Genomic DNA, 72,089 nt, shown 5'->3' with positions numbered 1-72,089 from the left:
GTCCAGCAACCCAGAGACGGGAAAAACTGAGGGCTCAAATAGTTAAGACGAGCTGCGAGTATACTACTAGCTTTCAAAATCGGCACCTGCGTATTTTTCCTGCAGAGACGAATGCATCAGCTCCAAGAGATCAAACACGAAGAAGCAGTCGAAAAAGCAACAAAAATCCAGAAAGTTCGGAAAGATTCAAATATTTAGAGAAACCAACATTTGATGTCCTGCCATTATATGCTCAGCTTCTCCGAATTTTGACATCCACGTTCGATAATCATCTGTCCGAGCGACGCTCAGAGGAGTCAGATGAATTACGCAATTCACAATCTTGGAACCCTCTATTACCTCGTGCGCTGTATCTACATAATACTGGGCGAGGCATTGCACGGTCAGCAGATACCGGAAATGCAACAATGTTGGGCAGTCGACCAAAAGGACAATAGGACCAGGATCAGACGGACCCATTATTAGGTCACTTAGGTGTACCTGAATATCACACCACATTGGGCACGAGGCTGAAATATGCAGAAGATTGAAAGCAGAAAACTAAAAAGATACAAGAGATAAGCAATATCTACCATAATATCTTGACTATCCGACATTATAGGATTCCCATCTAGCAGCGAGTCGCATTTTGGGCCGGGTCTTAATCCGAGAGCAGCGGCCCTTTCAAGGTCAAATTCTCCCTTAAGCTTTCGCAAGTCACAAATATAAATAACAGAGAGATCACCGGGCTTCGTCACATTTTTAATAGGCTCAAGAGAACTTGGTTTGTCAGAGTTCGGTCTCAAGAGTATTGCGGATATTATGATCTCTTCGTGGTCGAACAGAACAAAAGGATTATCCAAGCTCTGCAGCACCATACTCGGTGATCCAGGTGATGGCCCAAAGCTATGCGAACTAACATTGGCATCCTTGGGGATGAACGAATGCATAGCTTCAAGCAAATATTCAAAGTTGGAGGGGCCCCACAACTTGACCTTTGGCGCAAAGAACAATTACAGTTAAATCTCCACAGTCACGATTTAACTAAGTTTAATACAAGAAATAATACTTACTTGCATTCCATTGACTCCCATGCCCACCCGGGTCAATAAGAAACCTGTAGTGAAAGAGTAAACGTTGTAACTTCCAGCAACACGATGGTTCTAGCACGGAAAGTAGTTGGTGTAGAATCACATGTATCTGTAAAATAGTACGAAATAAAGTAGTTACCTGGAAGTCCACCAGCTGTTTCTGAGCTGACGCGTGAGAGAAATATGTTACTAATCTGGAGAAATTTGACACATAAGGAAGTATAACGATCTGTAGAATTGCTAAAAAGAGAACAAGCTACGTAAATGTTTATTCAAAAGATACCTGCGAAAATCCGATCTTATGCTCAGTGCTGAAGCGTTTAAATCCCTGTAAAGAAGTATAAGATACATGGGAATTATTTCCAGAAACCATTACGCAATACAAGAATTTAAACAAGATTGAGGTAAGCTCACTTCTCCAGCATTAAATATAAATCTTTTATGTTGAAGAAACAGCAGGACTGTTGGGGATGTGTCTTGTGTATCCATTCCGTTTCCAAGGATCTGCAAGATAAATGGACAAATTGATCGATATGAAAGCATAATACTCTACTTATCAAAAAAAAGTGAACAAGGAAGACCATACTATTAAATCTAATTGCATAGGAAAAGGACACACACAAGAAAAACGTATGGCTGAAGTATAATACAATGCAACTGGACTTTCATGATGTGGCATCTCAACATAGGTTAAAATGCATTAAACGAGAAAAATAAATTGTCCTTCTCCGTGACTAGCTCATCCGGGTTAACACATTTTGCTCTCTTGTTGACCTTCAGCTTGTACAAAGGAACTTCATAGATAAGCAGGGGCATCTTGAAATCTCGTTCATATACCGTAATGTCCGTTCTCTCCCACATCATAGCTACCTATTCTTTTCGGCTGCAAAGATACCTCTTATAGATTGAGAGAAGCAACATCTCAAAGAGTGCTCATTGGGATTGTGGGATGAGAGTTATACTATAGCTTAGTTAATGTATTTAAGCATTCCTTAGCATCGGAAGAGCTAAAAGCAACAAAATCTTAGCACATATACAACTAAATATCCTACTATTTATTTTTTTATCTCTTGAGTCCTCGATTTGTCCCGATCAATTTTCATATTGCTACAGCCTCAAAGTATCCAATGTGGAACACCAGAAACCAAAAGTTAGAGTCTCAAAATCCTTAGTCAAATTTAGCAATCTTTAACTAGCATTAAACTTTAAACTAGATTCAAGATCCTGAGAATGCCTAGTGCAAATGCAAATTAACTCCAATAAAGTGATGATAAAACATAAATTAAGTCCATTAGCAAAATCAATCAACATTTAGTCCAAGCAACAAACAGAAAGAAACAAAAATCGAATCGATTTGCCTTTACCTGCACATAAGCATTGGTATTAAAAGGATTGAGCTGCAGCTTTTTCGGCCTATCGCTCTCATCCCTTCCTTCAGCCCTCTTCTTGTCAAAGCCCATCGCCAAGATTCCGCCTATTTCACTTCCACCCTTCACCTTCTTAATGCTCTCTCTTAAACCACTTTTAAATAGGAGAAAGTAGCGAAGAGGGCTAGGGATTTGCCTGGGTTTTGAGCGAAACGGGGAAAGTTGCGGAAAGGGAGAGATTTTGAAGATAAAACTTACCTATGTTTCCGTGGAGAAAGAAGATGTGAAATAATAACTTTATTTATACTCCATCCGGCCCTCAAAATTAGTATAATTATTGTATTATTGTTGTAATACTAAAAACTAGTATAATAAACAAATAATAATAATATAATTATTTAAATTATGAATCACACAATATTATACTATAATAATAATAATAATTATTATTATTATTATTATTATTATTATTATTATTATTATTATTATTTTTTAACACCCACTACGTTATTGATGATAGATCAAAATTAAGCTGAGAAAATTTGTGATGCCATAAAATATACTATATACTTCCTCTTTTTTCGCTTCCTAAAATAACAATTGTGTTAGATTGATTCGTCATAAACACTCTATATTATTAAGTAGAAGGCTTTAGAGGCTTGAACTCATATTTTTAGATACCCAAGATATCTACTTTATAATCCAACAAGATTTATTCTAAAAAATTGTTAAATCCGAATTTTCACTGTTTTACACAAGCCAAAATATTTCAGAACAGATCACTGAAAACTCAGAGGATATAATTCGATTCAAACTTTTATATCAAATTCTATTTCCACTTATATTTAATCATCACAATAACCTAACCTGCAGATTCAATCACAAAGACCATACACCCTAAGCAATAATTTCAATTCTCACGTAATCTTTATGCTAGAGTTAAATAGGTTCTAAATACCATAAACCCTACTCATTAAGCACATATTCATCAATTAATCAAAAATTCCCAACACCCTTTACTCCATCAAATTCTGGACAAAATTCTCCAAATCCCATCTCAAAGCTTCATCAATTTCATGCTGTAAAAAATAATAGTACAAATAAAAAGAGCTTACTCGATTTATTAAGGTTTATGCAATCGGACGATCGATACAACGAAAATCGGCAATGAGGCTAGAGCTTGAACCTCATGGTTCCTTTCTCTCTCATGGTGACCGTGAGTTTTTCTCCCCCTCCATAAGGTTCATAGCATACAATCTAACCTGATTATCACATATAAACTATCGAGTTCCCGATTCCATATCATACTGTATGACCCCTTTTCTCTACCAAACTGACGTGGTTATCAATTAGCTACTCTCCATATGACTTCATAATAGGTGTGTAAAAATGATGGTGAGAGTGAGTTTTGGAATTTTCGAATTTGGGGTATTAAGAGTCTGCCCCTCTCTTTTTGGCCATCTTTTCATTTTATGCCTCCTTTTTCTTTCTTTTTTTCCTCCCTTGAAAAACCACTCCAATCACATATTTATATAAAAAGAAGGAATAATCCTTAACCGATTAGCATCCGAACATTATTTAATAAATATACAAATTGCATATAAGCTAAATCACTTACAACGTATATACATTTTTGCCAAATGTCGGGCCACCAGTTATTTATATTATGTAATGATATAGTGGTAAGATATTAAATAATACTCCTTATTATCATCTTCTATGTTTATATTCCCATACACACACTGAAACACACATAATACATATATATTATTATGTACACGTGTAAACTATTTACATACAACCAAACTTTAACACATTCATTTATTTAATTATCATATAATAAGGCTAATTTAGTTAGTTAACCAATTGTATAATGATGTAGTGGTAAGATATTAAATAATACTCCTTATTATCATCTTCTATGTTTATATTTCCATACACACACTGAAACACACATAATACATATATATTATTATGTACACGTGTAAACTATTTACATACAACCAAACTTTAACACATTCATTTATTTAATTATCATATAATAAGGCTAATTTAGTTAGTTAACCAATTGTATAATGATGCTGACTAATTATTATTATTTTCGATATTGAATTATTTGTTGAAATTTTCTCATTTGCAAAGCAAATTCTGTCCAAGGTCACTTTTGGGATGTTACAATTTTACATTAAACTAACTAATCAATATAATCTTAATAAAAATTTAAAATTGTGAATTATATTCATAATGATATTAAGAGTTAGAATATTTTTAGTTAGGTATTTCAACCATAAAATGAGTATAAAACAATTCAATACAAAATATTTAATTAATTTAAATATTTTAAATAATTAATTTAATTAGGTGTTTTGTTCTTGATTTATATTATGAATGCAATTAGATGTATGTATAAAACACTAAAAAGAAAGAAGAAAAAGAAGAGAAAAGAAAGAAGGAGAAACTAAAGAAGAAAAAAAAATGAGAAATGAAGAAAAAAATAATCACATGTTTGGTATACTATTTAATGGAAATTTCCAAAAATATCATCCATAACAAAATAATCACAAGTTTGGTACCTAGGGTTATTTTCGTCACTGGGTACTAAAAACGATATAAAATAAAGATCAGGTAACATTTGCGTGCGAAAGTGAAAAACCAGGTACCATTTATATAGTTCACTTATAAAGTTAAAATGTGAGTGAAAATGAGTTAGTGAAATGTGGGGTCCATTATAAAAAATGGTAAAAGTGAAAGGTGACAAATTTTTAGGGACGGATGAAAAAGGAAATATGTGACAAGTTTTCATAGACGGAGAGATTATTTGATTAGTTATTAATTAGATATGGAAAAGGTTTATCTATTTTTCTTACTAAACAAATAAACGGTGTTTTGCTCCCAAAAATACAAAATCCAATTGTTTTATGGGAAATTGATCTCTAAAACCATGAACTTTGCCCAAAATTTGGTATTTTCCATGAACTTTGAAATTAGTATATAATATCACGAACTTTGCATTTTGTTTGGTATTTCCCATGGCATGTTTATTACTATATTTGACTAACTTACGAGGCTTTGATCATACTTGACACAATTAAATCAACGTGGTTTTCAACGTGACTTTTTATGCTACATGTTATGAAATTAAAAAGTGGTTTCAAATATTATATAACATATCACGGTTGCCTATGTTAAATAAGATTTTGATGAAAATATCTTATTTGAGTGAGTTTGGGAAATATCAAACAAAATGCAAAGTTCGTGATATTATATACCAATTTTAAAGTTTATGGGAAATTCCAAATTTTGGACAAAGTTCATGGTTTTAGAGACCAATTTCCTTTGTTTTATTAATAATCACGTACATATTTATTATTTAAATAAATACTATTCCTAAATTATGTAATTTATAATTTAATAAATAATAGATTTCCATATATAATTACATTAATTAATAAAAAATATTTATTATTTAATTTAGTTTAAGTTATTGATAAAGTGCTATAGAGTTAGTGTGTAATTTATATATATATATATAAATATATATATATATATAGAGAGAGAGAGAGAGGGGGATGTATTCAAATCCTTTTCATATCTTTTGTCCTTTTTCCTTCTTAATTCTAACCCCACGATTTTGTCATCTGACGGTTAGATTAATGCCACGTGTCATTTAATAATGCACATTTTCATTCTAATAATGCACAGCGGCTAATAATGCAATATTATAGACTAATAATGCACATTTTCATTCTAATAATGCACAACGGCTACTAATGCAACATTATAGACTAATAATGCATTGATCACAACCATCCAATTCAGGGATCCAAGGGCTGAGATTAAGAAGGAAATAGGACACTTAGGGTGCAAAGGAGCCTAACGCACCCATATATATATATATATATATATATATATATATATATATATATATATATATATATATATATATAGGGATGTGTTAGGCTCCTTACAACATCTTAGTGTAAAACACAGCACTAGTCACAGCCCTTGGATCATTAGATTGGATGGTTGTGATTAGTTACATTATCATGCTAAAAATCTACATTATTAGACTAGAAATGTACATTGTAAGACTAAGACTGTACATTATTAAACTAAAATGCTACATTATTATCCGAGCTACATTATTAGTCTAAAATTCTACATCATTAGATAACACGTGGCATTAATCTAACCGTTAGATCATAAGATCCAATGGACTGCAAGTGTTTTGAGTTTTACTTATACTTAGCGTTCTGACCTGAATACATCCCTATATATATATATATATATATATATGAATACATCCCTATATATATATATATATATATATATATATAGGGATGTGATCAGGTCCATAAGTGAAATTCTGTCAAAAATCAAAGCAAATCTCAGCCATTGAATCCTGTGATGTAACCGTTAGATTAATGCCACGTGTCATCTAATAATGTAGATTGCGTAGTCTAATAATGTAGCTCGGCTAATAATGTAACGCGCTTTAGTCTAATAATGTAGATTGTGCAGTCTAATAATGTAGCCTAGTTAATAATATAACGCTTTTACTGTAACAATGTAGTTCGGGTAACATGATCACAACCATCCAATCTCAGGATCCAAGGGCTGAGATTTGCTTTGATTTTTGACAGAATTTGCCTTATGGACCATAATGCGCCCATATATATATATATATATATATATATATATATATAGAGAGAGAGAGAGAGAGAGAGTTGTGATCAATGTCGAACCAATTTTATAGACCGAACTAGAGACCAAATCTGGGCCATTAGATCTAGTTTTTTTGATGAGATGTGCTGCTGTGAAAATTTTTTCGGCTTCATTATAAGCCCATTTTACTTCATTATATAGGTTTATTACTTCATTCTGTACTTCAAATGCTTCTACACATACTTCATTCCAATAATTTATTACATTATTCCATGTGTTTATTAAACCATATTAGCGCCATGGCGTTGGTGATAGATATTATAGAGAGAAAGAACGGCACGCGACGGCGAAACCACATTTAAGTACTAGAATGAAGTAAAAACCTACTGGAATGAAGTAAAAACATACTAGAATGAAGTAAAAACCTACTAGAATGAAGTAATATATTCTGGAATGAAGTTAAATCTTCGTAATGTGTTAGTATGACTTATTTACCTTCAGATCAATTAAAATAGGCTCGTGATGAAGGCGAAAATAATTTATAAATTTCTGTATCTCATCCATAAAAAACTAGATCTAAAAGCCCTAATTTGGTATGATTCGGTGGTTCGGTCTTTAAGAGTGAGTTTGTGGATAATGGGACTCGAGATATATATATATATATATATATATATATATATATATATATATATATAAATTATATATATATATATATATATATAGCTAAATTGACAAATGAGAAATGAGATGCAATATGGGCCACTAATCCACAAGCTAAACAAAATGTCAACAAATACAACATTATTTCAACAAGGGGGTAAAATTGTAATTTCATTAATAAAAAAAGCGTAAAACATCAAAACTGATTTCAAACCAATTTCTAAAAATCTCTCTAAAATCTCTCTTCAAAGATCTTCAAATCTTCATACAATTCATACCATTCGAATCCCTTCAAAATCTGCAAAATCTCGTTAATCTTCAAAATTCAAAGCGTAAACATTCAAACAGAGTTTTCTACAATAACGAATGAAGAGGAAAATCGGAAAGAATCGGTTGAAAATTCGATTGAGGCTGAGAAACAACACTCCTAATCGGCGATGCATGAAGCCACTTCTTCAGGTTAAGAAATTGATTCAAATTTTAAGTATATTGCTTTGATTTTGGTGTTTTAAAAAATATTTTGTTGATTTGCGATGGTAGAATCGGAAGAGATGGCAACGAAAAATGCTGCTGCAAAAAACGGAAGAGAACAAGCTTCACCTTCCAGTTAAGGATTTGTTTAAATTTTTAAGATTATTGACATTTTATATACTAGCTATTGACATAGCTATAATAATATACTGTTGAGAGTAGTGTATGGTTGTTTGAATAGGTATTGACATAATAATATTGACATATTGTATGCTTGTTAGAGTGGCTGTAGAAAACATACAAATGTATGGTTGTAGTAATATGTCAACAACTATTAACATAGGGTATGCTTGTTTCAATGGTTGTTAGGATGGCTGTAGAAACATATGTATGGTTGTAGTAGTATGTCAATAGCTATTGACATATTCTAAGCTTGTTTAAATAATAGTTGACATAGTCATATTTATGTAAACAGAGTATACTTGCCATAAACTTTATAAGATAATCAACAGGTTATGTCACCATTATAAACTTTAAATATCGACATAATAGTAATAATATAATTGTTCTAACTATATATGAGAAATACCTGTTAATGACAGAGCATACTTAATGCCTGAAATTCTGTTAATTGTGCTTAGTATATCTAATGAAACAATTTTAGTAATAAACATGCACTTGATGTCAACAGAGTACACTTGTTATTGTCATGATACTTTGTATAACTGATATAGATTTATTATGTTTGATTTTAAACCAGAAAACAGAAGAACATCCAAGCGAAAAAGGAGTACCTCAGTATCTCAGAAAGAGTTAATTATTATTAAGAAAAAGCAAAAGAAAAGTGTAGAGGATGGAAAACAGATTGTTATTGCTGAAAATCTATCTCAAATGCTTCTAGTGAAAAGGAAGCCGATGTATTTTGTTGATGCAATAAGCAGACTGAATGAGGAACAGATTAATTCTGTAAAGGAGTTGGGTTTCGAGAGTGTTCTACATTTCAAAATTGATTACATTCCTAGCAGATTAGCATTAGCATTATTAAAAAAATTTGAAGAGAATAAGTGCAAAATAAAGCTTAATAATGGTAAAAAAAATTCATATCACTGAAGAGGATGTGGAGCTTGTATATGGATTTCCAAGAGGTGACATTACTTACTCCAGAGATAAGTGTAAAAGTAATGCAGCTTTCATGAGGGAGATAGCAGAGAAATGTGGTACAAAAGCAGGAAGTGTGAACCATAACGATGTTGTAAATGTTATCTTGAAAGATCTTCAATGAGGAAGGCAGTTTAAGAGAATGTTCTTGGTATTACTAGAATCAACATTGATTGAGCAATCAACATGTGGAATGGTAAAATCTAAGATTGGAGAGATAATTGATGATCTGGATAACGTTAGGAATGTAAATTGGTGTTCGTATGTAATATCTGTGCTCAAATTTGCCAAGCAAAATTGGTCAATCACAGAGAAGAATGTCTTTGAAGAAAATGAAACACTTGAAGATTTGAATGAATTTCCTGAAGGGGTTGGCAGCGGAAGCGCATGCATAAATCAATTACATAATAATTCAGATCTATTTAGCGGATTATTTAGACAAAATCTGTTCGCGTAATTTTCACATGTATCATGCTCATAACTCAAATAATAACATGCTTTAAATTAATTGAAACCTAAAACACGCTGTTCTAAGGTTTAGCCATTATACCTTGATGATTCTCCAAAGAATCGAAGATGGCTAGCGCCTTCTCCTCGTGAAGATCTTTAGTACAAAACCACGGATCTTCTGACTGGTTCCCGTACTGTGAACCCTAAACCCTAAACCCTAAACCCTAAACCCTTAAATAGAGAAGACAGAAATCCTTTCCCTCGGAGGAGAAGAATTTCGACCACCACTAGGAGAAGGGGGGCCGAAAATTTTGAACAAAAATTAAGTGTGTTTTCTGTCTCCTTTATTCTCCTATTTATAATAAGTCACATATTGGGCCCAGACAGGGATCTATGGAAGGCTTTGGATATGGGCTCCTCCAATTAGCTTTTTACTAATTAAATTAAACCCAATTTAATATAAGCTTAAAATTGGAATATTACGAGCAGCCACTACAGAAGTAATACTGCACTCCCCATCCAAATCCGAAATTATAAGTACTTCGGGTTTCCAATAATTTATATTTATTTCCCGCACTTAAGATAGAAACATCCATCAATTAATTATTGTCTGCTATGGACTTAATTAATTAATATCTTATTTATTCCAAGAGAGGACTCAGCAAGAAAATCTTATTTATTATTCATAGAGTAAACAAACTCCAACTAGCTAGGTTCCGAATAATAAAACCTTATTTCAAGCTTCTCTTGAGGATGTTATCAAACGAGACTCACCTCACGCACGATTCAACATAATAGCAATCCTAGCACCGCTAGATATTAATCACCACTACCCAATATACCAGGCTTATTGGGTTGCGAAAAACCCGCACCATTTGGTAAGTAAAAGTAGTGCATAATCAATACCGTATGCTCAATGCCAACGTACATTGATTGAGAAATAATTTACGAGACCTTGTCTTTCAGTAGATAGCATAAAGATTGTCTCACTATTAGATCCATTCAGTGCTATACCACACCAACGTCATTTTATTTCAGTAAGGCTTAGAAATAATCGGACTGACATTGCAACCTTTCACGATAGGTAGTCTAAGCCTATCTAGGTTGTGAAATTATTCTTTTTCTTTGTTTAGAACTGACCGTGTTACCTTAAAGTGAACGACGCCCACAACCGGTCTACTAAAACAAAGACTTAGACTTTGTTAAGTTACTTATACATTTCAATATGCAATAAACATCCATTAAATGTAAAACATAACAACATTATGACAAAAATAATCTGTTTATTTATTTGGAAAACAAAATAAGAGTTTTAACAGTATTCAATCACTCGAAAGGTGATTTCTAGTATACAAACTCTAACATTTCCAACTTTCATATTGGGAGATTTCTTCGATAAAGTAAGCACATAATCAACCTATATTGAGATTAATACATCATTTTGTTTATATAAGTTTCTCTTAGTTGACACTGCATTACTCCTACAGTTTAGAAAGTACCATTGTTGAATAATTTTTGAATAGGCTGTAGAAGAAAGAAATAGAGAAAATTTACCTACATCACCAGTTGATAATCTTGAAGAGGTCAGACAGACTGTTGAAGAAAATGAACAAAGCAAGGAGAAGATGATGTGTGATGGTGATAATGAATCAAACTCTCCTATCTTGACAGCCGTACTAGGATCTCCACAGACAGCATCCTCATTTCTCCAACAAAAAGAAGTCAATGCTTTAGAGCATGTCAACACACAAGCATCAGTTTTAGGATCTGAGAACAGAGGAAGTGAGTTGGAAATTCAAGTAGAAGTTGAAGCTGATAGGGCATCACCAACAACTGAATATCTTGGACATGTCAATACTCAAGCATCAATTATAGAATCTGAGAACAGTGGAACTGAGTTGGAAATGCAAGACGAAGTTGAAGCTGATAGAGCATCACCAACAACTGAATCTCCTGGACATGTCAATATTCAAGCATCAATTATGGGATTTGAGAACATGAGAACTGACTTGGGAATTCAAGCAGAATAACTGTTTACCAGGTAAAAAAAATTAAAATTAACTTTATTATTCTTAAAAAAATGAATGAATTATTGTTAACATTGTTTGTAATAGTTGTTAAAATGGCTTGTATGTGTAGTTGTCAAAGCATGTAGATTAGTTTACATAACTTGTCTGTGCAGTTGACATGATATGTATCGTAGTTGACATAATCATATTAGTTATTGACACGGTTACTGTAATTGCGAGTAACATTAATTCACTGACAACAGAACCCGAACCCTATTCTGATCTCTGAGATTCCACTGGCTGAAGCTAGAGAGAGACGGACTCGTGCTGAAATGCATCCTAGCCTAGTGCTACGCTCAACATTTGAAATACGAGTCGTGCATATGAAAACCACCTTGAACCTAGAAGAAAGAGATGTGTACTACTGCATAGTAGAAATTGAAGGAACAAATGAGTATGCATAATTTAATTCTTTGAATAATCTATACAATACTTTTATATTTTCATGCAATTGACATAATTTATGAATGATATTTAAATGTTGTCTGCACGCTTTCATTTCAGTGATTCATGTGTCTACACTAATGGCTTTGTTTGGGCAAGCAAAAGAGTGTTTTCATCTCTGAAACCCCATTCAGAAATGAGTATAGGTGTAATTGATGTATGGGCAGCACACCTGAACTACAAGGAAAGAGAAAGGGCAGAATCGTGACCTCCGCGCCTGTTTCTGACAACATCCCCATGCGTGAGTAATCTAAATTTTTGTGTCAACTATTTGCATGACAAATTTCACTAACAAAAAATGTTAAATGCAGTATTTGAATATAACAAATCGGCAGCCTCATTGGGATCCATTACAATCCAAGAACAACTTTGTGTCGCGAATTGAACAAGAGATTAGAACAATAGAAGATTTCGATTGGAGAAAGATTGATTTGGTAACAAATTTATTTTTGTACAAAGATCTCACAGTTTCACCTACATAATTTTGAACAGTAGTTGTCAAATTCTTTTCTCTAATTTTTTCTATCATACAATACAGATCTTCTTCCCTGGTTTTAAAAGTGGCTATTACTATCTTGTGGTATTCTGGATGAAGATGAACAAAATTGAGATAATTGATAGTGCCAAACCACCTAGAGACAAGAATCCCTTGGAAAAGTATAGCTTTGATGTTGCAATAATGGTATGCTTTTTTAAATATAACTAACATTATGTTTAGATTTTTGTTGACATAATTTATGTATCTTTCTAATATGCTTTGTATGCAAATTTTAATTTAGTTTTTTATATATTTGCAGAAAGATATGTTTGAGGAATACTTTATAGAGAATAACATGACAGATCTATCAGAAAATGTAAAGACGTCTCCATACAAAGTTATTGCTTTAGATTGGGCCACAAACACCAACAAAGAAGACAGCGGTGTTTATATGATGAGACATATGGAGACATACTTTGGCAGCAAGGGAAGGGATTGGAATGTAGGCTTTTCTCCACGTGGCATGAAGATTCTACAGGTACTCAGAGTAAGATATTGCGAAGCAATGCTTACATCATAGAGCAACAAGAAGTGTATGGATATGATACGCAGTGCTAACATCTGGATGAATGCAAACAAACAAAGATTGTCTGCGTTACAGAACAAGTACAAGGAATGGTTTAGCCGTAGAACCAATAAGTAAACAACTGTTTTATTCTAATTTGAACAAAGAGTGATTTGAATATTTGATGTTATCATGTTTTTTAGATGGATGTGTAAAACAATTATCAAATGTGGTTTTTAAACAATGCAGTCTGTGATAATATGTCAACTATCAAATCAGTACAACAACTTAAATATAAATGTCAATAACTTGAATTGAATGTCAACAGCTCAAAAACAATTCTTGTAACTAAAAAAAATATACAACTATTTTTCTTACTTTTTTAATTTGAAACATGTACTGGCATCATTATCATAAAAAACATGTTAATAGTTTCCATATAAAAACTCAACTATAATTATCAAATGTCAATAACTTATAGCAAAAATGTCAACAGCTTGTCAATATGCTTCATATAAAATTTCAGACAACTCAATATTTGGAACATATTCATGAATTATGGTCATACAATACATGTCAATATAAAACAAATTAAATGTCAAAAACAAAAAGGAAATATAAATAAATTGTATGTAATGTCAATAACTAAATAATTGTCATGTCAACTGCCTTTTTTTCAAATGTTAACAATGTCAACTGCCTTTTTTTCTAATAAAATGCAGGAAAAAAAATTTAATTCAAAACCCTCTACTCTACAAACTATTTCGCTAACTCACAAAAAAACGTAGCAATAAATATTTCTCTACCATCTACTCTCTCACAAATAGATTACCGCTCAAAAAATTTCGACTACTCTCTCATATACAAACCCTTCATCTACTCGACTTCATCTCTTTTCTAGATTTCTAAATCGATTAAGAGTATTAGGAATGTCAACCGGACAAAAAAACACAAGTGATTCAGTTGGATCGTCGACCGTTCCTGGAAAAACGACATCAGAAATGGAGGTCAACACCAAATCAACAAAAAGCACTGAAACGACTCATTCGGGTTAAAGATTTCATTCGTTTTTTAATTGTATGACTTCAATTTTAGTTTTTTAAAACACAATTTGATTATTCAAAAGATTTTATTTTTAGGTTACATTATTTAATTTTCTGATGAGTTCGACTTATGCTTTTTTTAAACAGCAGAAAAATATTCTTGCAGTTAAGTACTATATATTTAAATTTTTATGACATTTTATACTATAATTATTAACATAATGTATGCTTATTTGAATTGTTGTTGACATAGTCATATGGTTGCTATAAAATAGATATGTTCTGTATACACAAAGATGAATTCATATGTGAAGTGTGAGAGGATTACTTAGTATTATATTATATATATCAACAGGGTATGACTGCACTTGTCATATGTATGCTTGTAGTTGCTATAAATTTTGACATGATATTACTGTATTGTTGACATTTTGTTGACATAGTGGTATTGACATTTTATACAATAATTATTGACATAATGTATGCTTGTTTGAATGGCTGTAACATAGTCATATGGTTGCTATAAACTGTATATGTTCTGTTGACATGGGATTATTTATATTTAGAAAGCGTATGACTGCACTTGCCATACGTAGGGTTGTAGTTGCTATGAATTTTGACATGATATTACTGTATTGTTGACATTTTTATTGTACTTGATTTTAATCCAGAAAAAAAAGAACACATCAAAGCGAAAAAGAAGCACATCAATTGATGAGGACGAGTTAACTATATCTGAGATTAGAAGCAAAAGAAGAAATGACTGGAAACAGTTAATTGCTTCTGAGATTAGAAGCAAAAAAAACGGAATGACAAGCACATAGAGGTTAAGGAACATAATAAGAAAAGTAATTACTTTTCTAAACTGCTTCTAATCAAAAGGAAGACGTTGTTTTTTATTGAAACCATGAGAAAAATGAATGAGGCACAGGTTGGTTAATGCAGTGAAGGAGTTGGGTTTTGGGAATGTTTTGCATTTCAACATAGAGTACATTCCTAGCTTTTTGGTATTCGAGTTGGTGAAGAGCTTTGATGAAAAACAGTGCAAGATAAAGCTTAATAATGGGAGGAGTGTTAATATTACAGAAGACGATGTGGAGCTGGTATACGGATTTCCGAGAGGTAGGATTAGTTACTCCAGATATATCTGTAAAAGTAATACAGCTTTCATGAGAGAGTTAGGCAAAGATTGTCAAATAAAAAAAGGAGGAAACGTTAGCTATAAAGCGGTTGAAGAACTTATGTTAGCAAATTGTCAAGGAGGGACAAGGTTCAAGAGATTGTTCTTGGTACTATTAGAAGCAACATTGATTGAGCCATCAACATGTGGAACAATCAAGTCTAAGATTGGGGAAATAGTTGATGATCTGGACAGTATTAGAAATGTCAACTGGTGTTCGTACGCATTGTCTGTTCTCAAGTTTGCAAAGGAAAATTGGTCAAAGAAAAAGAAGAATGCTTTTGCAGGACCACTTCCTTTGCTCATGGTATGTTTTACATTTCACATTACAGATTATTAACAGTGAACATAATTACATTAGGTTGTATGAGTAGTTGATATAGCTAGTAATTGTTATTGATATGGATTTTATATGCAGCTCTGCTACATAGATAGAGTTTTACAAGCCAAACGTTCAGTTCCTCGTACATTCCCAATAATGAAAGGCTGGACAAGCACACATCTGCAAGCTAGGGAAAATCCAACCAAACATTAATCCACTTAGACTAACGTTTATTTCCTCGGTCAAGAATTATTGAGCTGATTTCTCAAGTAGCTTCACATAAAGCAGAAAATTACCCCTATAGTTAAATCTAAAGAAGTGGCTGCACTCTTGTAAAATTCTTAGACAATTGTTATAAGTTATGTAAGCCAAAATATCAGAACATGCTTCAAATTACCAGGATCAAAATGTCCAGTTTAATTATAATACACCAATTCAGACACACGATGTCAACAGAATATTTAACAAGTAACATAAATCATGTCAACAAAGCATAAATCACCAACATAACACAACAAAATAATGTTAATGAAACAAAATGTCAACGAAGAGCATAGCAACAATACAGAATATTTACCAAGGAACATAAATCATGTCAACAGATTTTCAAGTCATGTCAACAGAGCATAAATCACCAACATAACACAAAAAAATCATGTTAATGCAAATCAAACCAAACTACCTCCACCATTCATCGACGTAGACTCGAAATAAGATGAAGAATCCATCAAATAACACTTAGTTGTTGATTACGAACTGAAGTCGAACCTAAAGATGAGAAAATCAAAAAAAAGAAAAAATTTATTAGGAACAAATTTGACTGGAGAAAAACAAATAAAACAGAAAAACAGAATCAGAGTCGGTAAAATCGACCGAAAAACTTCAAAATCAACAAAGAAATCCGTCGAACTGGTCGTCTGTTTTTTTTTTGTCATCTAAGTTCGAAATGAAAGACATGTGGAAGGCTGATGTGATTCTTGGAATTAAGATCACACATGGAGAACAAGGAATTTCCATTTCTCAATCACATTATATTGAGAAGGTGTTGGAACCATGGATTATAGGTTGACTTATTTTGGATTTCCTTCTGTTCTTGAAGGTTATTCGGATGCAAGTTGGATTACCAATATGGAAGATCATTCTTCCACAAGTGGTTGGGTATTCCGTCTTGGAGGTGGTGCTATATGTTGGGCATCAAAGAAACAAACTTGTATCACGAATTCAACAATGGAATCGGAGTTTGTGGCATTAGCAGCAGCTGGTAAAGAAGCTGAACGGCTAAGAAATCTAATATATGAAATTCCATTGTGGCCTAAACCGGTATCACCTATATCTATCAGATGTGATAGTGCAGCTACCTTGGCTAATGCATATAGTCAAGTATATAATGGAAAGTCAAGACACTTAGGTGTTAGACATAACATGATTCGTGAACTTATTATGGATGGTGTGATATCTGTGGAGTTTGTGAGAACTCATGATAACTTAGCCGATCATTTAACCAAAGGGTTAAGTAGAGATCTTGTGCACAAATCGGCTATAGGGATGATGGGATTAAAGTCCACTACAAATCTTTGATATTAAGATACCCAATTCCCATTTAGTATGACACTAGATGCATAATTCAATGTGGAAGACTTAATATTTGGAGATTGGAACACATTTGAAAATCGTCCCAAGGTATGTGTTCGGACCTACAAGTTAAGGAGGTTGAATGTATATATTCTTAATAGTTCTTTTGAGAAATTGCAAATGTAGGTGCAAGAATAAAGGAGCTACCTATATAAGCATGAAGTTTAGCAGTTTCAAGAAGCTGGGACTTGGTTTCGACATGTTTATGAAGGATAAGGACATAGGCTAGAAAAATATAGTGTCAAGATAGAACATATTCGTATGTAAGCTTTTGTGTACATTATCTTCGTGTATTCAATGTGAGTTCCCAGGGTTCAATCCTTAGAGACACCCGGGGTATTCAAATATTTGAAATATGTAATGTACTAAGGTGGAATTCAATCGTTACGGTATTTCATTTATGCAATAGTTTGAACGTTTGAGTTGACTTGTTTTAGTTAAATCAAGGATTGCACTAAAATAGGGGAGGATTGTTGGATATTTTAGTGTAATTGGGTTAACTTGATTGATCAATATGGAAGTGCGGAGTGCACGCTTATTTGAATTCATTATGATGGACGGGGGTCCGGGGGTAGCGTCCCCGGGTAGCGGGGTCCAAGGGGCAGAGCCCCTGGCTGGGGTCGAGCTGTGTAAGAAATTCATCCGGAAATGTAATTTTTGAAAGTCAAAGGACTAATTTGCAATTTCGGAAACCTTTTGAAAATTAGTTATTTTCGGTTTTTCCCCCAACAGATACACTGTTTCATCTACAAAACCACTGTTTCATCTTCTTCAAAATCAGATCGATTCTTTTGGTTCAATATACTTCTCGAACATCAACATACAAAAGCTCTGATTTCTCTGAATTGTATCCGATCAAATATTTTGGTAGAACCACCGAAATTGATTTGATCTGAAACTGATTTATCACGACTTTCAGATTATCCGTTTTTATTCAATATTCTAAATCTCCCTAACAAGAATGATGTATGGAAGCTAGGGCTGGGGAAAAATACCGAAAAAATGATATATCGCTCGTATCGTATTCAAAAATATCGAAAAATTATCAAATTTTTGGTATATCGTAATTTTTGATACGATACGGTACCGTATCGTAAGTTTCCGATACGATAACTATATGAATTTCCTTATATCGCGATATATCGTTTTATATCGAATATATCGAAACATATTGAAATTCAATACATATTGAAGTTTAAAATTATAAATATATATAAATCCATTTAATTCATTCATATATTTAGAAAATATACATATGAAACCCTAATAAGGGTATTTTATGTGGTGCTATTTTCGGTGGGGCTTTTGAAGACCGATAGTTGGGGTCAAGGGTATTTTATGCAAGTAGCGGGGGATCACTTTCCCGTTCCACTCCCGCAATTGACCAAGGTCGATGTTTGGGCAAACCAAGCCAATTGGAAGCTCGACACGCCCGCCCACCGGAGAACTATCGAGGCTAACCCCGTCAATGGGGAGTTTAGGAAGAGGAACATTCCCTCTCGCATTCCTCAATTTGAGCCCGATGAGGATTCCGCGTTTGATGCCATTGATAACTATGAAGAGGGCGCGGAGCATTCACAAGCTCAAGGGAATGAAGCACCGCCACCACCGCAATCCCAACCACGACGAGAAGAGGAAGAAGAAGAAGAGGAAGTGGAAGGACATCGCCGCCGGACAAGAGCGAACCGCCGCCGCGGGAGGCCAAATCCGGAAGAGGAGTTTCAAGTCAACACCTCCGCCCAATTAGGAGAAATTTTCTCCTACATGCAAAACATGTCCAACACTTGGGACAATCGATGGGCGGAGCAACAAGCGGAGAATGCCTACAACCGCCAAGGGTGGACGGCTCAAGGCGATTGGCGCACGGCAGAACAAGAATTTTGCGAGCAACAACGTTTGGAAGACGCTCATCGGCGTCAAAAATATGAAGAGCTCCGGAGGATGGCCGCCGAAGCTAGAGAGGAACGAGAGACAATGAGGAGTGATATCACGTACCTCGTTGGAGCTTTCGAGGATCTTAGCGTCCGTTTCCCTCCACCTCCTCAAGATTGAAGAAGTCAAGCTCGATGACTTTAAATGAGCATTTGTACCATGTTTTTGGATGTTTTTGAGACGATTTATTTCCTTGTTTTAACAATTTTTGCTTTATTTTTAAGTATTTTTTTTTTGGTTTAATTTTGTGCTTTGCAAAAATTTTCGCAGGTTCTGACCTCTCCGTGGCGACCGCCGCAAGCTCTGCGGCGGTCCGCCACCTGAACGCTGGAAATCATCTTTGACATGCGGCGACCGCCGAACAGCTGCGGCGGACCGCCACCTGGGCACAATTTTCCAGCGCGATTTTTCGAAATTCTTCGAAATTTCGCCCCGCTCAACCTCTACGCGAAATTTTTCAGGGTACGTTTTTGTTTTCAGTAGTATACTCACGCCCCTACCGACTCTACAAACTTATTTTACACTTTGTTGTAAATAAGTTTGGGGGGATGAAGTGGTGGACCGTGAGTTTAGGGTTTTCTTTTTGTTTTTTGTTTGTTTTTGCTTTAATTTTCCAAAAACCCGTAGGAGATTTTTGTGATCTAAAAATGTTTTCTTGAATCCATGTCATGAACATAACATGAAGAACTTAGAAACACGCATGCTTAGGGACACATTAGACCGAGTTGCCAATGATATTATATTCCATCTATGTTTAAGTGTGGCTTAACGTTTTGATATGATGGTTGGGTGGAAAGGTGCATAATTAGTGAATTGCTTGTTCGCCTTGAATCGTGCTTTTACCTTGTGAGATTTGAGCTTTAAATTCATTCTTGTGTGATTTATCTGTATGCATGTATATGTTTCTAGAACTTGCTCCTAGTCTGCCTAAGTTTACCTAGTGTTTAAGTTGTTTAGGAGGATGTTAGGCCGTCTTTTCTTAGCTACTTTTATATCCAAAATTTTCGACCCTCTCAATTTTTTCCTTTGGAGCCAATTTTGAGCCTTTAAGCCTTTTCTTTGGAAGCCAAAATAAATGGGGGGACAATTCCTTGGGTTTTATAGTTTTTGTTATCTTCTTTTGTAAAGGAATTGGAGAGATAAGGAGGAAAGTATAAAAAGTAGTGTGCTTAATTTTAAGAAAGTACAAGTTGCGAAATTGAGAAAAATTCCAAATATGTGCTTGATCTTAGAAAAAAAAGAGAAAGGATGTGTAAGAAAGAAAAAAAAAGAGAAAAAAAAAAGAGGAAAAGAAAAATATGTGTGAAAGGTTGAGAAAAAAAAAACGAAGGATTGAAAGTAAGTTGAAGGAGAAAAATAAAGTGTTAGAAGTGCCTTAAGTTTTAGAAAAGTGGAGTCATCTTAACTCTACTTGGGATATTTTTATATTTGAGTCACTTTTTAGCCAAATGTTCCTCACCTACCAAAGAGCCTACGTTACAACCGAAAAGAAAGACCTTTCGGACTTTTGATGCTTAATCACATTGAGTAGAGGAGGGATTAGACTTTGAGCAAGCCTATGGTAAACTTTGCATGATGCATGATTTGAGTGATTTACACTTTACCTTTATACACTTTGAGAGTGAGAGAAAGAACACTTCCCATCTTTGGAAGTTTGCCACATGTGAGTGCTTGAATTCAAGGTGTTCCACGAGTTAGTAATTAAAGTGCACTATTAAGCCCTGCTTGATTTGATTGTGTTAATACATGCTTAATCTATTCTTTCATCTTTTGAGGCAATTATGACGTCTAGTCTTTGAGCATTCCGTGCGTCTATTCTTGTGTCTTTAGTGTTTTGTTCGAGGACAAACAAAAATGTAAGTTTGGGGGAGTTGATACGCCCGGATTTTGCACTGTTTTAAGGCCATTATTTGGTCCGTTTTTGTCATCAAAATCACTCTACATGTCCATTATTTGCATATTCTATACATTTTGGTATTTTGACGTGTTTTGTGAGAAATGTGCATATTTGAGCCGAAAAGGGGAGTAAAAACGCATAGTCTGGAAATCTGGAGTCAGACAGCGACCGGCGACCGCCGGCGCCCGGCGGTCAGAGCTATGTGGCGGCCCGCCTCAGAAATTTACGCCAGGAGAAGAGTCTCGCCCGGCGACCGCCGGAGGACATGTGGCGGTCCGCCACCAAAGGGTCAAAGTCTCTGGACTCCAACGCGGCGACCGCCGGCCAAGGTGCGGCGGCCCGCCGGAGAAAGGCGGCGAATCCGACCAGCCCTAGATTTGCTCCAAGATTTACCAAATTTTGAAGATCTTTTCCTTCTATGATGAGGAATAATCTTCCCCTATAAATAGGACCTCAAGCTTCATCAAAAAAAAGAGTTTTTTTTTCCGACACACAACGAGAACACATTCATAGAGATCAAAAGCTAGAGTACTTCAATTGTGCAAGGAGTTGAAGAAGGATTTCAAGAACATCAAGAACGACAAGGATTCAACCTACGGGTTTTATTTGCTTTAGTTTTATGTTCAAATTACTTTCCCTTCAATCTATGTTTTTAGTTTATTCAGTCATGTGTAACTAAACTCATAGGATTCTAGGGATGTGTTAGTAGCAACTTTGGTTATACAATTCCGTTTTCTATTTAATATCCGTTTTTTTTTTTACTTTGTTTCTTCCCTAAGTTAATCATGATGCTTCATAATTGAGTGACACAATTATGTATGATTCAATACAACTTGCTTCATAACTGTGACAGAGTTCTAGCGAGTTAGATCCACTTAGTAGACACTACAGTTAGCTTCCTTTAATACGGCACTGTTAATTGAGAGTGAGGACTTTTCAAGGGTCTTAGGAGCTTTTTGGAGTTACGTGTTAGGATTGACAACCCTAATGTTAGTAATCAACGTTTGTATCGCATGAGCATAAGCTAGGTGACTCGTCCTTTCAAAGTATTAACTGTGCTAGGGTATTGTAGAGTGGAATTTGTATAACCATAAAAGTGAAAGCACATCCCTGGAATTCCCCTTATCTCTATAATTTTATCTCCGTGATTTGCTTGCATTTAATTGTTTACTGTTTTTAATATTTACTGTTTTCAAAAAGTTACAAAATATTCATGTTTCTCCAGATAGTAATTTAGTTCTAGTAGAAGATAGACACTTTGTGTACATCTTCCCCGTGTTCGATACCCGGTACTAACCTTTTGCTATACTATACCTACTTTGTATACTTGCAGGTATTTATAGTGCAAATAAAAAGTGCATCAGATAACGATATGAAGTTCTTTCATATCGATAACCCACCCCTAATGGAAGCAATATGTTAAGGTAAAATTTAACATATTTATGTATTCCTTATTTGGCTTGCAAGGATTTTAACAATGAATTTCAAGTATCCTATTGAATAGTCACATCCACAAGTTAAAGCAATGCGATTCAAATAATTTATTTTAATCGCTTTCATTTTATTTTTATTGCTTTCTGTTTTAATTTTTTTAGTTTAATTTGTTTTTGTTTTCGAGTCTTGCAGGTTTTGTATGCGAAGCGTTCTGGGAAGTACATCTTAGAGCCGCTTGATTTAGAGCTTGAAAGAACTCGTAGAATAATAAGAAGTGAAAAAGGATCAGGAAAAATGGGTGACCGAACAGATATTGAGAAGCTGCAGGAGATGGTGAAGTTGCTGATGGATGAGAGAGATGCGGAGAGAGCAGCCCGAGAAGCCATGGAAAAGAAGAACAGAGAAACATTACCTGTGATGAACATATTCAATCATGGGAATGTGATCACTTTTCCTAACGGCCCTCGTATTGATGCTAACAATTTTGAGTTACGCATGCCCCTTATCCAAAGGGTCGAGCAAACTCCTTTTGCAGGTAGGGCGACTGAAGATGCTAACCGCCATCTCTCCAAATTCGTGGAAATCGCGAACACTCTGAAATTAAATGGTGTCGACGATGATGCCATACGGGTAAGACTTTTTCCATTCTCATTGATTGATTCTGCTAAGGAGTGGTTTGAGTGTATGCCACCAGAAAAGGTCTCCACATGGAAGGACATCGTAGCTACCTTCCTCGACAAATACTACCCGCCAGGCACTATTTTGAAGCTCAAGAGTGAGATCTTTCAGTTCACACAAGGCCATGACGAGCCCCTCTATGAGGCATTTGCTCGTTTCAAAGCTCTTCTTCGAAAGTGCCCAAACCATGGTTTTTCCATAGACCATCAGGTAGGAATCCTCTATAATGGATTTAACGAGAAGATATGTGCTATGCTTGATTCAGGAGCAAATGGAGGATTTCTAAGAAAGACAGGAGAGGATGCCATGGCGGTGATCGAGGAGTTCGCCACCAACAGTCGGGGGTGGTCTAAGGAAAGGCATGCCACGAGAAGAGTAGCAGCCATAGAAGAGGCCGAAGAAAGTTCTTTTGCTAAGGAGTTAGCAGAACTTAGAGTCAGGATTGATCAAATGGACATCTCGAGGAAGGAAGATCCAATTCCGGCAACTTCCATAGTGGCAGTCAATGCACCCGAAACTGCCATATCAACTGTGGAAGAAATCAACTACGTGCAAGGAGGCGGTCCCAGAAATTACAATAACAATTATCGCCCTAATCAGGGGGGCGGTAATTTCAATAATTATAATGGGAACCGTCCGCACCCAAATTTTTCTTATTCTAACAATAATTACTTGCAACCCCCTGCAAGATTTAATGTTAGCAAAGGAGGAGTGGTTGAGCCGATGAAGAAGGAAGATAAGTATGGACAAGGAATCACGAAGATCTTGGAAGTAATTACGCAAGATAGGAAGCTTAATGACACCAAGATCGGAGTGGTCGAAGCAAGGATAAACAACCTCGAGCAAGGAATGAACACAATCTCGGCAGCTGTAACCAATATTACCACTTAAATGGAGCAAATTCAGAAGAAGTTAGATGAGGATAGAGCAAAGGCAGCAGCAAGGGTGGATGATATTAACAAGAAATGGGTGGCAAAGCATAAATCTGGGGACGGCCCAGATGCCGGCGGACCGCCGCAGACCCCGCAGCGGCCCGCCACTGAGACGGCAGAGTCAACCACGCAGGACTGCCCAGTCGCCGGCGGACTGCCGCATACCACGCAGCGACCCGCCACTGACAAGGCAGAATCGTCCACTAAGCAGGAGCTTGTGCGGCACAACGGGATTGTACTCCCTTTTCAGCCAAAGAGGAAGTTCAAGCTTGAAGAGCAGTTCAAGCATTTCCTTAACATGTTTTGCAAGGTCCATACTAACATTCCTCTTGTTGAATCGTTGCAGGAGATACCAAAGTATGCAAAGCTACTAAGGGAGGCGGTAATGAGGAAGAAAAAGCCGACTAAAGCCGACCTTAAGCTACCGCATCATTGCAGCGAGATCATCCAAAAGGAAAGGGCAGTGAAGCAAAGAGATCCGGGTCAGTTCATCATTAGATGCCGAATTGGAGAAGGGAAAGTTGACAAAGCACTGTGCGATTTAGGATCGTCCATCAATCGCATGCCACTGAAGTACTACGAAAAGCTCAACATTGGGCCACTCAAATCTTCAGACGTAACACTCAGGTTGGCAGATAACTCGTCTATCAAGACTGTAGGTATGATTGAGGATGTCCTAGTTAAGGTTGATGATTTTATTTTTCCCGCCGACTTTATTGTGCTTGACATGAAAGTAGACAAGAACGTCCCTCTAATCTTAGGGCGAGATTTTCTTGCCACTTGCAAAGCTTTGATTGATGTAGGTCGTGGTGAGATTACAATCAGTGATAATCATAGTCAATCCACCTATAAGATCGAGCGCGAGATGCTGAAATTTGAGGAGGCAAAGCAGGCAAAAATGGAACAACAGTGCAGAGCAGTCATGGCTACCGACTTGACCAAGCCCAAAGATCCCTTTGAAGCGGAGGATCCTTCTACCTCCACTATCTACATTGTCAAAGAGGTTAGACACTCTTCTAAAAAGGGTGATGTTAATTCTTCTACATCTGCTCCACAGAAGAAGAAACAGAAGAGAAAGAAAACACCCAAAGAGGACCCCGAGATATACGTCATCAAAACCAAAGAGGGGAAGTATAAGTGGTGGAAGAAGCTAGGGACCAAGTTGCTCCCTATGCCAATTTTCAACACTCGAGTTATTGATCCGCCCAACTAGTGGGCCACTTCAAGTCGAGCTAACGACTTTAACAAAAGCGCTTATTGGGAGGCAACCCAATTTTCTTTTATTTTTTTTTATCTTCTCGTTTTTTTTATGTTATGTAAAAAAAAAAAAAATAATAATAATAAAATTTTTTGGTGGCGGTCGCCACACGTGTGCTAACATGTGCAGGAAGGATCGGGCCTAGATCAGGCTTAGGGCGGGCCAGAGTAACCGCTGCACGGGCCGCAGCGGCCCGCCAGGATTGCTGTTTACGAAGGTCCGTGTGGCGGCCCGCCACGAGAGACGCGGCGGTCGCCACACGCAGTCCAGAGACGGGATTTCCACCATAAAAGGTATGTTTTCCATTCCTTTTCACATTCCTTCTCAAATTCCTTCCTTGCACACAACCCCCACCTATATAAATCACCAAATTCACACACCCACACTATCATTCTCTCAATTCTCTCCAAGTTTAGAGCTCTTCTTCTACAAATTCTCTCCACAAAAAGGTATGAATCCTAACTCAATTTCTGAGTTTGCTTTACTTCTTCCATGGATTGTGCTTTATTTTGGGTGAATTGTTCGGTAGAATCTCTTAATTCATGATGGGGGAAGACTATGTGTATGAATTTTTGAATTCTATGGTTTAAATTTTGCTTGATTGGTGATTATTAAGTTATGAATGATGATTCTCTCTTGGTTTATGATGTTTAAAAGTTGCAATCATGTTCATAGCATTGTGAGGCTATTATTACTTCCATGAATTGCAATATTTGTGATTTTGTAGAGATTGTTGGTTCTTATGGATATTTGGTTGATACGTCTCTGCATGGGGGATGAATTCACGTTGGGGGATGATTTTTTGTGTCCTAATTTTGTTGATTTTGCTTAACATGTTATTATGCTAGAAATTAGGATGCTATTGTACCCAAGCTTGCATATAAGTTCTTATCTCTTCATTTTTACTTGGTTGAATGCAAGTTTGGGGGAACTTTTGATCTCCCACTTGTTGATGCTTAAGAGTGTAATTTCTTTTGTAGGATAATGGGATCAAAAGGAAACCAGAGAATGCGAAGAACTATGGCATTAGCCTTGCCACGGAAGAGCAAAAGGGTATGTGGAAGAAAGTGTCGGCCCGAGAGACGGCACCTTCTAGATATCCCCACGATTTCCCTCTCCAAACTTTGGGGATCATGGAGGATTTTTGGAAGTTGTGCGACGTGGGTGATGGGAATGGCCTCGTCTACATGTTCCAAAGGAAGTGGCCATCGTTTCGAAAGTATACTCTCGAGTTCCTAAGCTCGCTAAAGGTTACTAAGGATCGCCGCCAAAATTTTCCACTTAGCATCGATTTCCGCTTAGGGAACCGTTGGCACTCGCTCACCATGGAAGAGCTTAGTGGGATCTTCCATTGCTTCGACCCCAACCCCGAAGAAGACAATGAATATGAATTTTCAGAGGTTTGGGGGGCGATGACAAATGAGCAAGAGCATGCAGCGGGCTATGCCAAGTCTTCATCAATTCGCAACCCCGTCTTGAGGTACCTCCATCGTGCTATGACTCAGCTTATGTTTGCTCGAATCGATGGGGGGAGTGTCTCCCAAACGGAGCTCGACGTGATGTGGTGCCTACTCAACAAGAAGGGAATCGATTATGGGACCCTTTTTACTTACTATGTGGATAGGATCACGAAGAAAGACGGGGGCGTCATTTGTTGTGGGGGATTGATTACGGCAATTGGTGAACATTTGGGGGTCTCTTTTGCCGGTATGACGGAGGATGGTGGAGAAAAGTTCATCACCTATGAGGTGCTATTTTCGGTGGGGCTTTTGAAGACCGATAGTTGGGGTCAAGGGTATTTTATGCAAGTAGCGGGGGATCACTTTCCCGTTCCACTCCCGCAATTGACCAAGGTCGATGTTTGGGCAAACCAAGCCAATTGGAAGCTCGACACGCCCGCCCACCGGAGAACTATCGAGGCTAACCCCGTCAATGGGGAGTTTAGGAAGAGGAACATTCCCTCTCGCATTCCTCAATTTGAGCCCGATGAGGATTCCGCGTTTGATGCCATTGATAACTATGAAGAGGGCGCGGAGCATTCACAAGCTCAAGGGAACGAAGCACCGCCACCACCGCAATCCCAACCACGACGAGAAGAGGAAGAAGAAGAAGAGGAAGTGGAAGGACATCGCCGCCGGACAAGAGCGAACCGCCGCCGCGGGAGGCTAAATCCGGAAGAGGAGTTTCAAGTCAACACCTCCGCCCAATTAGGAGAAATTTTCTCCTACATGCAAAACATGTCCAACACTTGGGACAATCGATGGGCGGAGCAACAAGCGGAGAATACCTACAACCGCCAAGGGTGGACGGCTCAAGGCGATTGGCGCACGGCGGAACAAGAATTTTGGGAGCAACAACGTTTGGAAGACGCTCATCGGCGTCAACAATATGAAGAGCTTCGGAGGATGGCCGCCGAAGCTAGAGAGGAACGAGAGACAATGAGGAGTGATATCACGTACCACGTTGGAGCTTTCGAGGATCTTAGCGTCCGTTTCCCTCCACCTCCTCAAGATTGAAGAAGTCAAGCTCGATGACTTTAAATGAGCATTTGTACCATGTTTTTGGATGTTTTTGAGACGATTTATTTCCTTGTTTTAACAATTTTTGCTTTATTTTTAAGTATTTTTGGTTTTGGTTTAATTTTGTGCTTTGCAAAAATTTTCGCAGGTTCTGACCTCTCCGTGGCGACCGCCGCAAGCTCTGCGGCGGTCCGCCACCTGAACGCTGGAAATCATCTTTGACATGCGGCAACCGCCGAACAGCTGCGGCGGACCGCCACCTGGGCACAATTTTCCAGCGCGATTTTTCGAAATTCTTCGAAATTTCGCCCCGCTCAACCTCTACGCGAAATTTTTCAGGGTACGTTTTTATTTTCAGTAGTATACTCACGCCCCTACCGACTCTACAAACTTATTTTACACTTTGTTGTAAATAAGTTTAGGGGGATGAAGTGGTGGACCGTGAGTTTAGGGTTTTCTTTTTATTTTTTGTTTGTTTTTGCTTTAATTTTCCAAAAACCCGTAGGAGATTTTTGTGTTCTAAAAATGTTTTCTTGAATCCATGTCATGAACATAACATGAAGAACTTAGAAACACGCATGCTTAGGGACACATTAGACCGAGTTGCCAATGATATTATATTCCATCTATGTTTAAGTGTGGCTTAACGTTTTGATATGATGGTTGGGTGAAAAGGTGCATAATTAGTGAATTGCTTGTTCACCTTGAATCGTGCTTTTACCTTGTGAGATTTGAGCCTTAAATTCTTTCTTGTGTGATTTATCTGTATGCATGTATATGTTTCTAGAACTTGCTCCTAATCTGCCTAAGTTTACATAGTGTTTAAGTTGATTTAGGAGGATGTTAGGCCGTCTTTTCTTAGCTACTTTTATATCCAAAATTTTCGACCCTCTCAATTTTTTCCTTTGGAGCCAATTTTGAGCCTTTAAGCCTTTTCTTTGGAAGCCAAAATAAATGGGGGGACAATTCCTTGGGTTAGTATAGTTTTTGTTATCTTCTTTTGTAAAGGAATTGGAGAGATAAGGAGGAAAGTATAAAAAGTAGTGTGCTTAATTTTAAGAAAGTACAAGTTGCGAAATTGAGAAAAATTCCAAATATGTGCTTGATCTTAGAAAAAAAAGAGAAAGGATGTGTAAGAAAGAAAAAAAAAGAGAAAAAAAAAAGAGGAAAAGAAAAATATGTGTGAAAGGTTGAGAAAAAAAAAACGAAGGATTGAAAGTAAGTTGAAGGAGAAAAATAAAGTGTTAGAAGTGCCTTAAGTTTTAGAAAAGTGGAGTCATCTTAACTCTACTTGGGATATTTTTATATTTGAGTCACTTTTTAGCCAAATGTTCCTCACCTACCAAAGAGCCTACGTTACAACCGAAAAGAAAGACCTTCCGGACTTTTGATGCTTAATCACATTGAGTAGAGGAGGGATTAAACTTTGAGCAAGCCTATGGTAAACTTTGCATGATGCATGATTTGAGTGATTTACACTTTACCTTTATACACTTTGAGAGTGAGAGAAAGAACACTTCCCATCTTTGGAAGTTTGCCACATGTGAGTGCTTGAATTCAAGGTGTTCCACGAGTTAGTAATGAAAGTGCACTATTAAGCCCTGCTTGATTTGATTGTGTTAATACATGCTTAATCTATTCTTTCATCTTTTGAGGCAATTATGACGTCTAGTCTTTGTGCATTCCGTGCGTCTATTCTTGTGTCTTTAGTGTTTTGTTCGAGGACAAACAAAAATGTAAGTTTGGGGGAGTTGATACGCCCAGATTTTGCACTGTTTTAAGGCCATTATTTGGTCCGTTTTTGTCATCAAAATCACTCTACATGTCCATTATTTGCATATTCTATACATTTTGGTATTTTGACGTGTTTTGTGAGAAATGTGCATATTTGAGCCGAAAAGGGGAGTAAAAACGCATAGTCTAGAAATCTGGAGTCAGACGGCGACCGGCGACCGCCGCGAAGTTGTACGGCGACCGCCGGCGCCCGGCGGTCAGAGCTATGTGGCGGCCCGCCTCGGAAATTTACGCCAGGAGAAGAGTCTCGCCCGGCGACCGCCGGAGGACATGTGGCGGTCCGCCACCAAAGGGTCAAAGTCTCTGGACTCCAACGCGGCGACCGCCGGCCAAGGTGCGGCGGCCCGCCGGAGAAAGGCGGCGAATCCGACCAGCCCTAGATTTGCTCCAAGATTTACCAAATTTTGAAGATCTTTTCCTTCTATGATGAGGAATAATCTTCCCCTATAAATAGGACCTCAAGCTTCATCAAAAAAAAGAGTTTTTTTTTCCGACACACAACGAGAACACATTCATAGAGATCAAAAGCTAGAGTACTTCAATTGTGCAAGGAGTTGAAGAAGGATTTCAAGAACATCAAGAACGACAAGGATTCAACCTACGGGTTTTATTTGCTTTAGTTTTATGTTCAAATTGCTTTCCCTTCAATCTATGTTTTTAGTTTATTCAGTCATGTGTAACTAAACTCATAGGATTCTAGGGATGTGTTAGTAGCAACTTTGGTTATACAATTCTGTTTTCTATTTAATATCCGTTTTGTTTTTACTTTGTTTCTTCCCTAAGTTAATCATGATGCTTCATAATTGAGTGACACAATTATGTATGATTCAATACAACTTGCTTCATAACTGTGACAGAGTTCTAGCGAGTTAGATCCACTTAGTAGACACTACAGTTAGCTTCCTTTAATACGGCACTGTTAATTGAGAGTGAGGACTTTTCAAGGGTCTTAGGAGCTTTTTGGAGTTACGTGTTAGGATTGACAACCCTAATGTTAGTAATCAACGTTTGTATCGCATGAGCATAAGCTAGGTGACTCGTCCTTTCAAAGTATTAACTGTTCTAGGGTATTGTAGAGTGGAATTTGTATAACCATAAAAGTGAAAGCACATCCCTGGAATTCCCCTTATCTCTATAATTTTATCTCCGTGATTTGCTTGCATTTAATTGTTTACTGTTTTTAATATTTACTGTTTTCAAAAAGTTACAAAATATTCTTGTTTCTCCAGATAGTAATTCAGTTCTAGTAGAAGATAGATACTTTGTGTACATCTTCCCCGTGTTCGATACCCGGTACTAACCTTTTGCTATACTATACCTACTCTGTATACTTGCAGGTATTTATAGTGCAAATAAAAAGTGTATCAGATAACGATATGAAATTCTTTCATATCGATAACCCACCCCTAATGGAAGCAATATGTTAAGGTAAAATTTAACATATTTATGTACTCCTTATTTGGCTTGCAAGGATTTTAACAATGAATTTCAAGTATCCTATTGAATAGTCACATCCACAAGTTAAAGCAATGCGATTCAAATAATTTATTTTTATCGATCTCTAGCATGGAACTAATTATTTTTTTCGTAAATGACAAACTAAGTTGTCGAAGGAGTAACTTACCAAAAATCAAGCGATTAGCCATATTTATTAGTTTTCATATAATCATATATTTCATTGTAAATATATATCAACTATGAAAGTCTTGAGAGCTAAGTAATCCATATTATCAATCTAGCTATATAAATTTCTAGTTGATAACTGTGATATATTTATTTTCTTAAATTTAATTTTCATTGACTCGAAATAGTGAAGTAAATTTGGTGTCTAAAAGTGAAGCATGAATGTGTGGAAAAGCATTAACATAGTGATTTGTGATTTTAGCGCATTAATTTATTAGTAGTACTACGAATTAATATTTGGTCAAGTTGCTATATTATGGAGCTCATGTGAGTACTTGTTTATTTTTGCATTAGTTTAACAAAATTTGAATTTATTTTATTAGTGAATAAGATAAAATTGATAGTTGTATTATTTCTTAAGCAATTTGAAAGCAATATACTTCCTCTGTCCTAAAAAATGTACTGTACTAATTTTACTATTTTTGGCTATTTTCCAAAATCAGACAAGATTTAAATATAGAAAGTTTTTAACCAACAACACACAACTAATAATGTAGACCCACTAACACTACTTTCACTATTTTTGTTCTCCTTCTCTCTTATTCTACCAATTGATAATGCACATTAAAATTCGTGTCGTTTATAACTTTGTCTATTTTTTTTAGGACGAGTGAAGTAATATTATTCTGAAATGACCTACAAGATCCATACAGTAGTGGAGGGTAAGTGGTACGTTTAATTCACTCATTTTTCTCAACTAATTACTTTTAATTTATGGTTTGTTAAATGAAAGGGTGCTTGAAGACATAAATGAGTGTACCGTTGCAGACTTGCAGTCACTTCAGTCAATGTTACATCTACAAAGAATGAACTTATTTTGGACTTCTCAAAGTTTAGGCTGCAACTAAAAAGAATGAACTTACTTTAGGCTTCTCAAAGTTTGGGCTGCAACTAAAACGAATGAACTTATTTTGGGCTTCTCAAAATGGCTCCATTTAATAGGTATAATTGGGCTAGATGGAGTAGGCCCTATTATTAAATTTTGTCCTAAAGTACTTCTAAACATCGGTTTTACTTTCTCATCAACGATATCCATTGCACACATCAATTTCTTATCTTACACGGTTTTGGGGCTAAGAATTGCATAATGTTTCAAGTAAAAATACTACTAGTACTATTCACTACTATGTACTACTAATTTATAAGTGTATTTATTTGTTAAAAGGAGTATAAAATTAGAACAAGAAAAGTGTAGTACTAGTAAAAAGAAACCGTGAATATATCGAGCGTGATTAGTCCAGCATATATTAGCCCCAAACCCCAAAATTTACGATAAAATTGATAATTCATAGACACGGCGAGTCCTTGTATTTCCTGAGCCGTTGTCTAAATTAATAGTTAATGATTTTCCTGTGCCCAGGCGAGGAAGAAACGGTTAGTAAGTACGCTAGGGATGTGATCCGTTGCTAACTTTTTCTTAAATTGCTAACTCATCAATATAGTGTATTAAAAATATCAACACAATGATACTGAAATGTCAACATAAACATTATTTGATATTTTAATACATTGTGTTGACATTAATATTTTAATGTCAACACAGTTTATTAACACAAATATGTATTGACATTTTAATGTGATCGTGTTGACATTTTTGATCACTATGTAGATGAGTTAGCAAGTTAGTGAGAAGTGAGTAATAGTGATAGCGTGCAGTGCAGGTGCGGTGTGATGTCACTCGATCTAACAGGTCCAAGGGATTCGGCTAGGCTTCCAAATCTAGGCGATCTTAAGACTATCAGAAAGGGGTCGTTGGGTGCACTCTATTCTTCTCAAAACCTCAACCCACTATACTACAACTAGTACAGGGAAGTAAAGGATCGATCCCACGAGGACGAAGGTGCTACGAAACTGCATTTGCGGACATTTTGGAAAGGAAGGGTTGGCTCCTGCCACGCAATTTTTGTGGGTTGAGAACTTAACCTACTGGGTCTAACAGAATTGAGCTACTCTACTCTACCTACTGGGTCTAAGAACTGAAACGTACGGAGCATGCATGACTGGAAGAAACTTAACTAGAAAGACTTTCCAAATTTGGGTAAACAAGCATAAAGCGAAAAGCAAAGCAAATTTCCTTAAACTACCAGGTACTGGAAAAAACATGCAGAAAAGTAAAAGGACAATTCAGACTGTACTGACATGATCTGGAGGAAATGCAGAAAAAGTGAAGTACATGCAGAAAGTAGCTGACATAAAGCAGATCTGTTTCTAACTACCAACAACTTCATCTTCTTCGGAAATCAAATGAGGATAGCAGAGAAAAACAGAGTAATAAGCATCATGAAAACAGAGCAAACTTCCGATTCAAGTGTAAAACAAGAATTTAAAGCCTAAACTAACAGATCTACGCTACTGGACCTAAAGGATGCATAAACAGAAAGCAAATAGCCATAATCATGCACAATCGTAAACAGCAAACATCAATATGCGAAACTCCAACTCGGATGCGCTAAATCTCAACAACTCCGAACATCTCCAAACACAAATCCTCAACCTCCATCAACAAACAATAGACTTCAATTCCGAAAATCCAACAACAAACCAAAAAACGAAAGCTAAACACGAAAGATTGACACAAACTTAGAGATATCCAACCAAAAGCAAACATGAACTTCCATAATAACTACTAATAAGTCTGAATCCAGCAAATCTAAGTGAAAACAAGAGTTGCGAAACTTAAAAACCAACAAAGTACTAAACGAAAGCAAATGAAATTGTTTCTTCGCCTCCACGAGGCGGTGTTACACAGCAAAATGACAACGGCGACGATGAGAACCACGGTGGCCAGAGCTTTCCATATCCAAGTGTGCAGTAGACGAGATGGAAAAGATTAAATGTGGAACTAGAGCTAGGAAAAGCATCCAAAAGTCGCTGTTCATGGATATCTTGCTCTTCAAGGTTGAGCTCTTTATATAGGTGAGGTTCTGATCCCTAGGGTATCCCTTGGTGAATTTACGCTCTTGCCCTTGAGTAAGACTCTTTTAAAATGATCTGCTCTTCCTCCATTCTGCTCCTGTCGCCCACTTTTGATTCTCCCAGGTCCGAGCGACGACTTTCGATTTTTGCTTCAATCCATCTCTTTTGCATCTGCCAGGTCAGGTAACAGCAACTCCTAGACCTGGTAGATTTACTACGCACCTGAACTCACATAACGCACATTAGTGTCCCAAATGCACAGAATTTTAACCTTAAACCGATGCATGAAACGAGCCTTATCAAACTGCTCACACTTAAACCATACTTGCCCTCAAGTATGAAGACAAGAAAAAGGAATAAGGCGCGTTTCAATGCATGGTTTCCCCTTGACCGACTCCACTACTAAAAAAAAATAAAAAGACTCAAACTACTAGACCTAGACGCTAAGGACTTAGACAAAGAAAGAAAATAAAAACACACATTAACACATAAACACATAAATGCATAAACTGGTTTATTTCTAGCAGTCATCCCCACAAGATTAAGGTCAATTCAAGAACCTACAGTCTCCGAATCTTCCCCTCCCCTTCTTCTATCTAATCGGTTTGTCAGTTCGTCAAGATAGCCCCTAACTTCACTAACTGTTGGATTCGCTCGATCACTCATTCCTCACCAGGGATGTTAGGATCGTTCGCTCTTTATATGCCATACCACTGATGCCTCGGGTCAGTTAGTTTCCCCTGTCTTAGCTCTTATTAAAATTTTCTCCTTCCACCCTGGACTTCGTCCAGCTTATAACTCCAAATATTTTTTTTTTTTTTTTTTTTTTTTTTATCTGGACCTTGTCCAGTTTATTCCTCCTTTTTAGACCCTGGACTTCGTCCAGCTTATACCTCCAGTACCATTCCCCTAGGCCCGAGAGGTTACTTTTATCACCAAAAATTTTCTCCTTCTAAGTTCTTTCCCTAAGCATCAAGTGGCAGTCCTCTCATTTTTGTGTTAGTATGAAGTGTTTAAGGCTTATAACTCACTTTTATGGAGGGCTTCACAACTAGATTAGTCGAGGCATATTCTATCGTCCTTACTTCATCCAAACCGATTTTGATTTATTAAGGAAAAGGGCCTCAAAGTTGACATGCATTTTCTCTTCAATTACTCTCACTAAGGGGCTTTTGCTTTCTATTTACCAGTTATGCATACACACATAATTTCCTACTTAACTAACTACTGCTAACTCCTAGACCTAGTACACAGACACTAACTTGCACTAACTCCCTCCCCCCTCCCACTTCACCATGCTTGTCCCCAAGCATTTTTTTGTGAAGTGGAAAACAGGGCTAAGTTAGTGCGACACCTACAGACTCACAAAACACATATTATATATGAAAAACAAACTTCTCACACTTAGACCGAGCATCGGGCTAAGTGGGGGAAGATACACAAATTAACAGACACAAAAGCATGCTAAAAAAAAAAACAAACTTCTCACACTTAGACCGAGCATCGGGCTAAGTGGGAGAAGATGACTAACACATATATACATATTAATAACACAAGTATTCACAGACATAAAAAAAACGGCATGCTTTGTAAAAAAAAAATGAACTAAAACATAAAAAGACATAAAAAAAAACTAAAATTTAAAATTACTTGGTTGGGAGGGGTTCAATTCTGGCTCTGGTCCCCTGTGGGACCAGACTTCTTGGGCACCGTCTTTGCTTTCTTCTGGCTGGGTTTGGGTTCATCATCCTTTTTGGCCTTCTGTTCCCCTGGCCTGGGGGTATTCCTCTTCACTGGTACGCTGGTTGTGGTCTCACTTTCCTTTCTCTTCTTCTCTGTCAGCATTCCTTGGGCGCTGGGGGCTGGTTTTACTGGGGTGACTCCTGAGATCAGCTGCTGAGATTCTGTGGGCAACTTGGGGGGCATGAGCCCCCTGCTGCTGGGCCCGGAGGATCTTTTGGTCAACCACAGTGACCATCTTCATCATTGTCTCCACGGCCTGGGCCATCTTGTCAGCTTGCGCGGCCATCATCTCCCTCTGTGCCACCGCCTCTTGGTGTAGCTTCAGCAAGATCTCTTGTTGCTGCACCGTATTAGCTCCCAGCTTCAACATCGTCTCCTCCATTCTTGTCTGCCACCCTTCATTTGCCGCTTTCTCTTCACCTTCATCATCTGCCTTCTCTGTCTTTATCTTTACTCCCTCAGCTTTCTCTACCTCATAAAATCTCAACACGCCGTCCTTCATTATCGTCAATCCCTTGTTGAAGAAGAACGGGAGATCGAAGTACCCTGGGTCGCTACACATTGGCAGGTTGGTGACTGAGTTGGCTATCTTCATTGACACATTTCTCTGGAGGTACGCTCCCAGCAAGTTGCACGTATAGAGATGGCGGTCGGAGTGAGTTCTGACTCTCTGGCACGCATAGGCAGTCCAGTACCCGAGGTGGACCTTCACATTGTTCAGCATGCACCACATGAAATACAGCTCTGGAGTAGTGAGGGTTGCACCCACTTGACCCAAGAGATTGTACCCGATATATACTTGTGCCAATCGGAGTACAGGGTCAGTGATGTGCATTCCCTTTGATGCGCTTGTCTTGAACTTGGCCACCTTCTTGTGGGCAACCATCCTCCAGGCCTCTTCAGCATCGAAGCCAGCTGTATTTTTGGGCGCGCCGATCTCTCTCTCATTCCACGCTCCTTCTTCTTCTTCCTCGGGTGTCAGTAGTCCCAATCGCAACGACCACTCCCTTATACTCATCTCCATCTATTCGTTGAATATCCTGAAAGAGATTGTGTCCGCGTCGAGATCTGTGGATTGCTTAAACTTGAATGATGTGAAGAACTCCTTGGCCAGAGTTACCGGCACTTCCGTATTGCTGTGGTTGAGGAGCCACTCAAACCCGATGCTTTTGAAGTAGGAGATGAACTTCTTCTCCACTCCTAATTCCTCCAGGTCCGAGAGGCACAACTTCTTGCCGGACTTCGCCGACTTCCCGTTCGTAGCTCGGCCATCACATGCCTTCTGCAGCTTTGGGTCCTCAAACTGGACCATGGCTTCCAACAATCTTTTGGTCAGAAGGACCTCCATCATCTCAAACTGGCTTTCTTCACCGGCTGGTATCTCAGCCTCCTCTTCATTTGCTGGATGGGCAAACGGCACACGGATCGCCTCCGGCTCGCTAATCACCACAGTGGTGTTCGCGGGGCGAGACTTCTTCTGTTGGGGCTTAGCAGCATGCTTACCCTTTCTCCTCCTTTCTGTCTCATATCTCGTCTCTAAGGCCTCAGGAGAGATCTCCTCCTCGGCTGGCGAAGTTTCCTGGACCTGGGGGATATCATCCCCAGTCTCCTCAATATCTTCCAGCCTCAGGCGCTTGGACCTGCCTGCCTCTGCCTCATCCACTTGCTTTCTATTCCGACGGGATGTCCTCCTCGTCATCCTCTCGTCCGTCGGAGTTGCTTGATCATCAGTGGTCGTGTCGTCCACCACGACTATATCAGTCTCGACCTCGTCACAAACTTCCTCGGCATCTTGCTCATTGCCGTTTCCTTCTTCCTCCTTCTCGTCATCCTCTCCCTCAGTCTCTCCTTTCTCCTCAGTCCCCTCTACAACAGTTTCCTCATCAAAACTTTCACCTTCCTTCTCAGCCTCCTTGTCCACAACTGCCTCACCCTCTTCCCCTACGCTACCTTCACTACCCTTCTCTTCATACTCAGTCTCATCCACACCCTGTTCCTCCGTCTCTTCCACATCCCCAGTTTCTTCCTGACCCACTTCCTCTGTTCTATCACCCTCCTCACCCTCTCTACCCTCCTCCTGTTCCTTTTCATCCCCTGACCCAGCGGCTTCTACATCCGATGTATTCTCTTGCTCACCTAGACTACCCCCTCCCTCTTCTTTCTCTGATTCCTCCATCTCCATCCTATCACCCTCCTCCTCTCCAATTTCTTCTTCATTTACAGAGGATTCGGCATGGGTCTCAGTTTTTTCTTGAGGACTCGTATGTGGGGGGTTCGTCTCTTGGGTTAGGGTTTCCGGTAAAATTTGGGGGTTCTCGGGGTGTGTGGTTAGGGCTTGTGCAGTGGGTGTTTCTATTAATGTATGGGGTCTTGGTGGAATTGTAAGTGGGGTTAGGGCAGGAAGTACCTCTTCTTGTTTCCGGCATGCCTCCGACATTTTTGCGAAGAATTTGCTCGCCTTCGGCCCCCTCCCGTATTTCCTCATGAATTCTTCTATGGCTTCCTCGGGATCCGATTCTGCTTCGTCGGATTTCGCCTCGGCGGGGTTGTCTAGTTCGATGTTTGGTTGCGGTTGTACTTCGGTCGGCATGCGCTGCGATGGAACTTCCGGTGGAGTGGGGTTTTCTTCTGGTGGTGGCGTGGGTGCTTTTTCCGCCGCGGGAGTCGAACTCGCCGCCTCCGTTGTTTTCTTCTTGGGTTTTTCCCTCGGCGGGTTGTGCGTGATACTTGATTTTTCTGCATGTTTGTATACGGCTGTGGTTAACGGTGATGGTTTTGCGGCGGTGGTTTCACGGTGGTGGTTGATGTTCTCGGATCTGCAGAGAGAAAAGAAAGTTTGGGAATTAGGAGTTGTGAGAAAATAATTTTAGGTGAGGGAAGTTATTAGATTTTTAGGGAAGTTATTTTAGGAAAAAAGAAATAAAAAGGAAAATAAGTAAAAAGAAAAGGAAAGGAAAATTAAAATAAAAATAAGGAAAGGAATATTATGATTGGCTGTAGGCGAACGGTCGCGTCTCTGACACGAGCAACCGTACGCCTTGCCAGTTTTTTTGAAATTCAAAATTCAAACTTCCCCCTGATTTTTCTCACTTCCCTCCGACCTGGTAACACGAAACACTTAGTAAAAATATCGAAATTTGCTGAACTTCTAGGTCAAAGAAATGAGCCTTTCATACTTGTGCATTTCCACAGACGATCAGAATTTTCAAAAATCTTTTTTGGGTTTTAGAAGTATATAAATTTTTTTGTATTTTTCATAAAAAAAACTTATTCATGTTATTTACACCTAAATGTTTAAATATTCTTGGGAATTAACCGGTCCAGTCGGCTGATCGAAAATTTTACTCTATCTACCTGACCCAGTAATTCCCGAAGAATATTTAAACATGGCTTACTAGGCAATATTGGAAGGTGTGTGGAGTGGAATTTCTTCCACTTCACACAACTCCGAACTATCCCTAAACACTTTCACTCTATGGCCATTAACAAGGAACGGAACAGAGTTAGCATTGACTCCCTGAATTTCCACTGCTCCATGCAGTCGAATGCCAACGATTGTGTAAGGCCCTATCCATTTTGACTTCAGCTTCCCAGGCATGAGCTTGAGTTTTGATTGGAAAAGGAGTACTTTCTGTCCAACCTGCAGCTCCTTGACCCGGAGGTTTTTATCGTGCCAGAGTTTGGTCCTCTCCTTATACCACATGGCTGAGTCGTATGATTCAATCCTTAATTCCTCCAGTTCCTGCAGTTGCATCTTCCTTTCTTCCTCACAGGCATGAGCCTTCATGTTCATTTCCTTGACTGCCCAATATGCTTTGTGTTCTATCTCCACGGGCAGGTGGCACATTTTTCCAAATACCAATCTGTAGGGTGACATTCCTATTGGTGTCTTGTAAGCGGTTCTGTAGGCCCAGAGAGCGTCGTCTAGACGTTTGCTCCAGTCTTTTCTCGAGGTATTCACTGTCTTCTCTAGGATCCCCTTTATTTCTCGATTCGAGATTTCAGCCTGTCCATTGGACTGGGGATGATACGCAGTAGATAACCTATGGTGGACTCCATATTTTCTCATCAGCGCTTCAATCGTCCTATTACAGAAATGAGTCCCTTGGTCGGAGATGATTGCTCGGGGCACGCCATAACGGTTGAATATATTCGCCTTCAGGAATCTTGAGACTTCCTTCGCGTCGCTCGAACTCGTAGCTTTGGCCTCGATCCACTTGGACACATAATCTACAGCAACCAATATGTACGTATTTCCATACGAAGATGGAATGGGCCCATGAAGTCCATGCCCCAAACATCAAAGATCTCGCAAACTATTATTGGATTCTGTGGCATCTCATGTCTCCTAGAAATCCCTCCGGTCAGTTGGCACCTACTGCAGTGCTGGCAGAACTCATAAGCATCTCTATTCAGCGAAGGCCAGTAGAACCCGCTATCCAGAACTTTTCTCGCCGTTTTCCTTGGGCCGAAATGTCCACCACATGCCAGTGCATGGCAATGGTTTAGCACGTCTCTTTGTTCCCACTCTGGAATACACCTTCTTATTACTTGATCTGGACCCATTTTCCAGAGGTATGGGTCATCCCAAAAGTAGTACTTGGAGTCGCTTTTAATCTTCATCCTCTGGGCCCTAGTTACTTCTTGTGCGGTAGGTAGTTCTCCAGTGACCAAATAATTCGCCAGGTCAGCAAACCAAGGCTCGTCATTCAGCTTGTTTTTCCATTTCTCTGACTCCTCGGGTCCAGTTAATGCTAATACTGCTACCCATCTGATTGGTCTAGTGGATTCCCCTAAGTAGTACAAATGTTCCTCTGGAAAAGCATCGGGGACGGCTTTCTCATCTTCTTCCTGGGTAATTCTGCTTAAATGGTCCGCCACTATATTCTCGGTTCCTCTCTTGTCTCTGACTTCCCAATCGAATTCTTGCAATAACAGCACCCATCGGATTAGCCTTAGCTTTGATTCCTTCTTGGCTAAAAGATACTTAATGGCTGCATGGTCAGTGAACACTATGGCCCTTGACCCCAGTAGATATGGTCTAAATTTTTCAAATGAGTATACCACTGCCAGCATCTCCTTCTCGGTGGTGTCATAATTCTTCTGGGCCTGGTTAAGAGTTTTCGAGGCGTAAAATATGACATAACTTCTTCCCTCGATTCTCTGGCCTAAAACTGCTCCTATGGCATAATCACTCGCGTCGCACATCACCTCAAAGGGGTAATCCCAGTTGGGCGAGCGGATTATCGGGGTCGTGACCAAACGATCCTTGAGTAGCTGGAAGGCTTTTTCACATTTATCATCAAATTTAAACTCCACATCATTCTGCAAAAGTCGTGTGAGGGGCTGGGCAATTTTTGCGAAGTCTTTTATGAACCTTCAGTAGAACCCTGCATGTCCCAAGAATCCACGAATTTCCTTCTGATTCGTTGGGTATGGAAGCTTAGAGATGACTTCCACCTTCGCTTGATCTACCTCGATTCCCCTCTCTGATACAACATGTCCCAGCACTATCCCCTCCTTGACCATGAAGTGGCACTTCTCGTAGTTTAGTACCAGGTTCTTCTTCCTGCATCTCTCCAAAACAATATCTAGGTGCCCCAGGCAAGCTTCGAAAGAGTCTCCATAGACGGTGAAGTCATCCATAAAAATTTCTATGCAGTCCTCCAGTAGATCCGAGAAAATGCTCATCATGCATCGCTGAAACGTCCCAGGTGCGTTGCACAGACCAAAAGGCATTCTCCGGTAAGCGTATGTTCCAAAGGGGCAGGTAAATGTTGTCTTCTCCTGATCCTCCGGATTGACATATATTTGGAAGTACCCACTATAACCATCTAGAAAACAGAAGTATTGTTTTCCCGCCAACCTCTCCAGCATTTGGTCGATGAAGGGTAGTGGGAAATGATCCTTGCGTGTGGCTGCATTGAGTTTCCTGTAGTCTATGCACATTCTCCATCCCGTGACTAATCGTGTGGGCACCAGCTCGTTGCGGTCATTCTTGACTACTTGTATTCCTGATTTCTTTGGCACCATGTGGACAGGACTCACCCATTCACTATCGGGAATAGAGTAAATGATCCCCAGGGCTAGCAGCTTCAATATTTCCTTTAGGACTTCCTCCCTCATATTGGGGTTGAGTTTTCTTTGTGGATCTCGATATGCTTTGGCTCCTTCTTCCAAACGGATGTGATGCATGCACAGATCGGGGCTGATCCCCACTAGGTCAGCAGAGTCCATCCTATTGCTTTCTGGTTCCTCCCCAGCACTTTTAATAGCTTAACTTCTTGCTCCTGGGTCAGAAGGTTGTTGATTATGACAGGCAGAGATTCGCCTTCTCCTAAGTAAGCATACTTCAGGCCCGGAGGAAGATTCTTCAATTCCTTCTTTGGAGAGGGTACTTCAGGGGGTAGTGGATTTTTCTCCAGACCTTTCTTGACCAGCTTATCCAACTCTGGCAACTTTTCCACACTGGCCAGTTGAACTGATTCCTTGGACCCAGGGGATCTGGCCTTGCCGCAGAAATCCATTATTGCCCTTGTGATCTCTCCGTCAGATAGCCCTTGTCCCATAATTGCTTCGCACCATCCTGCAACTTCTTTCCCAATGGTCTCAGTCATTTCTGAAGTGTCAACCTGTTCCTGCAATAATTCGGTCTCAAGAAACTCCTGGACCAGGGGGTTAATGACATCAACAAAATGGAGGTTTTCCACGTCGAGTGGCTTCCTCATAGCTTCATCAATGCTAAAAGTGAATTTCTCCCCGTTGTAATCTAAACAGATGGTGCCATCAAAAACATCAATTATAGTTTTAGCGGTCCTCAAAAACGGTCTTCCTAGGAGAATGCCACTAGACTCAACTGTTTCGTTTTCACTCATTTTTATCACATGAAAATCAGCGGGGTATAGAAAATTATGAACTTTTACTATCACGTTTTCTAATACTCCTTCAGGGCTAATGCATGATCTATCAGCTAGCTGGATTACCACTTTCGTATCAGTCATTCTGGCTCCCATCAGTTTTTTATATATGGAAAGCGGTAACACATTAATAGACGCACCTAAATCACACATAGCATGCTCGACTCTGACACCTCCTATAGTGATAGGTAAGGTAAACATACCTGGGTCAGTTTGCTTTGAAGGCATTATCCTTTTCTGAATTACTGCAGACACATTCTCCCCAATCACGATCTTCCCGTCAGATTTTGCCTTGCCCGCAACGAATTCCTTGATGAATTTGCTGAACGGGGGAAGCTTCAAAGCCTCCAGGAACGGGAGGTTGATCTCCAGCTTTCCAAAGATCTCCATGAAATCCACGGGGTTGTCCTTTTTCTTCTTGGCATCCCCTCTGTAGGGAAAAGGTTTCACCCTCTTTATCGAGCTGGTAGGATCTTCCTTAGAAGGTTCTCCCGCCTCTCCTTCTTCTTTTCTTTCAATTTCTACCTCAGGCTCGGGGTCTAGGAAAAATGGGTCCGCCATCTGAGGCAACGATCCTCCCAAGTCACCGGCTTGAAGATCATCCTCTGCTTCAACTTCTTCTTTTTGCTGGACCGGGTGGATAACATTCTCGCTCCTTGGCACTAACATTTCATCATTTTCCTTCAGCTTGGGTCCCTCATATGCTTTCCCAGATCTCAGGGTAACTTGGCTGATGTTTGCCCTTTCTGGTGGTTTTACCGAGGCTGGAATCCTTCCCTCATTCCCTCGCATGTCGCTCAGGGACGTTGCGAGCTGAGATAATTGCTTCGACATTAGATCCATCGTGGCCTTGTGTTCCTGCTGAGCATCCTGGAGCTTGTGGACTACGTCATTGTTTGCCAGCAAGTTATTCTGCATGTGCTGTTGAGAATTTACTAGGTCATGGACCATATCATCCAGATTCCTCTGGACCCGAGTGTTGGGTTGACTACCACTTGGCCCTTGACCATGATTCGGTCCACCCCCTTGATGCGGCCGAAAATTCCCTTGACCTCCTTGGTTATTGTTGTACTGATTCCCCGGCCCCTGATAGTTGTTGTTCCTTTGGTGTGGGGGTACATATGAGCTTCCTTGGTTATTTTGGTTCCTATTGTTCCAGCTGGATTGATGTCCTTGACCTCCTTGACTCCAATTGCCTTGCCCCTCTTGACATCTTTGGGACCAGTTGGGTTGGTTCCCTTGGTTTCCTTGGTTTCCTTCCGTGTTAGTAATCTGGAGTTGAGGGTTTTGATTCCCCTCGGACCATCTGAAGCATGGATTTTTCCTCCATGGAGCGTCTTTGATTCTCCATTGGTTCCAATTGTTGCCTTGATTATTTTGGTTCCAATTTCCTAATGCATTTATATGGGCTGGACAATCAATCCCTCCTTGAGATCCACAATAATGGTAACCATCCTCTGGACCCAGTGCTTGTTTTTCTTTCTCTGTTGGACCCGGTGACTCATTCTTCCCTAGGGCAGCTAGGATAGTTTTCTCGAGCTGCTCCATTCTGACATCCATCCTTGCATCCACTCGGGCATCCACCCTTTCTTCATTTTGCACTGTGACTGCATCCGCAGTCCCTCTCCTTAGAATGGTACGAGGTGAATCGTATGCTTTTTTTGCATCAATTAATCTTCGCAGTATCTCTCGGGCCTCGCTCACCTTCCTCTTGGTGAAATTTCCTCCACTAGCGGTGTTCATCAGATCTTTGGACTCAGGTTTCGCCCCTTCATAGAACAAATAGAAGGTTTCGGTCTCCATCATCCTGTGGTTTGGGCAGGCATCAAGCAGCCCTTTAAAACGAGACCAATATTGACTCAGCGATTCGTCATACTCCTGCTTGCACTCCTGAATTTCTTTCTTCAGGGCATTCATTTTGTTGGATGGGAAGAAGTAATCCAAGAATTCTAACTTGAAATCCTTCCACGTATGGATGGATTCTGGTGGCAACCTTAGCAACCAAGTGTTCGCCTCTCCCTTCAGCGCAAATGGAATTGCGCGTAGGCGGTAATCCTCCTCTGTTGTATCATTGGGTCTCTTTTGGATACTGCAAAGCTTACTGAACTCATTTAGGAATTCATAGGGACATTCATTTCTCCGGCCTGAGAAATTTGGCAGAACACCCAGTACATTAGTTTTGATGTCGATCGCCCTCTGGCGCTGGGTAGAAACGATAGCATGGGCTGGCTCCCCATCTAAATGACCAGTGAGCCAGCCGATCTCCGGATCATCGTCCACGTTGGCCATGTCCTCAACGTTTTCCTCCTCCGACTTGGGTTCTTTTTTTACTGACGAAGTTGACTCCTCGTCGCTCTCCGAACTCAGGTGAACTGGATTCCCTGTTGTAAGCCCCGATCTGGTGGTGACTGGGAATATAGTTTCCTTGACCCGCCAACTAGTTTGGGCGCTTCTCCAACCAGGTGAGTTATTCCAGTGTCCGAACCGGTAGCTCCTGTTCATAAACTGAAAAAAGAAACAAAAAGAAGCATAATAAATAAATTATTTACACCAAAACATTCGCAAGTACACAAATAACACCATGCAGTCCCCGGCAACGGCGCCATTTGAGAAGTGAGTAATAGTGATAGCGTGCAGTGCAGGTGCGGTGTGATGTCACTCGATCTAACAGGTCCAAGGGATTCGGCTAGGCTTCCAAATCTAGGCGATCTTAAGACTATCAGAAAGGGGTCGTTGGGTGCACTCTATTCTTCTCAAAACCTCAACCCACTATACTACAACTAGTACAGGGAAGTAAAGGATCGATCCCACGAGGACGAAGGTGCTACGAAACTGCATTTGCGGACATTTTGGAAAGGAAGGGTTGGCTGCTGCCACGCAATTTTTGTGGGTTGAGAACTTAACCTACTGGGTCTAACAGAATTGAGCTACTCTACTCTACCTACTGGGTCTAAGAACTGAAACGTACGGAGCATGCATGACTGGAAGAAACTTAACTAGAAAGACTTTCCAAATTTGGGTAAACAAGCATAAAGCGAAAAGCAAAGCAAATTTCCTTAAACTACCAGGTACTGGAAAAAACATGCAGAAAAGTAAAAGGACAATTCAGACTGTACTGACATGATCTGGAGGAAATGCAGAAAAAGTGAAGTACATGCAGAAAGTAGCTGACATAAAGCAGATCTGTTTCTAACTACCAACAACTTCATCTTCTTCGGAAATCAAATGAGGATAGCAGAGAAAAACAGAATAATAAGCATCATGAAAACAGAGCAAACTTCCGATTCAAGTGTAAAACAAGAATTTAAAGCCTAAACTAACAGATCTACGCTACTGGACCTAAAGGATGCATAAACAGAAAGCAAATAGCCATAATCATGCACAATCGTAAACAGCAAACATCAATATGCGAAACTCCAACTCGGATGCGCTAAATCTCAACAACTCCGAACATCTCCAAACACAAATCCTCAACCTCCATCAACAAATAATAGACTTCAATTCCGAAAAACCAACAACAAACCAAAAAACGAAAGCTAAACACGAAAGATTGACACAAACTTAGAGATATCCAACCAAAAGCAAACATGAACTTCCATAATAACTACTAATAAGTCTGAATCCAGCAAATCTAAGTGAAAACAAGAGTTGCGAAACTTAAAAACCAACAAAGTACTAAACGAAAGCAAATGAAATTGTTTCTTCGCCTCCACGAGGCGGTGTTACACAGCAAAATGACAACGGCGACGATGAGAACCACGGTGGCCAGAGCTTTCCATATCCAAGTGTGCAGTAGACGAGATGGAAAAGATTAAATGTGGAACTAGAGCTAGGAAAAGCATCCAAAAGTGGCTGTTCATGGATATCTTGCTCTTCAAGGTTGAGCTCTTTATATAGGTGAGGTTCTGATCCCTAGGGTATCCCTTGGTGAATTTACGCTCTTGCCCTTGAGTAAGACTCTTTTAAAATGATCTGCTCTTCCTCCATTCTGCTCCTGTCGCCCACTTTTGATTCTCCCAGGTCCGAGCGACGACTTCCGATTTTTGCTTCAATCCATCTCTTTTGCATCTGCCAGGTCAGGTAACAGCAACTCCTAGACCTGGTAGATTTACTACGCACCTGAACTCACATAACGCACATTAGTGTCCCAAATGCACAGAATTTTAACCTTAAACCGATGCATGAAACGAGCCTTATCAGTTAGCAATTTAAGAAAAGATAGCATTATAACGCACCTCCCACTGCTCTCTATGTATAATATCTCCCTTAACTTGTACCTTCCTACCAACAAAAATAAGAAAAGAAGGGATTTGAATTTAACTAAGCGTGCGTGAATGCAGTTAGCCTAATAGTTTTGTAGACAGTATATAATTTAGTCATTTGTTCCAATTAATTTACATTTAACATCTTTTGAATCCAGACATGGATATATTTCTTTTGGCAAAAAAAAAAATTAGAGTAATTATTTTTTAATCACCCTGAGATTAAGACATTTTCATATTATAAAAAAATGATAGCATTGACTCTTATTTATAGTGGGTATTTTTTGGAAACTATTTGATATTATGTGAATTTGGAATTTATCTTCTTGCTAAGATTGACCTAATTTAATAAATATTTCGCTGCACCGACAATAAACATTGCAAATTTCCAAGGTTACAAAATTGTCAATACATACAACAAAAACACACACGCGCGCAGACTCCAAGATAAATGAATTTAAACAACTAAACAAAGTAATAAAATAATCATGATCTCAACCTGTTTCATAATGAAATATTGCTATGCTTGCATAAATTTACAAGTAATCCTAGTTGTACAGATATACAAATTGATGTCCGAGTCCCCGACGTGGTCTATAAGAGCATAGTTAATGCAGGCGGGCTTGACCACACCTGGGTCACGGCTGGGACGGGTCTGGGCCGCGCTTGGGGACGAGCCACCGGCCTGAGGCCGAGTCAGGTTGCGGCATGGCCTAGCGTTGCACGCACATGGGACAGGACGCGTCGCGGCCCGGCCCAACGTTGGAGGGGGTTCGGGCCGGACCCGGGCCACAAATTTGATTTTTTTTAAAATTAATTTTTCTATAAATTTTTTATGTTTTAATGTTTTTTTAATTATAAATTCTATTTTTTTTATTTTGAATTTTCGAATGAATTATGAATTTCCAGTGTTTTAATTGCTAACGCTTTCATTTTTTTAAGTAAAATAAGTTTGAACTGTGAACAATGCAATTTAATAGTTGGAGCTTGAATTAAGACTGCAGGGTTATAGAAGTTGTGGCCAGAGTCTGAAAATTAAGGGAATGATGACGGGGAGGGGACTTGGGGCCTGAATCTGGGCCACAATCTGGACCACGGTTAATGATGCTCTAAAATTACACAATGTACAGATGAAGCATATTGAGAATTTCACAAAATGACTGATAATCGACCACAATTATTATTTTATGGATAAAACTCTAAACTTTTATGTGTATGATTAAATTGATGCTAAATCAAAAATAGTTTTAAAAATTATGCTTACAAAAATTGGAAAAATGCAGTAATTCAAAGACTCTAAAAAGGGGGGTTGAACCTCAGCCACACGCTCTAACTAACTAAGCTATTGCAGCTTCTTGTTTATCTAAGGGTGGTTTTAATTATTATTATATCTGTAAATGTAAAGTTTGTATTCTTTTAATGAATTATGGCCGAATCAATTACATATTATAAATAACGGCTTCAAAATCAATTTTTTCAAAAATCAAAAGATAAAGATACCAAAGTGAAATAATAAAAAGTGGCTTCATTAAATTAAAAAAAATATCACAAGCAAGCAACAAGTGCAGTGTCTAAGCTTACACATCTTCAGTCATCAAGTGTGTCATTTCACCTCTAAACAAAACTTTGAGATATGGCAGCACTCTTGGCAGTGCATGAACATCCGCTAAGTTGACACTCATCATATCGAACGCGACGCACGTTTTGTGCATATGCCCTGCTTCATCGAACTCCGGGATCTTCGGGTATCTCTGGTAGATATGAGTCAGTATGATCCTATACGCACCCGCATAATTCCCCAATTCCACTGCCTCCGTCGTCGTGCTGTGTTTCCGAGCCACCGCCTCGTCCATCATCCCGTCTTCAAAGGTCGCCTGCAGACGTGAGTCAATAAAATGGTCAACCGAGATCACAGTGAGCATACTGAAATAGGCACACATTCAGTACATCCGGATGCAAAGTGCACATGTCTTCACTAAATTCTAATTAAAGACTGCCTTCACTAAATTATTAGAGACTAATGAGTCCACTAAGAGCATCTCCAACTGCGGACGTCGCGGTAGGATGTCGCGGAAGTCCGACCGGACGTCCGCCGTAGTGAAGAAAAAGGTAGGACACGGACGTCCCGTGAGGACGTCGGATGGGCTCGGATATCCGACCGACGGGCGGGCGGACGTCCGCCATTGTGGCGTGGGTCGGAGGTCGAGGTCGGACGTCCGACTAAATTTTTTTTTTAAAGCTCTATAAATACGGCTCGTTGAATTTTAATTCCATAAATTGAGTAATTGTGAATTTATTTTATCGTGGGAAGTCCTAGCAGGAAGTTTTTGTAGGAAGTCCTAGTGGGAAGTCCGCCACTGGAGATGCTCTAATTTCTAAAGTATTTGCCATGTAGAAGTAATAGTAGTAGTGTCATGACTTGCCTCGTGAATGAGCACGGTCGCGCGGCGGGCAGCCCAAACAAGTTTCGGGCAGGGTCTGGTGACGCCTGAGTAGACGACTTTCCACCCGGGAATGGTTTTACCGGCGCTGTTGATCCTGCTCGCAGCCTGCAGCACGACGCCATGAGCTCCAGGACAATGAATGACAGAGAAGCTCACCAGCGCTTCTAATCCAAGTTCTCCGAGAATCTTGCACAGAGATGAATCGATGCCCTTGCTCGTGTGATTGGTCGGGTTCCCTTTGTTCGAATCAAAAGCCTCCAATGCATCTTCGGTTGTATGAGAGCAGTCGAGAAACCGCATGTCCAGATCCTCGACCTTCTGGTAGTCGTTCAGAAAACAATTGAGCTGATACGGGCCAACGACGAGGGCGGGCTCGTGTGGTGATCCCTTCAACAGATCACGTCGTCGAGCAAGGATACTTGCAAGGCCCGTGTGGTGATCTGCGTGGAAGTTCGAAATCCAGATGCATTTCAAACCTTTTATAGCTTCGTCCGCACCTTGGACTCCGAATCTGCAACATATCAATGACACGGGGTAAGAGAAAGACGATCCGGATAAAAAAAATCTCAAATGCAGAAAAGGGGTGCAGTGTTAACCTTCTCTTTAGCTGTCCCAAGCTTCCATCACCACAATCTAAGAGTATGCTTCCTTTGGAAAATAAATTGATGAAAATCGAACTAACGTTTCGATACTTTGAGGGTTGCGAAGAACCGGTACCAAGAAGAACAATCTCCATGTCTTCTCTGGTTATATCTTCGAGACAGCTAGGGACAGCATCTTCGAGCAACCATGGTTCCTCAGTCTCACTCGCGCAATCCGAAAATAAACGGGTCACATTCTCGGAGGCGTCTCTAGCCTCCGGAATTTCTGACAACAGCTCTTGAATGATCTCGGAATGAGATGTTAGTTTCGGTATACTTGATCTGTCGAGCCCCATATTTTCGTAGGGTAGCAGATTAAACTACATATATAGCAAGGGTACAGAGCCATCATCAACAAGTAGAAATGAGCTATAATTGCTTCACTTTATATGGCAAAAACCATCTATCCGACGTAGAGATTTCGCATACCTTGAGAAGATTCTCAGCCGAAATCTGCTTGAATAGAACCGAGATAACGAGTAAAAAACAGAGAATCATATAATTAGGAAACAATCGCATGATTTGAAAATATTGTCATGCGCACCGCATGTGATGCCTCTGTCTCAGATGGTAAATCCATGTTCGGCGGTGTCCAGCAACCCAGAGACGGGAAAAACTGAGGGCTCAAATAGTTAAGACGAGCTGCGAGTATACTACTAGCTTTCAAAATCGGCACCTGCGTATTTTTCCTGCAGAGACGAATGCATCAGCTCCAAGAGATCAAACACGAAGAAGCAGTCGAAAAAGCAACAAAAATCCAGAAAGTTCGGAAAGATTCAAATATTTAGAGAAACCAACATTTGATGTCCTGCCATTATATGCTCAGCTTCTCCGAATTTTGACATCCACGTTCGATAATCATCTGTCCGAGCGACGCTCAGGGAGTCAGATGAATTACGCAATTCACAATCTTGGAACCCTCTATTACCTCGTGCGCTGTATCTACATAATACTGGGCGAGGCATTGCACGGTCAGCAGATACCGGAAATGCAACAATGTTGGGCAGTCGACCAAAAGGACAATAGGACCAGGATCAGACAGACCCATTATTAGGTCACTTAGGTGTACCTGAATATCACACCACATTGGGCACGAGGCTGAAATATGCAGAAGATTGAAAGCAGAAAACTAAAAAGATACAAGAGATAAGCAATATCTACCATAATATCTTGACTATCCGACATTATAGGATTCCCATCTAGCAGCGAGTCGCATTTTGGGCCGGGTCTTAATCCGAGAGCAGCGGCCCTTTCAAGGTCAAATTCTCCCTTAAGCTTTCGCAAGTCACAAATATAAATAACAGAGAGATCACCGGGCTTCGTCACATTTTTAATAGGCTCAAGAGAACTTGGTTTGTCAGAGTTGGGTCTCAAGAGTATTGCGGATATTATGATCTCTTCGTGGTCGAACAGAACAAAAGGATTATCCAAGCTCTGCAGCACCATACTCGGTGATCCAGGTGATGGCCCAAAGCTATGCGAACTAACATTGGCATCCTTGGGGATGAACGAATGCATAGCTTCAAGCAAATATTCAAAGTTGGAGGGGCCCCACAACTTGACCTTTGGCGCAAAGAACAATTACAGTTAAATCTCCACAGTCACGATTTAACTAAGTTTAATACAAGAAATAATACTTACATGCATTCCATTGACTCCCATGCCCACCCGGGTCAATAAGAAACCTGTAGTGAAAGAGTAAACGTTGTAACTTCCAGCAACACGATGGTTCTAGCACGGAAAGTAGTTGGTGTAGAATCACATGTATCTGTAAAATAGTACGAAATAAAGTAGTTACCTGGAAGTCCACCAGCTGTTTCTGAGCAGACGCGTGAGAGAAATATGTTACTAATCTGGAGAAATTTGACACATAAGGAAGTATAACGATCTGTAGAATTGCTAAAAAGAGAACAAGCTACGTAAATGTTTATTCAAAAGATACCTGCGAAAATCCGATCTTATGCTCAGTGCTGAAGCGTTTAAATCCCTGTAAAGAAGTATAAGATACATGGGAATTATTTCCAGAAACCATTACGCAATACAAGAATTTAAACAAGATTGAGGTAAGCTCACTTCTCCAGCATTAAATATAAATCTTTTATGTTGAAGAAACAGCAGGACTGTTGGGTATGTGTCTTGTGTATCCATTCCGTTTCCAAGGATCTGCAAGATAAATGGACAAATTGATCGATATGAAAGCATAATACTCTACTTATCAAAAAAAAGTGAACAAGGAAGACCATACTATTAAATCTAATTGCAAAGGAAAAGGACACACACAAGTAAAAACGTATGGCTGAAGTATAATACAATGCAACTGGACTTTCATGATGTGGCATCTCAACATAGGTTAAAATGCATTAAACGAGAAAAATAAATTGTCCTTCTCCGTGACTAGCTCATCCAGGTTAACACATTTTGCTCTCTTGTTGACCTTCAGCTTGTACAAAGGAACTTCATAGATAAGCAGGGGCATCTTGAAATCTCGTTCATATACCGTAATGTCCGTTCTCTCCCACATCATAGCTACCTGTTCTTTTCGGCTGCAAAGATACCTCTTATAGATTGAGAGAAGCAACATCTCAAAGAGTGCTCATTGGGATTGTGGGATGAGAGTTATACTATAGCTTAGTTAATGTATTTAAGCATTCCTTAGCATCGGAAGAGCTAAAAGCAACAAAATCTTAGCACATATACAACTAAATATCCTACAATTTATTTTTTTATCTCTTGAGTCCTCGATTTGTCCCGATCAATTTTCATATTGCTACAGCCTCAAAGTATCCAATGTGGAACACCAGAAACCAAAAGTTAGAGTCTCAAAATCCTTAGTCAAATTTAGCAATCTTTAACTAGCATTAAACTTTAAACTAGATTCAAGATCCTGAGAATGCCTAGTGCAAATGCAAATTAACTCCAATAAAGTGATGATAAAACATAAATTAAGTCCATTAGCAAAATCAATCAACATTTAGTCCAAGCAACAAACAGAAAGAAACAAAAATCGAATCGATTTGCCTTTACCTGCACATAAGCATTGGTATTAAAAGGATTGAGCTGCAGCTTTTTCGGCCTATCGCTCTCATCCCTTCCTTCAGCCCTCTTCTTGTCAAAGCCCATCGCCAAGATTCCGCCTATTTCACTTCCACCCTTCACCTTCTTAATGCTCTCTCTTAAACCACTTTTAAATAGGAGAAAGTAGCGAAGAGGGCTAGGGATTTGCCTGGGTTTTGAGCGAAACGGGGAAAGTTGCGGAAAGGGAGAGATTTTGAAGATAAAACTTACCTATGTTTCCGTGGAGAAAGAAGATGTGAAACAATAACTTTATTTATACTCCATCCTCTAGATCAACTTTATTTTTGTCTTCATTCGGTAACTCTTGTGGTTGGAGAAGTGGAGGTTCATTCACTGACGAAGATAAAATCTCAGCAACGGGAGAAACTTTAACGATGCATTTTCCTACATATAATAAAATGCACAATAAGTAAATGGATATTATAAAAAATCACATTACCAAATGTAAGGATGTCATTTACAAATAAAATATAAGGAAATGCATATTAGAAACTTTCTTGAACAGAATTATACATCAAGGAACTCTAAAATTATTAAAATATAAGCATGACATACATCTTTTGTTAAATGAAAATATGCCACAAAATTAAATTGGGACCACCACTAACTCAATGAAACAGTACATAATTAAATAAAATGCCCAATATAACAATCACAAACAAACAAAATAAATGTTATTCTATATCTAGAACTAGAATATATATATATATATATATAGGGGTGCGTTAGGCTCCTTTGCACCCTAAGTGTCCTATTTCCTTCTTAATCTCAGCCCTTGGATCCTTGAATTGGATGGTTGTGATCAATGCATTATTAGTCTATAATGTTGCATTATTACCCGCTGTGCATTATTAGAATGAAAATGTGCATTATTAGTCTATAATGTTGCATTATTAGCCGTTGTGCATTATTAGAATGAAAATGTGCATTATTAAATGACACGTGGCATTAATCTAACCGTCAGATGACAAAATCGTAGGGCTAGGATTAAGAAGGAAAAAGGACAAAAGATATGAAAAGGATTTGAATACATCCCTATATATATATATATAATATAAAGCTTAAAGCCTCAAACACCCAATTTTCAGAATGCAAAACATTTTTTTCTCTTACTTGATTTCGAATTGCCGAACGAACAACAAGTGAATAGACAATATGGAACAATAACTCAAGCTATTCAGCAATGGAAAGTGAACATTAGAATATGGAATTGTAGCTTGCTTTTATTCTTGAGAAGTTGAGATGGAGAAGCAATAATATTAAATTATGTATTGGATAATTGAAGAAAGAGGGAGAATGAGTTGCGGCTAGTGCAGAGGCCGAGAAGATCCGAGAAGTGGGAAATTAATTATCTAGGTTTAGCTCTAATTTAATATAAAATAATATTTAATTTAATTTTTAATGTGAAATTACAAATACCCCTAGAATTTTTAAAAAATAATGGGGTTCCATGGGCCCCCCATGGCTCTCTTTATGTCCGCCTCTGATCCAACTAATATAACCTAGTGATGATTAATCTCATAGAACCTTTACCTTTATGTGTCTCCAGGATTATTAGGAAAGTCGCGATTATCAGATAAGTCCCTTATCGAGTGTACCTATCCAGTAGATTAGACTCTAACTATCAAAGTCTCCTTCTAATAGTTTAGATTCTAACTCCTTAAGTTCCTAAGACTCAAGCCCCTCACAAAGGGTCCCCTCTCTCGAGTGCAGATAAACCTATGTGTTGTACCCGTTCCTTTTACCACGTAAAACTAGCTATCTCTCGATTAATCTAGTTAAACGGACATAGTTCTAAAGTTGGCCAGACAAAAGAACAATAAAAGCACAAGAACTAGCAAAACAATCACAAGAGCTAGGAAAAAGTTCAATTCAATAAATCAAAACATGTTCATAATAGTCTTCACCAAAAACCATACAAAAGATATTTAACTACTCATAGACAACTAGTAAAAATCAATAAAAGTACTAGACATGAAAGAAATAGATAAAACTCAAGGTTGAATCTTCAATCTTCAGTCTCTCTTGCCTGGATCTGCAGAGCTCCGCTCCAATGGAAGATGGATGAATTATGTGTGAAATATGTAATGGAAGAATATGTAGAGGGGGAGAGATTGGTGGCTCTGAGATGGAGAATATGAATTAGGTTTGGGTATTTATAGGCTGGAAATAGGTTAATATTCGTGGCCTTCAAGATATGGGAGAGATTTGGCTTCACAATATAATAATTTATTTTCTTCCGTGAATTTTCGCCTAAATTCCCGTCAGCTTTGACTGCACTGCGCACTGTTCGTAGAATAGCCATAACTTTCTCCACAGAACTCCGATTGAGACGTGCGAGATATCCACGCGAAGCTCTTTCGAAGAGGAAGAGAATGATATGCATAAATCACTGATTGGACTCCAAATCTGATGGTATAATGGGCTCGAACAGAGGCTGCTGCACCTTGGCCTTTTTGCACCTTTTTTCTATCTTTTTCTATCATTTATCAACAAACACATTAAAAATACCAAATGTATAACATATGCAATTTAAGAACATAATTTGCATGATTGACATTTAAAATGAGTCAAATCTATCCCTTAAAAACATGCAAAATCCGTGTTTGTCAGTTAGGACAATCTAATAAAAATACTCCCTCCGTTTCACTATAGTTGAGGCAAAACTTTTCGGCACGGAGTGTTAGAAAGTAATGTTGGGTGTGTTAAATAAATAGATAAAAAAAAGTAAGAGAGAGGAAAAGGTAAAGAGAATTAAATATAAAGTGAATAAAGTAGAGAAAAAGTAAGAGAGAGTAAAGTAAGAAATAGAAAAAAGTTACCATATTTGGAAACAACTCAACTATGAAGAAACTTCCCGAAATGGTAAAATGACTCAACTATAGTAAAACGGAGGGAGTACTAATATTATTATTTCATTATTTTTTACACAAAAGTATTTTAATTTTATTCTCTAGGTCTGTATAAAATATGTAAATTGAGATTTTTATGTACATCAGGTTTAAAAATTAGTTTCAATCTTGTAATATCATATTTTAAGCAAGTAAATAAGCTTTGTGTCGTTATCGTGTCATGTCAAGCCGTATTATATTATGTCGTTAACGGGTTCAGGTCGAATGTTGGTGGTATTTGGGTTTGAAGGTAATATGTCGGGTTCGTGTTTGGACTACGAATTTTCTTAATAAGTCGGATTTGGGTGGGCCTTATTCGATTGGATCGTTATCAAATTAATCCGATAATGACACAATCCTTAGCAGGTCGGGTTCGAGTTAATTAATTTGAGTAGTTTTCAGATTGACCTGAACATAACCCAAACGCACAATTTGTCACCCCAGTATGAATCATGTGATAAAACATATATATATTCAAAATAATAGTACTATATTTTCAGATAAATGACTAATTATTAATTAAAAGGACTATTGTTTGTAAAGAGTATTCCTCTTTCTTGTTGATTTTATAATTGTGAGTTTAAAAATTGGCCAGCTAATATTAACTTACATTCTAACAAAAGTTGATTTGATTTTCAACTAGCAAAACAATATCATTACAAATCAATAATGTTAATAATTCTTGAGGCAAAATGAAACTAATGTAGGAGTATATTATTTGTGTCACTTACCAAAATTTGAACACGTGTTTATTTTGGAGCTAAACATAGAGCTATTATTTGGTAAATTTGTACAAAAAAAAAAAGGAACTGTACTAAAAAGTCCACTATAAGTAAAACTTTGAGCTATTTTATACGGAAGCCCATTTCTAAGACTATGGTGTATTAGTATTTTTAAAACCTTGTACCAAAATATATATGATTTGAAAGAGTTTCACCAACAGATATCCATTGCCTCCAAAATCATGTGTGGCGTGCTGCCCGTAATTACAGAAAATTTTACTACTATTATTCTCTATCTCTTTATAGCTGTAAGCTGTTAAAATTTATCTCTTTTCGATCCTACTTTACCTTTACTTTTATCGAGTGATTTACAAAAGCGACTATTAGCGCAAAAAGAGATGGTGAAATTGATGTCACATCGCTTCTCTATAATATTATTATACCATGTGAGTGAAAGTTTAAATCTATTGCTTTCGGAACAAAAGGCCTCCATTGAATAAACATTTATACTATTATAGTAGAGTATAAATTTAATAATATCGGGTCAAATTTCATCACTAGACAAAATCCCAAATTCCGTTAAAATTTCAATTAAATAGTGTTTCGTTTTTTGTCAACTTGTTAAAAGAAATAAAAATAAATTATTTCATGTCAATACGAGGTATTGCAACATTGGCCGGTGTGCAAATACTCTCATTTTCTTAAATTTATTTTTGTTCTTCACGTTATGATTTTTTTTTTTTGAAGAAAGTTCTTCACGTTATGATTATTGTCTATTGATTAAACGTCAATTAGTGTTCCCACATAAAGGTTTAGTTCGGTTGCAAAGTCTTATTTTTATAAATAAACTTGGGGCTAAATCGTTGTATGGTTTGTGTAATTTTTTCAAACATACTGCATCTAGCAAACATGCCTGATTTTTTTTGTGATTTTTGCTAGGGGTGGGGAATTATACCGAAATACCGGACTTACCGTACTGAAAAAATACCAAAAATATCAATTTTTCGCTATACCGTAAAGATTCGATACGATAACGGTATTAGATTTCTCATACCGCGGTATACCGGTATATACCGGCGTACCGACGCTTCGGTATACCATTGATTATTAAATATATATATACCAATATATAATATTTATGTTATATTTATAGGATTATTATTATTATTATTATTATTATTATTATATATATAACACTTATATTTATAGCAGGTTGAATCTTCCATTTTTAGTCCCTTCTACAAGTAATGTCTTTTGTCAAATTCACCAACAAGATTCCAAGAAATGAAGATAATGTTGCTCATGATTTTATAATTTATTTTTTATTTGGTTGTCAAAAGTTTTATAAATTTGAATATTAGAATGACTGTATGGAGTTTGATTGTTTTATACTTTTTGAAGTAGTTGAACAATAGAATTGTTTTTTTTAAATATTTTAGGTATAATATATTTTTTTTCCGTTATAACAGGTAAAAACGATATGTCGTACCGAAGTTTGGTATACCGCAAAAGTACGGTATACCGGAATGCGGTACGGTATACCGAAAGTACGGTATGGTAACGATATAAAAAACTATCATACCGAATTTTCGGTATACCGAACTCCAGTATACCGAAAAATTCGGTACGGTATCGGTATGATGTTTTGTCATACCGTAACTTTTGATACGGTATGACACTCAAAGTACGGTATACCGTACCGAACCACCCTTAATTTTTGCAAACTCTGTTGACTCCAATTCTAACAGCCTTTGTCAAAATATGGATACTTCATAGTAAATGTCTATGAGTTATAATCAGGAAAATTAATCCCTCTAGCATACATTTATAGTACTCCCTCCGTTTCACTATAAGTGAGTGTTTTTTTCGTCCGTTGTTTTGTGAAAAGATAAATAATTAAAGTGGAGAGAAATAAAATAAGTAAGTGAATAATGTATAGAGATACAACATTCTTCTATATTATTTTCTCTACTACTTTAGTTTCTCTCCAGTTTAACTATTTACTATCATACAAAACAACTGACAAAAAGAAAAGTCCCACTTACAATGGGACCGGGGGACTACTAGCTTTTATGTTTCACTAGTTTCATCTACCACATATTTAAAGGTCACATGTTTTACAAAATTTGGGGAGTGTTAGGATGCCACCACCTCTTAAAATAACACCATACCACCATTCCTAGCCAATCATTTGTACACGTGGACGAATAATAAGCTGCCACGTGGAAAAAAAAATCTGAAAAAGACGGTCAGCAATATGTTGTACACTATATAGCAATTTTTCTTGGCCAACAATATCCAACACGCTATACAACAATCTATAGATTGTTGTGTAACGTTTATAATATTGTTGTGTAGCGTTTATAATATTCATGTATAAGTAGTGTCATGGTGTCACTTTAAGAGGGGTTGTCATTTTAACACAAACCTACAAAATTTTACACAATTATTATTAATCAAATTACAGCTTTTATTGATTTAGTTCTTTCTCAAATTTTTAGTTTATTAATAAAATTTATTCGACTTACCAAACAATAAAACCATGGGTTACTTCTATTTGTCTTCTAGGATACATTAGTCATTCCAAATTAATACTGGACTTTATTTAGCTTCCCAGTTTGGGAAAGACGCAAGAGTGTCATGCGTCACCTGTTAATGAAACGCATGAGGGTCATGCATTTTACGGAAAAATGCATAAGAATTATGCGTTTTTAAATTTTTAAATATTTTTATTGAAAGACGCATGACCCTCATGCGCCTTTTCCTAAGACGCATAAGGAAATGCATCTCTATTTTGAACATAAAACACGATAGACAGAGGCAGAATACCATTCTGCGAAAGATGAGAGAAAATAAGGAGGCAGCGCGATTTTGAGCCAATTTCCGGCGATTTCGTTAATTTTGCCGGCGATTTCTTCCATTTTGTCGTTATATTTAGGTAAGTTTATCTCTTACTCTTAATTATTGAATAATATTGTTAGATTAGGTTGGTTTTCCCTGATTTAATAAATTAGGGTTTATAGGAAAAAAATTGTCCCTAATTTTTGTATTTGTTATATTTTCTTATGCAGAAATCATGCAAATCTTTGTGAGTTTGTATTGGGGTGGTAAAATAGTTCAACTTCCACACTTGGGTATTTGTTATGATCCACCTCGGGCGAGAGGCTCCATTATATTGAAGTCGTGCGTTTTGTATTCTGAATTAGTTGCAATGATATGTGGTGCAATGAGAATAGATATGAATCAACACGTCATTCGAATATCATGGAGACATTGTCTAGTCTTTGCATCCACTATGAGTTATATATGTACTGAGATTTACACTGATCAAAGTGTGGAGTTTATGTTCAACGATGCTCAAAATTCAACGATGCTTCTGATGATGAGAATGTAGTTTGTAAACCCGTTGTGCAAGGTGAACAACCACTTCCAAAATACGTTCCCAAGGGGATGAAATTCTTTCGCAAATTACCAAATGGTCTTTCTGAAGTACCTGATGAAGTTGGTAATGAACACAGCAACATGTACTGGGATGAGAGACATCCATATCGGATTGCTATGGGAACAAAATTTGACTCCAAGCTGCATGTGAAGACGGCTATGACTATGTGGAGTTTGTGGCATCAAAGACAGTTTAAGGTCGTTGAGAGCAAGTTAAGAAGGTGGCATGCCGTATGCAAATTTCCAGCAGGAACGACAGAAGATGGGATAGCTATTATCAGCGAGACCAACGCTGAAAAAGCGAATGAATGTTCGTGAGGAGTTTCTGTTACACAAAGGGCCCATGATGATCTTTGGGAAATTAGGAAGTGGGTGAGACGACATACTTGTGAAGGTCATCGTGTGAATAGAGGACATGCTAACTTTTCATCAGCGATGATTGCTCTGTGTATACGACATCAAGTACAAGAAGATGTTGCTTTCAAGGCCTCGAACATAAAAACCTATATTCATGAAAGATTCAATGTGGTAATCAGTTACAAGAAGGCATGGTATGCACGGAGAAAGGCTTTAGAGATTGTCTTTGGTGGACGGGAGGAATCATTCAAACAGTTACCAAGCTACATGCTTGAACTGCAGTCATAGAATCCAGATACAATTGTTGAGTGGAAGCACAGCGAACTGTTGAGTCACAGACATAAAAAGGTGTTTAGTTATGTTTTCTGGGCATTTGGTGCTGCTATACATGCTTTTCAGCTGGCCCAACCGGTTTTAACAATTGACGGGACCCACCTTCGAGAAAGATTTAAAGGTAAATTGTTTGTTGCTTGTGGTTTTGATGCTAACAAAAAATGCTTGCCTATTGCATATGCTGTTGTTGATGAGGAAACTGGCGACAGTTGGACATGGTTCTTGAAACTTGGAAGAATTCATGTGGTGAAATACCAGAGGGAGGTGTGTATCATATCAGATAGGCATAAAGGAATCTTCAAGGCTATGGATTCTGATGAATGGAAAAAGGGAGCCGAAATGTCACCACAAATTTTACTTGATCCATGTCACCATTGTTAGAGTTTGTATACTAGAAATCACGTTTCGAGTGATTGAATACTGTAAAACTCTTATTTTATTTTCCAATGAATAAAACAGATTATTTTTGTCATAATGTTGTTATGTTTTACATTTAATGGATGTTAATGCATGTTTAAATGTATAAGTTAACTTAACAAAGTCTAAGTCTTTGTTTTAGTAGACCGGTTGTGGGCGTCGTCCACTTTAAGGTAATACGGTCAGTTCTAAACAAAGAAAAATATGAATTTCACAACCTAGATGGAATTAGACTACCCATCGAGAAAGGTTGCAATGTCAGTCCGTATATTTCTAAGCCTTACTGAAATAAGATGACATTGGTGTGGTATAGCACTGAACGGATCTAACAGCAAGACTTGCCTTGGGCTATCTACTGAAAGGCGAGGTCTTGATAAATATTTATTTCTTAATCAATGTAGGTTAGCATTGAGCATACGGTATTGATTATGCATTGCTTTGACTTATCAAATGGTGCGGGTTTTTCGTAGCCCAATTATCCTGATATATTGGGCAGTGGTGATCGATATCTAGCGGTGCTAGGATTGCTATTATATTGAATCGTGCACGAGGTGAGTCTCGTTTGATAATGTCCTCAAGAGGAGCGCGAAACTAAGTTTTATTATTCGGAACCTAGCTAGTTGGAGTATGATTACTCTATGAATAATAAATGAGTGTTTCATGCTAAGTCCACTCTTGGAATTAATAAGAAGTTAATTAATTAAGTCAATAGCAGACATTAATTAATTAATGGACATATTAATCTTAAGCACGGGAAATGAAAGATAAACGGAAACCCGGATTACTTATAATTTCGGATTTGGATGGGGAGAGTTCAATATTACTTCTGTAGTGGCTGCTCGTAATATTCCAATTATAACTTATATTAAATTGTGGGTTCAATTTAATTAGTAAAAAGTAAATTGGATGAGCCCATATCCAAAGCCTTCCATAGATCCCTGTCTGGGCCCAAAAGGAACTTAATATAAATAGGAGAATAAAGGAGACAGAAAATACACAATATCTCATATTGCAATTTTCGAAAATTTCGATCTCTCCCAGCTGTAGGAGATTTCGAATTTGAGTCCTATTCCAAAAAGGATTTCTTCTGTCTTCTTTATTTAAGTCCTAGTATTCTAGTAAGATCAGCCCACACTGATATTAGAGTACAGTTCGGGAACCAGAGAGAAGATTTGTGGTCTAGTACTTAAAGCTACACGTGGAGAAGTCGCTAGCCATCTTCAATTCTTTGGAGAATTAATTAGGTATTATTCTACTCCGTAGAAAAGCATGTTTTAGGTTTTCAATATTCTTAAAGCATGATTAATTCAAGTTATGAGCATGATACATGTGATAATTACGCGAATAGATTTTGTCTAAATAATCTGCTAAATAGATCTGATTATTATGTGATTTATTTACATGCTCTTCCGCTGCGTGCACCAACAATTGGTATCAGAGCCAGTCTTTGGCTCTGATTATTTGGATTTAAATTTCGCGAAATTCATGTATGCATGTCTTGATTGATTACGAAGCATGTTCTTGTGTTTTTATTTTTTATGTTTATGCATGTTGAACTCAAGAACATTCGAATCATAGAACTTGAATTATTCGAACGAACTAGATGTGCGATTCGTCGGCGCTTGCGCCGGGACGAATTGCGCTATGATCGATCGAAGAGGGTTGCCAATCGAGTGGGAGCCGAGGGCGACGGGCATGGGGCGACGCGCCGGCGAGCAAGGGCTCGCGCGCGCCACCGGCCAAGCCCGCCAAACCCTAGCCGGCCCCGATCAAACGCGATGCGACGCGACAGGAGCCGAGGACGTGCGATCACGCGGCGACGCGCATGCGAGCAGGGGCTCGCGCGCGCCGCCGATCGAGACCGCGAGCCCAGGCGGCACCAGACGCGTCGGACGGAGGAAGCCTGGCACGGTGGCTCGTCCGAGAACCACCGAGGCGCCGGTCTTCTTCGCAAAACCCTAACCCTAACCCTAATACCGAAACCCTAGCCGACCCAGCCCTAGCGAGGCGCAACCGAGAGCAGCCGCCGGCTGCTGGTGCGCGCGAGCTCGTCGGGCAGTGGGAGATCGCCGGGAGGTCGTGGCTCTGGCTGCGCCTTCTGGCTCGACGACGACGGAGGGTGAAATCTCGGCGGTTGTCCGCCGGGAGGAAGAAGGGAGAAGGAAGAGCGCGCCGTAAGGCGCGGGTTTTCCGGCGGTCGTCGGGGGGCGAACACGCCGTCCCGGCGAGAATCTCCGGGGATATCTTCGTATCTTCGTTGTGTAGATTCGTGCCAACCTCGAATCTCTAGAAATTGACGAAAGATTATTTTAATGATTATTTAATTGTTTAATTAATAGATATCATTAAAAATAATATTATTTAATGAAATAAAACATTTTGGGAAGATTTCCCTAGATTTTAGGAATATTTGGATTATTTTCTATATCTATGAATATTTTATATCCTAGATGATATAGATAAGAATAATTTAATAGTTTCCTAATTATAATATATATCTAGAATCTATTATAAGATATGATATATATAAGAATACATTAAATAATATAATTGATATTCTTCCTAATCTTGAACTTGGAAATTATATGAATTTGATTTTTCATGTCTAATTAAGATTATAAATAATGTATTTTATTTTAGATATATCTTATAGTAAGACATGAATGAGAATTAAATTCTAGATTAATAGTTTCTATATTAAGATATTAAAGATTATAAAAGATTTAATTATCCAGTAAATTAAATACCAACAGAATTTAATTAGTCTTAATCTGCCTTAAGGCTAAAGGATAATTAATTAAAACCATAACCCAAATATCTAAGCGATAATTATGAACTAATGGTTTATATATGGTCTCCATCGGTTGGACTGCCAAATTTTGTGAAGCTGATTTTCTAATATTATCGCCACCTACAGAGTAGGGACAATAATCCTACGAAAACAGTAAGTTCATAAGGGCGGACTTCTCAAATAATGAATAGAGTGAACTAGAAAGTGATTCCTAATATTATCGCCACCTACAGAGTAGGGACAATAATCCTAAGGAATTGCGAGTTTCAGGGTTCAATCGGAATTTATGAGATAGCTTGATTTTGTTATCAACACATGAACATTGTTATGGGAGTGTGTTGTAGAAATAAAATACTGTAATGCTAAACCAGGTGGTCGTGCTTAGGAAGCATTTGACATGTCAACCTCCAGAGGAGGAAGCTATTGATATGTCGGTGTTGTGACCAGTAAATTGTCGAAATTTTAATGCGTATTAACCTCCTGAGGAGGATACAATTTATTAATTTTGCTGTTGTAAGATTTTGAAAAGTTTTATGGTTAATCTACTCAATTTCCTTACATAAGTTTATGACAAATAGTAAAATCTTCTGTTTGCAGTGCAATAAAATTCGTCAAGATGTCTTTTAATCCTCTTTCTGCCATTCTCAAAGAAAACAAACTCGAAGGCCAAAATTACATCGAATGGAAACAAAACTTGGATATCGTTCTCACAGCAGAAGAGTACAAGTTCGTACTCACTACTCCACGCCCAGCTGTCCCGGCTGCTAGTGCCAGCCAAGCATTGCGAGATGCGCATAGACGGTGGCATAAGGCGAATGAGATGGCTAAGTGCTACATGTTGGCTTCTATGTCATCAGTACTCAAGCATCAGCATTCTGCCATGGAAACTGCCGCCGAGATCATGACAAATCTCGCAAATCTTTTTGGTACTCAGAATCGAACGGCTAAGTCTCAAGCCTTTCGGAGTATCATGACGAAGTCTATGAAGGAAGGCTCGTCTGTGAGGCAACACGTCCTCGAGATGATGAGTCACCTCAACCAGATTGAGGTATTGGGAGGGACGATCGATCCCGAGTCCCAGGTTACTATAATCCTTCAGAGTCTTCCCCCTAGCTTCCAGCAGTTCAAGCTCAACTTTGAGATGAACAAACGGAATTATACTTTAGCAGAGTTGCTGACTGAACTTCAGTCGGCGGAGGACCTTATGGTTCAAGCTAAAGTAGCTATGATGAGTATCGCGCCTAATTCCTCTGGCTCTAAGGCTAGAAGAGGAAAGAAAAAGGCACCGAACCAAGTAGCAGTCAACAATGCTAAGGGAAAGAAGAAACAGCGGGGTGACAAGAAGCAAACTGGAAAATGCTTCAAGTGTGGAGAGAAAGGTCATTGGAAGCCAGATTGTCCTAAAAAGGGCAAGGCTACAGGTATGCACCATGCTCTAGTAGTCGAGTCATGTTTGGCTTTGACATCTACTCATACTTGGGTTATTGATACTGGAGCAACTGATCATATATGTTTTGATCCTGACTTGATGCAGGTGACAAGACGGCTACATGATCGTGAGATAGAGGTCCAGCTGGGCGACGCTACGAAAGTGGCGGCCGTTGCAGTGGGAGACGTTTATTTACGTTTTTCTAGTGATAGATTTTTGATTTTGAAGAATGTTTTGTTGATACCCTCTTTTAGAAGAAATTTAATTTCAGTTTCTAAATTGTCTTATGATGGATATTCGATTTCTTTTAATGACAATTGCGTTATTAAGAAAGATGGTTCTTATATCTGTCGCGGTATCATGGAAAACAATCTGTACACGATCACTTCTACACAATTTAATCAACGTAAATCAGAACTCAATGCTACATCGAAAATTTCTAAGAAAAGAAAAGAACCTTCAACTTCAATGAATGAAACGTACTTATGGCACCTTAGACTTGGTCATGCCAACGAAAGAAGGATTCATGCGATGGTTGATCAAGATCTTATTAAAGGTCTTGAGAAGGAACCGTTTTCGAAGTGTGAGTCCTGTCTCGAAGGCAAGATGACTAAGAGATCTTTTAGATCAAAGGGGAATAGGGCCAAAGAAGTACTTGAGCTCATTCATACTGATGTGTGTGGACCAATGTCAACCGAGGCAAGGGGCGGTTTTCGATATTTCGTCACCTTTACAGATGACTACTCGAAAATCGGATACATCTATTTGATGCGCTACAAGTCTGAAACTTTTGACAAGTTCAAGGAGTTTAAGGCTAAAGTAGAGACGCAACATGGTAAGAGTATCAAATGCCTGCGATCTGATCGCGGAGGCGAATACCTAAGTGCCGAGTTTTTGGACTATTTATCGGTAGCTGGGATTGAATCCCAAACGACTGCGCCGGGCACACCCCAGCAGAATGGCGTGGCTGAAAGAAGGAATAGGACCTTATTAAATATGGTCAGATCGATGATGAGTTATGCACGGTTACCTGTTTCGTTTTGGGGTCATGCTTTGCTTTCTGCAAACTATCTCTTAGACGTCTTACCTTCTAAATCTGTTCCTACTACCCCATATGAGTTGTGGAATGGGCGTAAGCCCAATCTAGAACATCTCAGAGTATGGGGGTGTCCGGCTCATGTATTGGAAAAGGATCCAACTAAGCTGGAATCTAGGACTGAGGTTTGCGTGTTTATAGGATACCCTAGAGGAACGAAAGCTTATGAATTCTATAGTCTCAGAGATCAGAAAGTGATTGTGAGCACTCATGCCACATTCTTAGAGGAAGACTATGTAATGAATCATAAGTCCAGCAGTGAGATTGCTCTAGAAGAGCTAACTCAAGTTTCAACTTCCATTAACCAAGAACAATTACCAAGTGTAACAACAATTCCAGAAACTTCAACTAATACTCCAGATATTGTAGTGCCGCGCCGCAGTGGGAGGGTCTCTCATGAGCCCGATAGATACATTGGTTTGGGTAAGTGTATGGATCACTCCTCGGACAGCAATGTACTGGATCCCTGGAATTTTGCAGAGGCGCAGGCTGATGTCGATCATTGCGAATGGGTGAAAGCAATGGATTCGGAACTACAATCTATGTTAGACAAAGACGTCTACGATTTGTCTGTCCTACCCGAAGGCTGTACTGCCATTGGGAGCAAGTGGATATACAAACGTAAACGTGGACCCGATGGACGAGTTAAAGTCTTCAAGGCAAGACTAGTGGCTAAGGGGTATACCCAAAAGGAAGGTATCGATTACGATGAGACCTTCTCCCCAGTGGCCATGCTCAAATCGATCCGTATACTTTTGTCTATAGCAGCTTACATGGATTGGGAAGTATGGCAGATGGACGTTAAGACTGCGTTTCTAAACGGGAGTCTTGAGGAGACCATCTACATGGAACAACCCGAAGGCTATGTAGTGAAGGGCAAGGAACACATGGTTTGGAAGCTTAAGAAGGCCATTTATGGTCTCAAGCAAGCATCTAGATCATGGAACCAGTGTTTCGATCAAACTGTTCAAAAGTTTGGATTCGAAAAATGCCCTAATGAAAGCTGCGTGTATAAGAAGGTTGAAAAAGGAAATGTTGTGTTCTTAGTTTTGTATGTAGATGACATTCTTCTAATTGGAAACAATAAAAAGATGTTGTCATCAGTGCGAACTTGGTTGTCCAGCCAGTTCGAGATGAAAGATATGGGTGATGCGGGACACATTCTCGGTATCAAGGTTCTTAGGAACCGAGGTAAGAAAATGTTGTGCTTATCCCAAGAATCTTACATCGAAACGGTACTTAGACGCTTTAGCATGCAAGATGCCAAGAAAGGTTTCCTACCTTTTAGACATGGCATCCAGTTGTCTCAAGAGATGTGTCCTAAGACAGCATCTGAGATAGCAGAGATGAGAAGAATACCATATGCCTCGGCAGTTGGTAGTCTCATGTATGCTATGCTTTGTACTAGACCCGATATCTGCTTTGCTGTTGGCATGGTAGCAAGATATCAATCAAATCCCGGCCAAGGACATTGGACTGCCGTAAAGAACATACTCAAGTACCTTAATCGGACTAAGGACTATGTTCTAGTTTACAATGCAGCCGAGCTCTGTCCTTTAGGATATACAGATTCAGACTTTCAGGCTGATCTGGATTCGAGAAAATCAACTTCCGGATATGTGTTTACCTTAGGAGGTGGAGCTATAGTTTGGAAGAGTGTAAAGCAGAAATGCATTGCAGACTCTACCATGGAAGCCGAGTATGTAGCCGCTTCGGAGGCTGCAAAGGAGGCTGTATGGCTTAAGAACTTCCTTCTGGACTTAGGTGTGGTTACGAATATGCCCAAGCGCATCACCGTTTATTGTGATAACTCTGGTGCTGTGGCAAATTCGAGGGAACCACGGGCTCATAAGGCGAGCAAGCACATAGAGAGGAAGTATCATATCATTCGAGATATAGTGCAGAGAGGAGACATACAAGTGGTCAAGATTGAGTCAGAAAACAACCTGGCAGATCCTTTCACGAAGGCGTTAGCGGTAAAGCCGTATGAAAGCCATGTTGAAGGAATGGGAGTTCGACTAATTCAAGACCTCAATCCGCTTTCAGTATAAGTGGGAGATTTAGACGTTAGCACATTTTGTATACTCGAAAGTGTTTTGAGTATAAGTGGGAGATTGTTAGAGTTTGTATACTAGAAATCACGTTTCGAGTGATTGAATACTGTAAAACTCTTATTTTATTTTCCAATGAATAAAACAGATTATTTTTGTCATAATGTTGTTATGTTTTACATTTAATGGATGTTAATGCATGTTTAAATGTATAAGTTAACTTAACAAAGTCTAAGTCTTTGTTTTAGTAGACCGGTTGTGGGCGTCGTCCACTTTAAGGTAATACGGTCAGTTCTAAACAAAGAAAAATATGAATTTCACAACCTAGATGGAATTAGACTACCCATCGAGAAAGGTTGCAATGTCAGTCCGTATATTTCTAAGCCTTACTGAAATAAGATGACATTGGTGTGGTATAGCACTGAACGGATCTAACAGCAAGACTTGCCTTGGGCTATCTACTGAAAGGCGAGGTCTTGATAAATATTTATTTCTTAATCAATGTAGGTTAGCATTGAGCATACGGTATTGATTATGCATTGCTTTGACTTATCAAATGGTGCGGGTTTTTCGTAGCCCAATTATCCTGATATATTGGGCAGTGGTGATCGATATCTAGCGGTGCTAGGATTGCTATTATATTGAATCGTGCACGAGGTGAGTCTCGTTTGATAATGTCCTCAAGAGGAGCGCGAAACTAAGTTTTATTATTCGGAACCTAGCTAGTTGGAGTATGATTACTCTATGAATAATAAATGAGTGTTTCATGCTAAGTCCACTCTTGGAATTAATAAGAAGTTAATTAATTAAGTCAATAGCAGACATTAATTAATTAATGGACATATTAATCTTAAGCACGGGAAATGAAAGATAAACGGAAACCCGGATTACTTATAATTTCGGATTTGGATGGGGAGAGTTCAATATTACTTCTGTAGTGGCTGCTCGTAATATTCCAATTATAACTTATATTAAATTGTGGGTTCAATTTAATTAGTAAAAAGTAAATTGGATGAGCCCATATCCAAAGCCTTCCATAGATCCCTGTCTGGGCCCAAAAGGAACTTAATATAAATAGGAGAATAAAGGAGACAGAAAATACACAATATCTCATATTGCAATTTTCGAAAATTTCGATCTCTCCCAGCTGTAGGAGATTTCGAATTTGAGTCCTATTCCAAAAAGGATTTCTTCTGTCTTCTTTATTTAAGTCCTAGTATTCTAGTAAGATCAGCCCACACTGATATTAGAGTACAGTTCGGGAACCAGAGAGAAGATTTGTGGTCTAGTACTTAAAGCTACACGTGGAGAAGTCGCTAGCCATCTTCAATTCTTTGGAGAATTAATTAGGTATTATTCTACTCCGTAGAAAAGCATGTTTTAGGTTTTCAATATTCTTAAAGCATGATTAATTCAAGTTATGAGCATGATACATGTGATAATTACGCGAATAGATTTTGTCTAAATAATCTGCTAAATAGATCTGATTATTATGTGATTTATTTACATGCTCTTCCGCTGCGTGCACCAACAACCATAACATTACATCCTTCCATAAAAAGCTACTTATACGAGGATGGTGTGTATTTCGACGGTTCAATCCCCTTATTCTTCCTGGATGAAAATCTCTTCATCACTTTGCTCACATACTTCCCAACCCCGGTACGTGATGAACCCTCCGCAACTGGTCGAGGTTGTACGTGGATGTTCTGAACCTCTTCTTCCTCATTTTCCTCTTCTCGGTCATCATTTTCTTCTTCTCCTTCTCCTTCATCATCATCTTCTTCTTCAACTCGTTGAGGAGCCACGAACTGATAATTTTGGAAGTATGAATCGACTGATGCTTGGGCTCCACTCCATTGCTGTTCATTTTGGCTTTGTGAGTATGGGCGACGACTCCAATCAGGCTCAGGTTGGCTTGGGGAATAGAGGGGATGCCCCGACTGTGATTGCGACTCTTGGCTTGGATAGAATGACCATTGAGGTGGGTCATATTCTGGATTCATAGGCTTTGGTTACACATAATCAGGATGCTGCTGCGACATCTTTATCTATTTTGTGTTACCGTGTCCACTAGTTCGAGCACCCCCCACTCTATGACTTCGACGTGGTGGAATGTCTTGTGGTTCAAAAGGTATGACCACATCGCGGTGTTGGGAAGCTAGGTACTTCATGACATCGGCGTGGTTCGTAGACTGAAGGACATGCCTAGCGATTTCACGAAATCGTCGTATTCTTGGGTCTATTTCATCAGTAGTCATATGCCAAATCTCCTGAAAACCCTCAACCTAAATAAAAAAAATCATACAAATATTAATACGTATATAACAAATGAAAGCATATAGTTTAATATCACAAACTTACAAATAATCTCATCGAAGAAGCCGACTCGTTCATCCCAGCAGTTGACCGTACCCTCCCTCCCTCCCCCGGTTAAGTTAGGTACGTCACTGTAATCCTGTTATACCACGCCATATATCCCGGATTCAATGGAATGTTTATGAACATTGTCGCGGCATCTACGGTTGCCTGGAACCTTTCATACCTCATGTCCACTCCCCAATGAAGAACTGATGCATCTTTTCCCAATCATTACCCTTCTTACCACGCCGATCATTTTTACCTAAATGATCGGCGTTTTTGAGCATCATATCTATGGATTGAGGAATCCCCTGGTATCGATTAAATTATCTGCGCACTCGTCCAGCCTTATGCGCCTCGACATACGACCAACATACCAAATAAGTGTCGCACATATAGCACTCATTCACATCATTGCAGTAGTCAGCCAATATGCGATCCACATATGGTGTCCATACAAACTACAAAACCAGCAATGCAAACGCCGAATTAACTTCATAA

At 38.6% G+C, this 72,089-nt stretch overlaps 1 protein-coding gene, 1 non-coding gene and 3 pseudogenes across 4 annotated transcripts in view; all 5 read right to left on the bottom strand.

Moving 5' to 3' along the window:
- The window catches only part of LOC148932389 (tRNAse Z TRZ4, mitochondrial-like), a 5,001-nt gene extending 2,283 nt beyond the window's left edge, over nt 1-2,718 (bottom strand). The window contains exons 1-8 of one of the 2 annotated variants that reach the window (XM_089065612.1): nt 2,435-2,718; nt 1,485-1,574; nt 1,354-1,398; nt 1,210-1,264; nt 1,053-1,096; nt 573-974; nt 209-480; nt 1-99 (exon numbers count right to left, since the gene is read on the bottom strand). The exon at nt 1-99 is cut by the window's left edge and continues 46 nt beyond it. In XM_089065612.1, the coding sequence (XP_088921738.1) occupies nt 1-99; nt 209-480; nt 573-974; nt 1,053-1,096; nt 1,210-1,264; nt 1,354-1,398; nt 1,485-1,574; nt 2,435-2,530 (1,103 nt within the window). In that variant the 5' untranslated portion in view covers nt 2,531-2,718. The remainder of the gene's footprint in view (nt 100-208; nt 481-572; nt 975-1,052; nt 1,097-1,209; nt 1,265-1,353; nt 1,399-1,484; nt 1,575-2,434) is intronic. The other variant, XM_089065613.1, reaches the window with a different exon arrangement.
- A 20,884-nt stretch (nt 2,719-23,602) lies between these two features.
- On the bottom strand, nt 23,603-23,709 carry LOC148932388 (small nucleolar RNA R71). Its single transcript, XR_016136089.1, has one exon. It is a non-coding gene; the product is annotated as a small nucleolar RNA R71 (small nucleolar RNA).
- Nucleotides 23,710-39,446: 15,737 nt separating this feature from the next.
- On the bottom strand, nt 39,447-45,566 carry LOC148932387 (uncharacterized; annotated as a pseudogene).
- Nucleotides 45,567-49,044: 3,478 nt separating this feature from the next.
- LOC125223794 (tRNAse Z TRZ4, mitochondrial-like) lies at nt 49,045-53,933 on the bottom strand (annotated as a pseudogene). The gene is made up of 12 exons (XR_016135802.1): nt 53,649-53,933; nt 52,698-52,787; nt 52,567-52,611; nt 52,423-52,477; nt 52,266-52,309; nt 51,786-52,187; nt 51,423-51,693; nt 51,169-51,313; nt 51,054-51,077; nt 50,580-50,944; nt 49,963-50,494; nt 49,045-49,413 (listed from the first exon to the last, which is right to left on the bottom strand). The product of XR_016135802.1 is annotated as a tRNAse Z TRZ4, mitochondrial-like (transcript).
- Nucleotides 53,934-70,789: 16,856 nt separating this feature from the next.
- LOC148932386 (uncharacterized) lies at nt 70,790-71,401 on the bottom strand (annotated as a pseudogene).
- Between the last annotated feature and the right edge of the window lie 688 nt (nt 71,402-72,089).

The sequence above is a fragment of the Salvia hispanica genome, chromosome 2 (assembly GCF_029641045.1).
Source record: "Salvia hispanica isolate PSC_SH4W2 chromosome 2, Shi_PSC_v1, whole genome shotgun sequence".
NCBI lineage: Eukaryota > Viridiplantae > Streptophyta > Magnoliopsida > Lamiales > Lamiaceae > Salvia > Salvia hispanica.
Note: the sequence above shows the minus strand (reverse complement) of the source record. Positions and strands in the feature narration are given on the sequence as shown.